Source organism: Phodopus roborovskii, unplaced genomic scaffold, assembly GCF_943737965.1.
Source record: "Phodopus roborovskii unplaced genomic scaffold, PHOROB, whole genome shotgun sequence".
Taxonomy (NCBI): Eukaryota; Metazoa; Chordata; class Mammalia; order Rodentia; family Cricetidae; genus Phodopus; species Phodopus roborovskii.
In genome coordinates this window covers 7,321,218-7,393,306 of record NW_026126447.1, presented here as the reverse complement: position 1 = coordinate 7,393,306, position 72,089 = coordinate 7,321,218, and positions in this window count along the sequence as shown.

The following is a 72,089-nucleotide window of genomic DNA, read 5'->3' as shown; positions in this document are numbered from 1 at the left end:
TCCTGTGTTGATGGATCAAAATACTGCAAGTGCATTGTGATGGTGCTGCCAGGGGTCTTATAGAGGCTAAAATTAAACTCATGCCAAATTTGAGTTAATTCTGGTCAAAGATGAACCATTATTACATATATTGGTTTCAAAGGGTTATACTAATCTCATTTTTTTCCTAAATGGCACATGGAACTCTCTGATATCTACTTTTTTCTCTGTGCATGTTTGGAATATTCTTGACCACTGAGGCATACCTTCAGCTCCTAATCCTCTTATTAGATTTCGTGAGTGGAAGCATAGTCATAACAAGCTACAATAAAATCAGGCAAATAGCATGACAGTAATAGAGTTCTACAAGCAAGCAAAAGAGTCAGAGACAGCTCCCACTGTTAGGATTTCCATAAGAACACCAACCTAGGAAGCCATAACATATATGCAGAGGATCTAGAATAAACCCCTACACCATCCTGATTTCTGCAAGCTCCCAAGAGTCCCATTCAGTTGATTCTGTGGACCATGTTCTTGCCATGTACCTGATTCCTCTGGTGCTGCAATCCTTTCTTCCCTCTTTATCACCTCATCTGAAAGCTACCTGACTGGTCCCTGGCATCTCCCTCTTTTTTCTTTATTCTCTCTCTTCTCTCCTCTCCTCTCCTCTCTCTTTCCTTCTACTAATACTCTCTGCCCACCAACCCTGCCTATCCCTCTACTGTATAGCCATTGGATGTTTAGCTTTTTTATTAGGACAGATGCCATAGGCAGGCAAAACAACATATCTTTACAAAATTAGAACATGTTCAGCATGAAATTATTTTTTATCCTTTATGGACTGAATTTTTTTATTCATTTTATATAATCAAGTCCATTTAAATGAACACAAACATTTATAGACAATATTTGGGAATTTGGGCGTAGTTCTTTCCAAACTACTTCCTGCTGGTAAGGGGCGTTGTCATGGGGGATTCTAAGAAGATGCAGAAATCCTAGCTGTAGTCTGCAAGGCTAGCATAAATAAATTTAACACATTTTTGCTCAGTTAAACAAATACTCTACAACATTAATTCATTGGAAAAAAACTTTCAAATTAAAGAAATAAATTAACCAAATAAAAGAGAAAATATCCAAATTAATAAAATTAGAGATGAAAAGTGGGGCATTACAATAGACACATGAGATAACAGAATTACAACATATACATGAAATTCAGAAAACAATGAGGACATAATTTAAAATTTTATGTTTAACTAAATTGGAAAATCTAAAAAAAGAGAGAGATGGAGAGATGAATTTTTAGATGCCTGTGAACTATCAAACTTAAACCAAGATGAATTAAATAAATTACAGAAATCTGTAACAACAAATAGGATAAAGCAACAATTAAACATTTTCAACTAAGGCAGGCTGTGATAGTATATGTCTTTATTCCCAGCACTCAGAATGCAAAAGCAGGAGGATTTCTGAGTTTAAAACCAGCTTGGCCTGCAGAATGAGTTCCAGGATAGTCAGGATTCACAAAGAAATCTGTCTCAAAATACTCAATTTTCAACTAATAAATGCTTGAGAGCCATGGATTTGGTGCAGAATTCTACCAGATAGTCAAAGAACTAGCATAAATTATACTCAAATTATTCTAAAAAATATAAAACTAAGAAGCTCTTCCAAATCATTCATACAAAGCCAATATTATTTGGATAACCAATCCATATAAAAATACAATAGGAAGAGATTATAGATCATTCTTCCTAACAACATAACTTTCAATATATTACTTGAAATTGTATTCAATCAAGATCACATTCAAAAGATCATTCACCATGATCAAGTTAGTTTCATCCCAAAGATTCATGGATAGATAGTTCAACATACCTAAATAAATTGATGTAATAATTCATCATACAAATGGAGTAAAAGAGAAAATTTCTGTTGATTCAGAAAAAGCTTTTGACAAAATCCAATTACATCCATGGTAAAAAATCCTGTAGAATCTAGAAAGGAAGAGAATATTTCTCAACATAATAAAAAATATTTATGCTAAACTGATAGCCACCATCATAATAAATGGAGAAATACTTGAAATATTCTTTGATCTACTGAATACTAGATTTTATCAGTGTAATAAACTCAGATATGAGACAATGATATCTAATTTTACTGCTCCTATTCAATATAGTGTATGAAGTATTAGCAAGAGCAATACTAAAATAGATGGAAATAAAGGGGAAACAATTAAGGAAAAAAGAATTTCAAGTACCCCTATTTGCAAATGACATTATTTTATGTATGAGAGACCCAGAGGATTCCTCCAAGAAATCACCAGAGCTAGTGAATACTTAGAGCAAAGTGGTACTTATGAAATGAACATGTCCAAGTCAGTACTTTTACTACACTAATGACAGAACAAAAAAGAAATCCAGGAAACAATTTATTCACAATAACATTCAAAATAAACATAGAAGTGGTAGACTTATACTGTGGGGAGAGTAAAAATCCTAAATGAGTGACTTTGTGAGTGAATGATTGCTGTCATGGCACAGTCATGTCAAAGATCTCAGCCTCAGACTCATTGGAAAATATAGTTTTCTTCTCTGACATGAGACTCAAATTGATGCAAAAGCCTTCCTTGGCATTCAGAGTATGGATGTTAACAGTGTGTGTTGAAAATGTCCACATAGATTTATACTCTTAGAAATATAGCCTGAAGACCGCTCTCATGCAAATACTACTCTGTCCAAGATAACTAAACCTAGCAGCTCCTTGAGTCAACTGTATACCATAAACCTGGCTTTCTTGTTTGTCTATTGTAATAACCCCATCTCCATGTTCAGCAGTATCCAATTAATCAACTCCCTATTTAACTATATATAATAAGCACCCTGAGATTCTGGAGTGTTACAGTTTTTCCATCAGGTATCCCAGTTCATTGGATCTGCTCTTCTTTACTGTGTCCAGTTATCTCTCTCTCTCTCTCTATATATATATATATCTCTTTCTCATTCATTTCCTCAATGCCCCAGTCAGCCAAGTCCCTGGATCCTTACAGGATGTTGTACTACACAATAAGAACTTAAAAACAATGAGGAAAATTAATTAATTAAAGAGAACACCAGGAAATACTCATTACATGTGCATTGATTGGTGTGATTACTATTGTAAAAATGGTCATCAAACCAAAAGCAATCTACAGACTAAGAGTGGCCTCCATCAAAACTCCAGTGTTATTCTTCATGGAAAAGTATAGCCAAAATTATCATGATTATCCTGACAGAAGTGTCTTATCTTATTTCATGTTATACTATAGAATCATAAAAGTGAAACTAGCATGGCACTGGCACAAAACAAAAAGACTGGTCAACACAATGTAAGCAAGAGCCCAGATATAAATGCACACTGCAGCTACATGATTTATGACAAGGATTCCAAGGCATACATTGGAGAAAAGACAAAATATCTAAAAAATCATGTTTGGAAAAATCAGATGTTTACATAAAGAAGAATGAAACTCAATAATCTCTCACTTTGCATATGAATCAATTACAAATGGATGACAGATTTCTATTTTATATAGGAAAATTTGAAAGTTCTAGAGGTAACATAGCAAATAAACTTCAGGATATAGGCTTGGGTAAGGACATTCTGATGGTGTGGGAAGCCACAGTCCTAAGATGGCACCTGGCTGGATGCCAGGTAGTCCGAGCTTAGCTGTAAACAAGCCTTATTTGGAAGTGCTTGATGGATATAGTGTGCTTCCTCCTTCTGTGGCCTATCCGGGATCGCCAGGTGGCATGTGCTGATTGGGCAGTGAGCGCACATTTAAGGGCTTGCTGGGGCTGGGGGAAGCAGAAGCTGATGTACAAGGTTCCTGAATAAACTGTTTGAAGGAGAGTGGTGGTCATGGTTCCTTGCTGGCTGAGGTAACGCGACATGATGGGACTCTGATTACCCTACTGACTACATGGAATTAAAAAGCTTGTGCATTGTAAAAACCAAAACCAAAACAAAACTGAATTGACTGAAGAGACAGTATACAGAATGGGAAAAGAACATGCCAGTTAACTATCTGACAGAGTAATGGTATCTAGATTACACATGAACTAAATATGTATAATAATAAAACAAGAAAACAATCCAAATAAAATGTGAGATGTAGAAGATAACAGTTTTCAAAAGAAACACAAGTCAGTAAGAAATATTTTAGAAAGTATAGAACAATATTAGTTGTCAGAAAAGGAAAATTAATACTATTTTCAGATTTATTTCATCTTGCTCCAGTGAGAATTTCTAATACCAAGAGAAAAGGAAAAAGACAACCAATAATGGTCAAGATATGATGAACAGGGAATGTCCATATATTTCCGGGAGCACAAATTTGTTTGACCATTGTAATCAATAAGGTAATTCCTCAAAAAACTAAAACATAGATCTAGAATATGACTCATCTATACCACTCCTAGATGTATTCCTAAAGAACTCTATTTTATACTCCAGAGACAGCTGCTCTTGCATGTTTTTTTTTATGCTGCTCCATTCAAGATAACTAGGAGATCATGAGAATAGCCTATATCTCCATAAACAGATGGATGAATAATGAAAATGTGGTATCTATATGTCTTGGGATTTTTTAATACTGTGATAAGATACCATGACCAAATGTTTCTTGAGGAGGAGAAAGTTCATTTCAAACTTACATGTATTTCACCACAGTTCATCACACATGGAAGTATGGGCAGGAACACAAAGAGAGCAGGAACATGCAGGGAGCTGATGGAGAAGCAATAGAAGAATGCTACATAAGGACTTGCTAGTTGTGGCTTGCTCAGCCTTTCTTAATCACAGGACTACCAGTCCAGAGATAGCACTGCCCACAATGAGCTAACCAATCATCAACCATAGACTTTCCTATAGGCCAATTTAATGAGTAACATTTTCTAAATAAGAATCCCTCTTCTGAAATGACTCTAGCTGTTGTCAAGATGGCATATAACTAGCCAGCACAATATAAAATGTAATTTTATTCAGGTATAAGAAAAGTTGAAATTATGGAATTGGTAGGTTAATGCATAGGAATGGAAAAATATACTTAGTGTGATAACCCAGACTCAGAAAAGCAAAGGTCATATCTTCACTCATTTGTGAGTCTTAAAATTTAGGTTTTTGAAAAGAACCACTTCATTTGTACACACAAACATAACTGAAATTTTCTTACACAGGAGGATATTCATCAAAGAAATCATAGGTTGCCAAATAAAAAGTCCAGTGACAGGTGTGGGATGATGCCTTTTCTCACATTGTTTGAAAGATATGCCTCAGAGATACTCCTATACCACAGGCTATTGGTATTGCTCTTGGCTGCCAACCAGAATTTTATGTTAAGGCCTTACTGTAGAAGATACAACACATATTGGCTGTAGTAAGTACATAGAGAAATCAAGTTGGTACTCATCAGTAAGCTTCTTCCCCAATGACAAGCTTTTTGATACTCAGAGTTATATACTGGATGCTGGAGAAAACATGTTAACAGATTTACCTAACTGTAAACCCTGTGGACAGCAATAGTAACTTGCATGACAAGATATGTCTATGGGTACAATAGGGGCATAAAATGCTATGGAGAAACTATCTCCTTTCTGTTTGATTTTAAGGCCTGCTCTACAGGGTAAGTATCAGTGGGTGCCATCCACAAATGGTCAGATATATTCCACCCTTCCTTGAGGCTCTGGAAGCACTGAGGAAGATTAGGAAGAAACATTTTAAGAGCCTGAGGTAGGAGAGGATGAGAGTGAAGTAGTGTATGGATATGACAGGACCACTGTCTGCCTTCACAAACTCATAGCAGCTACAGTTGCTTACACAGGGTCTACACAAAGGCAAGCCAGTCAATATTCTTGCATAGAGTGAAAAGGGGTTCATGAGTCCTCTCTTCTCCTTGAGAAGCTATAGTGTTCCTTTGGCAAGGAAAGTAAGCTTTTTTTTTAATGTGTGACTCCAGGTAGGTCAGCCATGCTCTTCTGGGTGGCACACAACTAGGTGCTTATCTTCAGTGCAAATTGGAGTCAGTGGATTATTTTAAAAAGAAAAAAAAAGAAAAAACAAAGTATATGAAGTTTGCCAAGATGTAGAGTAGGGATGTTGAATAAGTTCAGGGAGGAGTTTGGGTGGAAAGATATTTAAAAATTGTATGAAAATTGAAACAATATGTTTTATTAATAAAATCATGTTTTAAAACATCACATGGGTATGTTGACATAGAGAGATAATCATAAACAAAATAAGTATGTATTTCACAATATGAAATACAATTTAAAATATAATTTAATATTCTGTGGCAGTTATTTCAATGGCAATATTTTAACAATAGTTTACTTTGAGATTCTATCTTTCTTCTTTATATTGTTCTAATTTTTTCTACATACAGATTTCCATGACCTGTTATCAATTATTCTTTAGTTTAAGTACTGGGGCATTGTTACTTTCTATTTTTTATGAAATGATTTTCCCTTTAGGTGTTTATATGATAGTAACTGGTTTTTAGTGTTACTGAACTGCAGGATGAGACACAATTCTGCAGTATCATAAACTCTTAGATGTGAAGTTTCCACAGAGAATATCAGGTCTCATCTTTTTCTCAGAATGAGAATCATTCCAAAAGCTCTAGTCATAGTGTCACAGCTCATGTTTTATAGGGCAAATGGGTATTATAAATTAAAATCCCACGATCAAGCTGGAAATAGGTTTTGAGTTTTGATTAACCCTTAAGATTTTTTTTTCTTCTGTTTTTGTTTCTTTAGCTCTGTTACAGGGGAGGAATTGTTATGGGTTTAAATTTTGTTAAATAAGATGGGAATTCTCTCTCAGGAATTTTAAGGTCATAACTTGGAAACTCTTCTTATTATTTCTTCCTCCAAATCAATTCTTCCTGCATTGAAGATACAATCTGCTTACTTCTTGAAAGAGTTATTTAATAAAATCAATTATTTGGGTTTTATGTCCTTTTACATAGAATTACCAAAATATATTAATCAATTTTGCCATTACATCATCCCTTTCCTCCTTTGATCATCTCTAGTCCCATTATCACTATCCTAGTTCACATCGTTAATGTATCCTAAGAGGACAATTGCAGTTTCTTCTGTAGTGATATCTCTATACTGAGATTTCCCTTCAGACTACCTTCAGATACTGAGATATCAACTTGATCATAAGAACATCTTGATTTGGAAAACTGTGACATCATCATTATAAAAATCCTACTATTGATGCTACTAAAGATTCTCTTTCTTGAGCTAAATCAGGTTGTTGACATGGGTTTCTTTTGTCTAAAGACTCACCTTACTGGAAACCCTTCATCTAGAAAAAGAGTAAACAAGCTCTCATTTGACTAATGCAATGGTTTTCAACCTTCTTAATGCTGCCACCCTTTAATATAGTTCCTCATTTCTGGTTCCTGCAACCATAAATTATTTTTATTGCTACGTCATAAGTGCAATTTTACTACTGATATGTAGGATATCTGTGTGCTCCCTTGTGAAATATCTGTATAAAACCCTTGTGAAAAAGTTTGTTGACATGCAAAGGGGTTTTAATCCACAAGTTGAGAACAACTGGACTGGAGATTGTGTGTTCGCATTCTTCTCTATCAACAGAGACTGCTAGCGACTGAATTAGTTGGGTGCCCTTTGTCTAGAGATAAGGGTATAGGCCCTCTTCTATCCATAGAAAATGAGTTGAGAGTCCCAGTCTAAATTTGAGTGGATGAACTCCCCTTTTTCTAGAGACTCAATGATTAGTCTCCCTTTATCTATAGACTATGACAATGAACTTTTCTTGTGTACACAAGGTAGATCAACTTCCCACTCTCTAGAGATTAAGTGGATGAGTACTTTCTAAAGACTGAGTGTGTAATGCGTACAGTTTTTCCACCCACTGCCTGGTCTTGTCCTGCCACCGCAGCAGCCCCAAATAACACACTGAGACTCTGTATTAGATATAATTCTGTTGGCCAGGTTACTTGTTTCTTATCGGCTAGCTCTGCCTTAATTATTAACCCATTTCTGCTGATCTATGTATTTCTCTTACCGGGGAGCCGGCCGGCATACTGCTTTCTCCCGACTCTCCATCTTGGCTCCTCCTTACTACTTCCTCTTTCCTCTTTGTCTCCTAGTCTCTCCTATCTTGCTTTCCTATTGGCCAACAGTGCTTTATTCATTAACCAGTATGAGAAGCATATATACATACTGGCATCTCCCATCATCTCCTCTTTTCTGTCTAAATAAAAAGAAGGGGTTTAACCTTAACATAGCAAAATATATTACACAACAGTTATCAAATAAGAATCACAGTTAACAATATTTAGTCCATTAACATTTAGCAAGATTTGAAGAAAATATTCCATCATCTATTTTATCTTTGTGTGTCTAAAGTCTAAGTAACTTATCTTTAATCCTAACTAATGAAAACTATAACCATAACTATCTGTCTTCAACTCCTTCAAAGACCACAGAAGGATAATATATAAGCTCTAGAAATGCAGAGACAACTCACTGCCTGGTCACCCAAAGTTATTTTGTAATCTTCCATCTTCAGCCCATAGGCCATAGTGTGTCGGGCAGACAAAGACTTTGTCCTCTTCCTGTATCTAAAAACCCACAGAACCTTCCTAAATCCCTCCTTAGTACTTTCTGTGTCCTCTAAAACCTCTATGGCTAATTCTGATCAGCTAGTAGCTGGCTCTACACTCTGATTCAAGGCAAACTTTATTGTCAGTCTTGGGAACGTTAGAGTGTAATTAAAATATACCACAATATTTTCCCCTCTTTGAATAAATAAAAAGGGAAGGTTTTAACTGTAACACAGTAAAACTATATACAATAAGAAAAATTATCACATAAGACTTACATTCATAATGTCCATTTGCATTTGTCAAATTCAGAGAAAGTACTTCATTATGTTCCTATCTTTGTGAGTTCAAAGTTTTGTGCCTAATTCACTTTCTATCCTAACTAGTATTACCAATCTAAAACTGTCATTTTAGGCCTCAAAACATTTTCTTAAGTTTTATGTCTCTCAACCTTATATACTGAACCCCCATCTCTCCCTCCCTCCATTCACTTCCCAGGGAGGGTGAGACCTTCTGAGAGGGATCACCAAAGTCTGTCACATCATTTGGGGCAGGACCTAGATCCTCCCCTGTGTATCTAGGCTGACAGAGTTTCCCTCCATAGGGAATGGGCTCACAAAGTCCATTTGTCCACTAGGGAAAATACTGGTTCCACTGTCAGATGACCCATAGACTGCCCAAGCCTCCTAACTGACACCCACATTCAGGGGATTTGGTTCAGTCCTATGCAGTTCCCCAACTCTCTGACTGGGATCCATGAACTCCTATTTGTTCAAGTCAACTTTTTCTGTGCATTTCCCCAGCACGGCCTTGACCCCTCTTAAGTGACAGATTCTGAAGGTCTCTGAAATATTTAAAGATCATCTGTCTATCTTAAATATATCTCTGTTTGACCTTGAAGAAAACCTGAACACTGTTTTGCTTAATATCACTTGGTTCTTTACATTTGACTATATATACAACTAAAATCCATGCAAATCTAATGTTCAAATTTTGATATCCATGTTTATGAGTACAATTTTGGTATTAACTCAAACAACCTATTAAGAACACAATACATATTGTAAGAAAGTCACCCTATCCTGTTAGCAGAATTTCTTTGATAACACTAGATATTTTAAAAAGAAATTAATTGGCCATTTTTTATTTATTTTATATAACCAAGTCCATTTAAATGAAAACAAATATTTATAGAAAATATTTGGGAATTTGGGCGTTGTTCTTTCCAAACTACTTCCTGCTGGTAAGGGGAGCTGTCATGGGGGATTCAAAGAAGATTCAGAAATCCTGGCTGTAGTCTGTAAGGCTGCTTTGCCCAGCTGTTTTGAATGTAGGATCACCTGGTACTCTGTTTCAGGTGGTCTGGCTTGATCAAACCACATTAGACTGGAAGAAATCTAAATATTTTCATTTACGGTGGAAACAAAAGTAGAAATCCTTTTCCCCAGTAACTTGTCCTTCAACTTAAATTTTGGAGTCAAAGCATTTTTTTTAATTTATTATTTTACATGTCTATCCCAGTTGCCTCTCCCTCCCTCCCTCCCTATATCCTTCCCTCCCTTTTACCCTCTCTGCCCTCTCAAATGCACTCTCACCACCCTCCCCTCCCATCTCCCCACCCAAATTCTATATGTAGGGTATTGCCATCCAGTTGGGGGTCATATAGGTCTGACAGTTCATGTGAAGTAGGGACTAGGGCTTCTCTTCTGTCTCTAGATTAAGGCAGTTATCCCTCCATAGGAGATGAGTTTGCAACGTCCTTTTGTGCACCAGGGATACATCCTGGCTCCACTGTCTGAGGTCCCTTAGACTGCTCAGTCCTTCTGGCTGAGACCCATATTCAGGGTGGTCTGAGTCAGTCCCATGCTGGCTTCCCAGCTATGAGACTGGTGGCCCATTAGCTCCTCCTTGTTCAGGTAAGCTGTCTCTATGTGTTTCTGCTGCCTGGTCTTGTCCTATCCATCTGCATCTGAGTTCTACTTCGACTCAGTGTTTATGTATGGGTGTTTGCTTGTGTTTCTAACAGGTATTATATGACAGCTCCATGGATAAATTAGTTGTTGATCTCACTCCCCGGGAAGGGCATTTATGGAAGCTTTTCCAGGGATGCTCAGATTGTTAGTTGGCGGCAGACTTGTAGATCTTTAGACCTTTTTTGTGTTCAATTTTATCTTCAAACCAATATTGGCTCCCTCTTTTATGTTCTCTCTCTCTCTCTCTCTCTCTCTCTCTCTCTCTCTCTCTCTCTCTCTCATCTTCTATTCCTAACCAGGCCTAATCTTCCTAGTTGCACATGTTTTCTGTATGCTAGGTGTTTTGATTATTATATATCGACGGGTCTTTTTTCTTTGGTCCAGCCTATTTGGGGTTCGGTATGCTTCTTGTACTTTCATGGGCATGTCCTTCTTCAGATTTGGAAAGTTTTCCTCGATGATTTTGTTGGATATGTTTTTGGCACCTTTGAGCTGGGCTTCCTCACCTTCGTCTATGCTTATTATGCTTAGGTTTGGCCTTTTCATGGTGTCCCACATTTCCTTTATGTTTTGTGTTAAGAATTTGTTGGATTTATGGTTTTCTTTGGTCGATGAATCTGTTTCTTCTAGTTTATCTTCTGCGCCTGAGATTTTCCCCTCCATTTCTTGAATTCAGTTTGTTATGCTTGTGTCTGTAGTTCCTGATTTTTTGCCCAGTTTTTCTATTTCCAGCATTCCTTTGGTTTGTGTTGCCTTTATTTTCTCTACCTCAGTTTTCATGTCTTGAACCATTTCCTTCACCTGCTTAATTGTTTTTTCTTGGCTTTCTGTACTTTCCTTAAGGAATTTGTTCATTTCTTCCACTTTTTTGTTTGTTTTTTCCTCCATTTCTTTAAGGGATTTTCTCACATCTTCTTTGAGGGCCTCTATCATTTTTTTTGATGGTAATTTTTAAGTTGTTCCCTTCTGCTTCCTCTGCTTTGTTGTTGTGTTCCGTTCTAGTTGGTGTAGATTCCCTAGATTCTTGTGGTGTCATGCTTGTCTTTCTGTTGTTAGGTGTTTTCTTGTATTGCCTTCTTCACATAGCTTCTTCCAGTAGGTGTTGGTGGGGTCTCCCCTTCTCTCTATGGTACTTCCCCGGTGGGCTTATGTGGGTCAGAGATTCAATATCTGTAGCTCTGTGTGGTCCAAGCTCTCTAGGAGGTCACTCAGCAGACAGGGACCCAGGTATGGGGTCAAGGATGAGGCTCCAGTAGAAGATCTAATTGGCCATTTTTCTTGTGGATTGTGAAAATATGTCCTTCCAAAGTGTTCACTGTGTGGTAGCTTCAGCTTTCTGAAGCTGAGTTAGGTCCTGGTACTTCCATTCTTTGATTGAAGTTGAGCTTATAAAGCTATTATTTTCCCAAGTATCTTTCATTCTCTTTCTTGTTTAACAGTAGTTGTATAGTGTCCTTAGGAATGATCAAGGGCAAGATGGAAAACATAATGGAGCAGAAAAATCATACACACACCTAAATTGTATATTCATGTCATCTTAGATTATAAAGGACAATATAAATTATAATGTACAAAATCATATTAATATTAATTAATTCATTTATTGGCGAACAATGAATATAGCAATGTTCTACTCTTACACTACCCACAAGGCCTTTTCTGATCTTTAAAGCATTCTTGTTCTAGGAATGATAGCCAGGTCTAAGCCAATATGTGTTCTTCCTTTGCTATCAGTTAATATAATATTTGCACATATAGATGTAGATCATATATATGTATACACACATATTTTTATATATATGATTACATCAAAATAGTTATTTCTGCATTTTTAACAGTTGCATTATTTCAAGTAGTTTGAAGGTTTCTAGATTAGGCTGACCTCATATGAGACAAAATTCTTTTTACTTTTAGTAAATGTAAAGATGCAGAGGTGCCCCAGAGTTGACAGCTTATTTTGTTTCTTCAATGAGTATGAGTGTTCACATGGTAATCCTTCTTCTCAACAATTCTTCAGCATTATATCTGTTTATCCTCAAAAACTTGATAAATGTATCAACTATGTGTGTTTGTAAGAGTTCCATTTCAGTTTGTGTGTCTAACTTACACTAATAGCATAAGATGTTCTCCTCAGAAGACACACATCTAAGGTACAGTGTTCCCCTGCTTTCATCTTTAACAATAGCAAAAAAAAAACAAAAAACAAAAAACAAAACAAACAAACAAAAAAAACAAAAACAACAACAACAACAACAAAAAAAAAAAAAAAAAAAAAAAAAAAAAACATACAGAATCTGGAACTTTAAGAATAAGAATGTATTAGTGGATATTTTATAATCTTTCTCTTTTTCTTCCCTTTCCATTTTTTAAAAAATTTTTAATCATTTTTTCTCATTATCAACAAATGTCAGGAATACATTAGCTCTGGTACTACTTAACCCAACAACCCAATATACTGTGAGAAAGGTAAAGATGCAGGTGCAGTGGTAGCACAATCCTTGTCTGAAAGCCATGCCTGGCTGCTCCTGAAATCGTTCTGAAGCTTGAATTATTTGTATTAAGATAGGCCAGCACTCAGGCCCCTTGAGTCAATTCTTTGTAACAGTTGCCAATATTTTTATACCTAAGAGTGTGGCGCCATTCTTTGTTATCGCTCAGGAATCAATATTCCCATTGCCTCACAAAATGCTACACAAGCATTATTGGCATTTCACTTGGCAGCAAAGAGGATCAACATCAATCTCCAATGCACAGGCTGCTAACCTGCTCTCCCCCACCTCCTGCTGCCTCTCTTAGCAGTCATCTGTGCTGTCCAGGCTGCTTGACCTGAGTAGGAACCCAGTGCTGCTTTGTCATGCTCTGTGATAAGGAAATGGAAGGGCGCTATTTATCCTCTCACAGCAGCTGCCCCTCTGGGCTCTCCCCTGTCCATTCTGTGCCTGGAGATTTTGCAGCATTCCCACCACCCTGTGGTTTTCTAAAATTGCCCTTTCAGAGCTCTTCATTAATCATCAAATGGCGACTTCTAACCTCAGTAATGGAAATTATTTTGAATTTTCAAGCAATTCTGGGTTTGAGAATGGCTCTTGAAGAAACAAAGTTTAAAAACATGAAAGCTCACACACACTTGGATGCGGAATCTGCACAAAAGGCAAAGCAGGGGTTGCAGTTGTTGTCCTTCTGATAACACCTAGCACAAATACTACCCCAGTAATTTCAGAAAGCCAGTGTAAAAGCTTTTGATCACATGGGCTTTTCTGTTTCAGCATACACGGTTTGATAGCTGCATTAGTGGAATCATGATAGGAGAACCTGCCTAATGCCAGTCTCATGTCTGGCACTGTCAGCATGCAACAGATATTTGATCCAATGGAATATATAAGGGAATTCACAATTGAATACTAAAAGTTGAAAAAGCCCAAGTAGAGGTTGGCAATGTTATGGATGCGATGGTGGACCTGTGGCCTAACACTCAGGAGGCTAGACAGAAGATTTGTGACTGGAGAACCGCCTGGAATATTTAGGGACTTTGAGGTTGGCCTAAATTATGTACTGGTATCTCATCTCAAATGCAACAGAAACAAAACCAAAACCAAAACCAAATCATCAAAGGCCATAGTGGCTCACTTCTTACTACCCATTATGAAAACCATATTAGTTACTTTTCCTATTGCTGTGATACTCTAACAAAGGCAACCTAAGAAGGAAGGGTTGATTCTGGCTTGCAGATGTAGGTTAAGTCCATCATGGCAGGGAAGGCATGTCAGCAGGAGCCTGAGACAGCTGGTGTTGCATCTGCAGGAAACAGAAATAGATGAATGTTCAGGCTTACCTAGATTTTTCTTTTATATTCTGTTTACCCAGGACCCTTCAAACTGCCCTTTATTTGGGTAGGTCTTCCTTCCTCGATTACAATAATGAAGATAAACTCTCACAGGCATGGCCAGGGACAATATTTATCTAAATCTTCCTTCACAACTGTACCTTGCAATGAGATGATTCCAGATTCTGTGAACATGACAATCAACACAAATCATCACAATAACCCCACCACACACACCAAGACATGGGGAGCTACAAACATCATGCACCGCTGGTGGGAAATGTGAAACATCATAGCCACTGTGTTAAGGAATTAGTAGTTTCATGAGAGTTTAGTATTCATTGATCTTCTATCCATTTAACAAAAAGAACTAAAGACAAGGTTTTAAACAAATATTTGTTCATATCAGCATGATTCATAGTAGCCAGAAAATAGAAAACATTCATTAAAAGATGAACAGATAAACAAAATATGAAATATGCATGCACAGTTGGTGGTGATGGTAATGACAATATTTTATACCATGTTAGTCAAAATTAAGGTACAATACGAGCAATTTATTTAGTTATATTTACAACTTAGTATTGATTGCTTGAAATTGTAGAATGCTATACTATTTTACATGAAATTTTTATTTCAAATTCAATATTGACAGTGCTTGAGTATTAAGGAGACATTGGAAAGACATTGCTATTTCATATAGCTATTTGAAAATATCTGTTTGTATTTGCACTTAAATCAGTATGTGAGCCTAGATTGTTAAGGATATCTGGAACCTCAAGATTAGGGGATTTCAGTAGAGGCAAATGGCTCTGATTAGTTCTTTCCGAGGAGAGAAGTAACTACATGTATTTATGTTATTTGCTACATCTTTCTGTGGAAGTTTTCTTCTTTGTGATGATCCTTTTGCCAAGTAATAATGAAAGTGGCTTTGAGAAAAAACATTGTTTATTTGATTCATGTATTAGGTAACAAAAGACAATCTTTTCTGAAATATTATATATTATAAAACTTTCATTCTCTTGGACTGTAAGTTCTAAAGCTATTAGTGAGGAACTTTATTCTACACCACACATGTATTCTGAAGTAGGAAAGGCCCTGTGGTAGGAGTCAGAGTCCTTAATTTTAGCTCCACTTCTGTCATATTTTATATATATGATTTCAGGCAAGTTAACAAGTATTTACTTTTGCCTTGTTTGTGTGTTTGTATAATTGAGTTGCCCTTATTTTATGTTGTATTTTGGGTGTCAACTGAATTAGCCTTTATGACATGATCAACCATAGACTGGTGATATTCCATTAAGAGAAACAAACAAACATTCCTGTTGAGAGATGGTGCAGCCTATGCAAGTGCTTCATGATAATTCATAGGGTTGATGCCTGTAGCAGTGCTGTCTGATGTCTGAGTGGGAGCACCAGCCTCCTTCTCTTTTGACTCTTCTCTCATTATTCCTAAACTATTTCCTTCAGTCATATCACAGGTAATAGAACATATTTGTTATATTGCCATAGCACAGCTCATAAAGCACAGGACAGCACACATAGTTCACAAAGCACAGCTCACATAGCATACTAAGTGCACACAGTGCAACACACAGAGCACCCACACCTCATGCAGCTTACAGAGCACAATTTATACATCACATTAAGCACAGTACCCACAGCTCACACAGAACATCACACAGCACATGCGACACACACAGCATTGCACAGCTCACAGAGTACATCACACACAGCACACACAGTACAACATTCATAGCTCACACAGCATACACAGCTCACAGGGCACAGCACACTCAACATAACACACAGTAACCTGTAATTTCTTAGGTGTAATAAAGAACTTGATTATCATTTTTAAAGAAAATACAGAGTTAGATTTCCCAGACTCTTATCACATTCAATTTTTGGTATTGTTTTAAATCAAAGTAAATTACAATTGAAGACCTTAAAATAGCAGTTAAATATGTGACCACCAACCAAAGCAAGGTGAATTATGAACTACTGTATCAAGCATGCCCAATCAATGAATGCTCTATTACAGCTGGTCCTTGGCAGCCAGTGAAGGTAAGATTTGGTTCTAGGTGAAAAGGAGAGGTCCGAGAGTTCCCTAAAGATGGTGGTCATACTAGTAGCTGTGCTGCCCTTCTATTCTACACAGACTATAGCTGTGTCCCATAGTGGATGTTCCTAGGGAACAGAAATGTGTGAACCCAGCACACAGTCTCCAAGGTCCAGGAAAGAGCTGTGATTTTGATATCCAGACAGTGCAGTGCCTGCTTCCAGTCAACTTAACAGGCAGCTCTGCCCTGGCCTCTGTCACTTACTTCAGACTCTTAATCTGGCCTTGCTCCAACCACCAAACTCTAAACTCTAAACATTGTTCAGGGCTTTTAATGCATCTCCTGTGAAGCAAAGCTTTCTATTCTTGTTGCATTTATTAAAGCGATGGAAAACTCTACAACTTATTAAGACAAGTAATGGTTTTCTTGAGTTTCTAAGTAACTAAAACCAAAAGCATAAATTCTGCCAGCATGTTGGTTAGATGTTACATTAAACTAGTTACAAATTATTGTTTTAGATTGAGAACATCTTTACTCTCAGAGATTGTTGTTACTGTTCCTTGGCAGCTGGCCTGGGGTATGTTCAAATCCTTTCTCACTGTGGAATAGATGGAGAAAGTAGTAGCATTCTTGGGATGGGCTGTAGGGTTAAGATAGATTTCCTTGGCATCTCTGTCTCCCATTCTGGGAAGGATGAAGTGATATGTTAGGGTCTCGTTCCCTCTGAGATATGGAGGGACGAATCCCTCTTAATTCATGAATGACTCAGTGGTTGTGAGCCTCTAGGCTTTTCTTGGTCTGGAGCCATAACTGTTATTCTCTGCCTTTATTGTCCATGAAGTTCTCTTGTGTGTCTGTCCATGCACCATAGCTTTCTCTTTTTATGAGACCAACTGCCATATTGTATTATGTTCCATGATAGTGACCACGCATTAATGCAGTAAGACTTTAATGACATATTGTTACAACTGCTGCCAGATAGGAATAGCATACCATTTCAGGGGAAGCAATTTGACTTTAATACTTATTGATATTATTTTTGTGGATAATAATCCTGCTGCCTGATAACCTGATACTACACTGCATTTTAAAATAAATTGCTCCATTCTAAGCAGAGAACTACCTGATTGCCCATTGATTCACTACAGTCCTATGACCTTCATGTGTACAAGCCAAATCATATAATCCTTTCAAAAGAAAACCTGAATGGAATGTTACCTGTCACTCTGAAGGCTTTTCTCCTTCCAAGGCAGCCAGAATTCATCCCTTCAGAAATCCATCCTCACATACAGAAGTTTTGTGAAAAACCTATGCTTTTCTCCTTGAAAGTGGGACTATCTGACTTCTTTCCAGGTTTCATGATCCTTTTTTCCTTTTCTATGATTTCTTGCAAAATAAGGATGGGTACAGCTTTGGCAGTGCTTTACTCTGAACAAAATAACCAGACATCATGTCTTTGCATTTTGTATTCCTTTGTGAATAATGTGTGAATAGAAGTCATGAAAAAAAAAAAAAAAGACAGAACTTTAAATGAGGAGTTTTGCTAGTGAAACTTTAGTATAAAAGCCTGTGTTTCCTGACTTGAACACCTTTTCTTTTTTGCTTATAAATGAGGTATTTTACCTTTTTAAATTTTATTTATTTACTTATTTATTTATTCATTTACTTATTTTTATTGAACACACAGTCTATATCTCAATTCATTTTAGACACAGGCTCCCTAATATTACAGCACCAAATATATTGCTGAATATTCATTTTTCTTTCCATTATTAGAATATATCCAACCTCCTTTCCTGAGGTGATTTTCAATTTCATAATTTCAATAACATTAGTAAGAACTTCCCAACCCTCTGAAATATCATCATTCAGGAACCATGTTTCAAACAATATAGTTAGTAGTGTGGAGTCACAAATCATAGTGAACTGGAAAAAATGCCCACTTCAGATCTTAGCAGGTTATTTCAAGCATGCTTTTACCCAACTTTTTCTCTGTAGCTGTTATGATCTGACATGAAAGGACTGCTTTTTTGAAAAAAATCTGTCCAGTCCCTATTCACCAAATAACTTTTGTATTTGTTTAAGACTACAAAACTAAGAATGTCAGAGAACGTAGACAAGAACCTCTCAGAGTCTGGGTTTAGGTCACCCAGACTAAACTAATGCTGTATATTGAACAAAGTTGTCCTTGTGGACACTTGCTTTAATTCTATAACAAATGGAAACAATATTCTCTTTCCACGGGAGGGTATTTTCATCATTTTATTTCAGTCTCTTAGAGTCTCAACTCATGTTTTCAATATGCTTCCACTCTTGTTTGAGACTTTTCTAAATAAGAACTTATGAAACAATGTTTAAATGGAATATTTTCTCCTATGTTTGATTATATTATAATTTTTTAAATAAAATACTTTAATATTTATATATGCATATAATATGTTTGGATTTAATCTATCTCCATTCCCTCTGTAGCTTCATATGCTCCACACTTCCCCTTCTTCACATGATCTGTTTCTTTTTAATAATACTTAGAACACATTTAGCATATTTTTAAAAAATATTAATTCTTTGTTTTTCCAATCATCTTTGTACATCTCTGTATGGATGTATACATGTGTGTGCAGGTACCTGAAGAGCTCAGAAAAAAGGCATCAGATACACATGAGGTGTACTTATAGGTGGTTGTGAGCCATCTGAGGTGCTTAGGGAAAGCAAGTTTATATATGAAGAATTATAAAAATGAGAGTCAGTCATGAAAGTAAAGAACAATCAAAGAAGGTGATGCAGATAGTAAAACTGTTTCATAAGCAGACAAAAAATGTAGTTGTGAATGAAAGACAATAGAACTAATTAATTATAAGTTATATATATATATATACACATATATATATGTATATATATAAAGATAAAAATAGCTGAAATAGAAAGAACTATGGAGTGAAGAAGGCAGATAAAAAATTTGTAACCTTAAAGACAGCTTAATAAAATTACCCTGTTTATGAACACAGAGTTAAAAACTAAAGCAAATGGGGTCTTGGTGCCCTTGGTACCTAATTCCATCTTACCAGAAAGAAAAGCAAAATATTTGTTAAAATAATTGCCACCAATTTCTAAAGTTGGTAAAAGGCATAGTCAGAGTTGAGAAACATACATAAACACACATGCACATCCATACACACACACACACACACACACACACACACACACACACACACACACACACTCACTCACTCACTCAAGAAGCAATTAAATTAAATAAGTCCAAGTTCAAAGATAATGAAATAGTACTCAGGTCTCATAGGACCCTGAGCTGAAACTCACCTGCAAGCCAACTCCCTGAGGACTAATTTTAATGGTAATAGAAGACAGTATGCAAGCTTCCAAAGGAAGGAAATAACTAACATTTTACCAAACTATGATGCTTAGGAACCATACTAATGGTATATATGGTGTGATAAAACTAGGAGTACACTAGTGTAATGCATATCTTGGTGGTAACCAACAGTTCTCTACCTGAACTTCAGTCCCACTCAAGAATGGAGAAATCATATCTGATACTGGAAAACTAGCCAACTACCTAGGATTTGTAAAGTTATGGACCATGGAGGAGAGTCAGTGACTATCATTTTGTTAAACCACCACAATCCCTAACTGCATTCTAAATTATTTTCCTCATGTTCACATATAAGCGTATTCCTCATGCCATATCAAGAAAACTTCTATTGCAACAAACAGAGTACATTACTAAAAGTTGCAACCAAAACAAATGCATTGGAATAGAGTCCAATCCTAATAGATATATCTACACTTCCATACCTTAAGCTCAGGGAAAATTAATGAATAGGGGGAAGAAAGATTATAGGAGCCAAAGAATCAAGCACAGAATCATTGCTGTGTGATTGTGTCTCCTAGTTATATCAAAATCTGTAAATTCTCACCAATACGACGGCCTAAATATGAGTTGAACAAGAATGATACCAGTAGACATGCTAATGTGGCTGGAGCTTGGCAGGGATGTTTAGCTTAATAAAAGAAATCTAATTCATTTTTTATATCATTATATGTCAATCGTTTTTCCTTTTAATTGTATTGTGTCTGTTCTCTAGAATTTTAGGGGAAGTGTTAAATGTTCTTAATTTAATATTATGCATTAGCCACATTGAAATAATAAATAAACAGTAATGAAAGGTTGTGCCTTTTAGTCTAGAGGCTTCTAATTAATTTTTTGCCCTCAAGTACAATGTATGTACCTGCTAAATTATCTTTAACCATTGCCTATAATGGCCAGTGAACTTTTATATATTGATCCAAATTTAAGATTATTTTGATAAACCAAACTCTGTAACGAGTATGGGTTTTTCCTCCTGCCGCTGGTCTTGTCCCGCTGCTGCGCTAGCACCAAATAATACACAGAGACTCTGTATTTGATATCATACTGTTGGCCACTTACTACTTTCTTATCGGCTAGCTCTGTGTTAATTATTAACCCATTTCTGCTGATCTATGTATTTCTCTTACCGGGGAGCTGGCCAGCATACTGCTTTCTCCAGACTCTCCATCTTGACCCCTCCTTACTATTTCCTCCTTGTCTCCTAGTCCCTCCTATCTTACTTTCTTATTGGCCAACAGTGCTTTATTCATTAACCATTATGAGAAACATATACAGAATGACCTCTCCCATCATCTCCTCCTTTCTGTCTAAATAAAAAGAAGGGTTTTAACCTTAACATAGTAAAATATATCACACAAGTGTTATTAAAAAAGAATCACAGTTAACACTATTTAGTCCATTAACATTTATCAAGATTTAAGAAAATATTCCATCATCTATTCTATCTTTGTGTGTCTAAAGTCTAAGTAACTTATCTTTAATCCTAACTAAGGAAAATTATAACCATAACTATTTGTCTTCAATGCCTTCAAAGACCATAGAAGGATAATATATAAACTCTAGAAATGACAGAGACATCTTGCCTTGTCAATCACCTGAAGTTCTTCTGTAATCTTCCATCTTCAGCCCATAGGCCATAGTGTGTCTAGCAGACTCTTCAGCAAAGCAGGAAACTTTAAAATGTCTTCTTGTATTGGCAGTTTATCAGTCACTTTTCTCTGTGTCCTGCACACTGTCTGGCAGACTCTTCCATGAAGCAGGAACTCTGTAGTAATGTCCATCTTAAATCAGCAGTCACTTTTCTGTGGCTCCTGCATGTCCAGCTTATATAGCATAAAGTCCAACAGTCCAGACAAGAGCTGTACCTTGTCCAAATGGCTAGTTTTGCCATATTGGAAGTAACTTCATAACGCGTTTCTTAGATGTCCATCTTCCATCTTCCTTTTAGGTGCAGGTGGTGTTGCCAGGAGCATTTATGTCTCACTGTCAAGAAAAACCCTAAACCATTTTAAATGCCATATTCTGTAGGTCTTTGAAAGGTTTGAAGAATGCCTATCTATCTCAAATACATCTCTGTGTATCTTGAAAACCTAATGAACTTAACTCTAAGCTTTGACTATCATAGGTAATTATCTATAATCTGTACTAAGTTATACATTATATTTAAATGAGCTATATAAACACAATGCCTAAACAAGAGAAGAAATATATATATATCACAAAATTGACCTTAAGTTGTATTAATAAATGAAAATCCATTCCAAAACAAAGTATTCATATCTATACCATAATCCCTTTTTTACCTTTAAAAAATATTGGTTGTGATCATTAACCATTTATAACCAAGTCCATTTAAATGAAAACAAACATTTATAAACAATATTTGGGTATTTGGGCGTCATTCTTTCCAAACTACTTACTGCTGATAGGGGGCGCTGTCATAGGAATCCTAAGAACATGTAGAAATCCTGGCTGTAGTCTGGAAGGCTGCCTTGTTCAAGCTGTTTTGAATGTTGGATCACCAGGAACTCTGTTTCAGGGGGCCTGGCTTGCTCAAACCACATTAGTCTGGAAGGAATCCACAGCTTTTTATTTTCTGTGGAAACAAAAATAGAAATCCTTTTCCCCAGTAACTTGTCCTTGAACTTAAATTTTGGAGTCAAAGCATTTTAAAAATATATAAATTGAATTAATCCAGCAGTATTTCCTTTAACAGTTGTTTTCTCAGCAGTCAAATGATATAAAGACAATATAATGCCATACAGTATACAGATTCTCTCTGAGCTTTTCATCTTTACGTGGCTTTATTATTACTCTGTTTCTTTTACTTTTTAATTTTTATTTTTTGAAACATGGTTTCACTGTGTAACTCTTATCTGTTCTGGAATTCACTCTGCATACCAAGTTTACTTTGGAATCACAAGAGTTCTGCTTGCCTCTGTCTCCTGAGTGCTGGGATTAAAGGCTTGTGCCACCCAGCTCCTCACTCTCTTTTTAAAACCATCTTTTTCCTCTCCCAAGCCTACACATATTTTTTTAAAACACACTGTAAACCTTTAGAGGTTTTTCTTAATATGAATCTGTCTTTACTGTAAATCTTTATCTTTTTCTGGCCACAAGTCTTTTATCTGGTAAACAACAACATTGCTAAAATGAAAGTCTTTTTTGTTTTTGTGGCAGTTTATAAAAGATGGTGGGGGCTCTTTTACTGCCAGCACTGAAAGCTGTGCTCACTGCCTTGGTCTGCATGCTGCCGGCTTGGAGATGTGGTCACTGCCATTGCCAACTCTGATACACACCAATAAATTGTTAGCAGTGCTTCTTAAAAGCCTTGTGATTTTTTGCCGCTTATGCTGAGTCAGGAAACCTGTCTTAAAGGAGCCGTGCAATCTGCTTGTCTCTAGCAAGTCAGAGTCCAACCGAGAAAAATGCTGTTACCAACCTTGCTTGTCTCTGTTCTTTTGTTTCTAAAACCCTTTTTTAAGCTTTTGTTAAATTTTAAGTGGAAGTTCTTATTAGCCACGTGGGTGCCATTTGTAACGAGTATGGGTTTTTCCTCCCGCTGCTGGTCTTGTCCCGCCGCTGCGCTAGCCCCAAATAACACACAGAGACTCTGTATTTGATATCATACTGTTGGCCACTTACTAGTTTCTTATCAGCTAGCTCTGTGTTAATTATTAACCCATTTCTGCTGATCTATGTATTTCTCTTACCGGGGAGCTGGCCGGCATACTGCTTTCTCCAGACTCTCCATCTTGGCTCCTCCTTACTACTTCCTCTTTCCTCCTCATTTCCTAGTCCCGCCTATCTTGTTTCCTATTGGCCAACAGTGCTTTATTCATTAACCAGTATGAGAAACATATACAAATGGCATCTCCCATCAATACTCTATACTCCTAATTTTGTTTAAGATATTTCTATGTATTGATACGAACCTAAGGTTACTGTATAATATGAATTTACTCCTGTATTATATCTATGCAACTTATTTAAAAATACAATGTATAATTAAGAAATATAGGTTAAAAGTTAGACATTTATAATAATCAAACTTGCAGTTATGTTGAGTATGTTTTCAAGGTAAAACAGAGATATATTTTAGATAAGTAAGTGATATTGAAACACTTCACAGAACTACAGAATATGGCATTTAAGATTTTCAAGACAGTAAGACACATCTGCTCCTGCCAGCACTGATCTACTTTAAAAAAGAGTATGTGTATAGATGAATTTCCATATGGAATTTGCTTTCACTTGTGGTAAATTTAGCCACTGGACAAGAAACTGCCCTTGTCTTGACTGTTGATAGCATGTTGTTCAAATTGGATGAGCAGGGCACAAAGGAAGGCAACTGCCAAACTTTGCCAGGACATGGCAGGATAGTCCTTCAGGATTTCTATTCACAGAAAAGTCTGTCAAATACTCTAGGCCTGTAGGCCAAAGATGGATGCCACAGTGGTGCATAGGAAACTTGGGTGACTGTCAAAGCAGCTAGCTGTTTCTGTTGTTTCTATAGTTTTGAAAGTTGTCTGCTCTGTACTTCCTGATTACTCAGGTAGTATTACATCCTTCTAGGGTCTCTGATGGAGTTGAAGATGAGGAAGTTATATTTACACTTTTACTTGTTACCAAATTCAGAAAAGAAGCTCACAAAAGAGGTATAACATATATAATATTGAAAAACATAAAAGTTTAAGCTGATTTTCTAAGAAAATGTTTTGAGGTCTAAGAAGATAGTTTTGGGTTGTTAACACAAGTTACATTAGAAAGAGAATTAGATACCAAACTTTGTACTCACCATATATGACAGTAAAAAGAGTAATTTCTCTGAATTTTCTAAATACAAATTATATTGTGAATATAATCCTTACTTGGTAACTTTTCTTACTTGAAAGTTTGCTAGGAAAAAATGTATAGGAGAGTGCTTCTAAACTTCATTAAAGACTTACTTGTCCACTTATGGAGAGGAAAACAGCAGATACCTTCTCAGAAGGATCTGATGATGCACTTCAGACTATGTCTAGCTTCAGTGAATTTCAAATTCTCAACAAAGAAAACAGTCCCTAGAAACCTTACACTGTTATTGTGTTGCTTAAGTTTTGGCATACACTACAACTTCACTTTATTATTCTCTCAGGCAAAACATAACTTAAAAATATAATTTTAGATGCTGTCTTAGTCATTATTTTGTTGCTATGATGAGACACTATGACCATTACAATATGTAGAATGCATTAAATTGGGGTTTGCTTCCAGTTTCAGAGTTTTATAGTTTAATTCATTGTCATCATGGCAGGAATCATGGGCAGCATGTAGGCAGACATGGCGATGGTGAAGTAACTAGGAATCCTGCTTCCAGATGTATAGGCAGCAGGAAAAGCAAGCAATGCTGAGTCTGCTTTAGGCTTTTGAAACTTCAAAGTCCGTCCTTAAAGTCATACTTCCTCCAAAATCCACATCTATACCAACAAGGAGATATCTCTTAATACCTCTCAAGTATTGCCACCCCCTGATTACCAAGTATTCAAGTATATGATCCTAAGAGGGCCATTCTTATTCAAACCACCACAGATGCTTTTACCATGCTAGCAACACTTTTAAGTCCTTTCATGACATTTCCTTAAATGGTAGGCCTAGATATTTTCTGTGTCTTCTGTTTTAAGCAAAATGTATATACTTAGTTTGTCCTTAGGATCAGAATTAGGTATCAAGAATAATTCTTCACTGGCAAATGATTGCCCACTACACAGAGCATATACATTTTATTAAGATTGCAAATTTTTATTATGTACTGTCTGTTTTGATTATTTTTTGGTTTTACCTTTATTAATTTAATATCTAACGAGGCAATACTTTTGTCCTTTGTTTATTTATTTATTTTTTATAACCAAGTCCATTTAAATGAAAACAAACATTTATACACAATATTTGGGAATTTGGGCATCGTTCTTTCCAAACTACTTCCTGTTGGTAAGGGGCGCTGTCATGGGGGATTCTAAGAAGATGCAGAAATCCTGGCTATAGTCTGCAAGGCTGCTTTGTCCAGCTGTTTTGAATGTAGGATCACCTGGTACTCTGTTTCAGGAAGTCTGGCTTGATCAAACCACATTAGTCTGGAAGGAATCCACAGCTTTTCATTTTCTGTGGAAACAAAATTAGAAATCCTTTTCCCCAGTAACTTGTTCTTGAACTTAAATTTTGGAGTCAAAGCATTTTTTATTTAATTTATTATTTTACATGTTGATCTCAGTTCCCTCTCCCTCCCTCCCTTCCTCCTTTCCACCCTCCCTCTCTTTTAACTTCTCTGCCATCTCACATGCACCCTAACCACCCTCCCCTCCCATTCCCCCTCCCCAATTCCATATGTAGGGGAATGCCATCCAGGTGGTGTCAAGTAGATCTGACAGGTCATGTGAAGTAGAGACTAGGACTTCTCTCCTGTCTCTAGGTTAGGGCAGTTATCCCTCCAAGAGGAATGTGTTTGCAAGGTCCTTTTGTGCACCAGGGATACATCCTGGCTCCACTGTCTGAGGTCCCTTAGACTGCTCAGTCCTTCTGGCTGAGAGCCATATTCAGAGGGGGCTGAGTCATTCCCATGCTGGATTCCCAGCTATCAGTCTGGTGGCCTGTTAGCTCCTTCTTGTTCAGGTAAGCTGTCTGTATGTGTTTCTGCTACCTGGTCTTGTCCTCTTCATGTGCATCTGGGTTCTAGTTCGACTCAGTGTTTATGTATGGGTGTTGTAGTACATGTCTTTAATCTCAGCACTTGGGAGGCAGAGGCAGGCAGATCTCTGTGAGTTTAAAGCAAGCCTGGTCTACTGAGGGAGTTCCAGGACAGGCTCCAATGCTACAGAGAGAAACACTGTCTTAAAAAAATTTAAGCGATATTGATATTTGTTATCAAGAAAAATGATTTAGAAATGTAGAAAGATTCTTTAACCTCTGCCACCATCTGCTTTTCCTATACATAAAAGCAATTATGTGCTAAGACCTTTCAGGTCTTAGCTCAATGATTTGACCCTTCCTCCTGGACAAAGTATTATTTTGTCCACCTCCACCTTCCCACTGAGCATGAATGCTCCCTTAAATCTTTGTTTTTCACTCCACTGCACTGGATTGTTCTCAGGTCCATCATGTTTCTTTCCCTGTATTTTAGGCTTCATAGCCCCGCCAAACTAGGTCATTTCAGATACATGCATTACCATGAAGCAGAAGCAGACCTGCCAAATCACAGGAATAACTGTTACTGTGGAAGCAGTGTCTGCCAGCACATTTATAGTACAACAGATTTAGCCATTGAATTTTGGAGAAAGAGATCCCAAATCCTCAATTTGGTCACCTGATTCATTATTTGACATAGGGATTGCCAAAAACACAGAGAACCATTATTTTAGGGTGTTTTTTTTTTGTTTGTTTGTTTTTGTTTTGTTTTCTAATATTGGCTTTATTTGAGGCAAAAGTCCAATTTGACACCTTCTTCTCTTCATCAGAAACTTTGTCTTCTCTTCATTTTTGATTCAATTTGATCCTGTCATTTAAATATTGCTTTCTGTTCATTTGAACTGCACTTCTAAAATCATAAACTACTGTATTAATATAACATAAAGATCGATTATCCATCTTTGTGGACTTGCCTTGAAGGCTGCCCTCCTTGCATACATAAGGGTGCAAAATTTACAAATCCACTCACCATAGCTACAGTGGATGTATATTAGGGCTTACTAGGTGGGAAGCCTTAATATCTCAGGAATGCCAGTGTATAACTGCTCTTGTATTAGGAGCCATTAGTTGGGATAGCAAAGAATCTTAGTTCTCATACTTATGCTGTATTTCTAAAGCCCACAAAAGCACCTGTAATGCTTGCTGTTCAAGATAAATAGGAATTTAAAAATATTAGAACTCTTCTACTTATGTGTATATCTTGAGTACACATGTACTGCTGGAGACTGTATGATAGATGAAATACAAAGTTGAAACAAGATTCATGTCTCTTTTAAAAGAATTATTGTTTAGTTTATACTGTTATAGTTTCCACATACATTGAGCATTAAATTGCACAACTCTTTAACTATATCTGAATACCCCTGTTGATCTAGATACCCTTCGAAGGTACACCAACTCTCCTCAATGCAAATTCTAAGGGCTACACTTCTGCTCTTGTGCATCATATCAGCTACTTTTGTATTGGTTTAGTCATGGAGAATACCCTGTATTATATTCTCATATACCTCCATGAACATCTAAGGAAATGATAAGAATTGTAAATGTTTTTAACTTTTGGATATTTCTCAAGTGGGCTTTGTAGTCTTTAAGTTTAAATGTACAGCACTGATGCAGTTAAGAAAGGGTCATTAAACCATGATCCAATCAGCTGATGTTCAGTACATATGACAGCACTTTGCTGAATGGCTGTGATCACCTAGGCAGCATCAGGAGACTTTGAATTTAACTCCTGGCATTGTCATTGGCTATGTAAATATTTCCTATATTTTTAGTTGTGAGCCTAGACTTTAATGGCTGAGCCATCTCTCCAGCCCTATAATAAAACATTTCTGCACATCACTTTTCCCATTGATTTCTTAAAACTATAACTACTTTATTCCAAATTATGATGATATCTGTACATATTTTGTTCTATTAAGTAAAACTCATCATCTGTTTCAGAGTGTATTACTGGAAATTACATTCTCTTTTTCTCTTCATACCCCCTTCTTTCCCTCCTTCTCCTGTTCTGTCCTTCTCTTCCCCTTTTGCTCCTCTCTGCCCTCGTATGTAAGTACAGCTATGCAGAAGCAACAGGACATATAATGTGATCAATTCATAATTTGAGAAGTTACTCCTACCTTCTTTCTTATTTGAGGTAGGATTTTAATCCTTCTTTCTGCTGCTGCACTGTGGATAAGATAGCAGGTTTAAAAGTTTATAGATGACCTCCTATGTCACTATAGGAATGCTGGGATTACTGGTACTGCATCCAGCTGTTACTGTCTTCTGGGGACATGTGATGATACTTTGTGCTCTAGCAAATAAGGCTTGCCTGAAGATCACAGTTCAGACTAGCAACTACTTAGCCCCAGAGGCTGGGCAGTGGTGGCAAACACTTTTAATCTTAGCACTCTGGAGGCAGAGGCAAGCAGATCTCTGTGAATTCAAGGCCATCCTGGCCTATACTAGATTGATCCAGTCTAAAAGAGAAACAGAACCAGGCAGTGGTGGCTCACACCTTTAGTCCTGGTACTTGGGAGTCACACCTTTAATCCCAGCAATAGCGAGGTGGAAATAGGAGTGATATGGCTGGGCAGAGAGAGAAATATAAGTTAGAAGGAGACAAGAGCATTGCATTCAGTCTGTGGTTTCATAGAGACAGCAATCAGTGTGGGGATTCCTAGAGACAGGATCTCCAATTTAGTTTGAGGATTCAGTAGAAGTAAAAACTGGTGGGTGGCTGCTTTGCTTCTCTGATCTTTCTGACTCAGGTTTTTATTACTAAGACTAATTAGAGTTCAAGCTATAGGGACCCAAATTCAAGTTTGTGCAACAAGAGTTTTTGCCATCTCCCTGGCTCTGATTTCTCTATTTAAAAAATGTCCTTTCATTTTTACATGTATAAGTGTTTTGTCTTGTGCCTGCATTAGCCAGATTAATGTAGCCCTGGAACTAATATTACCGATGGTTGTGAGCCAGGTGTTGGGAAATAAATGCCAGCCCCTTACAAAAGAAAAGAATTCTCTTAACAGTGGTGCCATCTTCCCAGCCTGATAGGCTTCTTTGTTTTTAATGTAGGTACTTCAGACATACCTTCCTAGTATATATTCTCAGAGAGATGGATGCAGTGTTCATCACCACAGTTTTCTGTTTGCTATAACATGACATGTAGAAACTCAAAAGTAGAAAAAAAAGTGGCAAAAAGGCTATGAATAAGTAAAAATGCTGGGTATGTTCATCAAGAAAGATTCAGAACTTGACAGAACTAGACAGCATTTCTGCTTCTTGCCAGAACAGAATATATGATGTCAAAGTCATCTTGCCATGCTCTGTAACACAGATGAAGAATAGTACTATTACCTACTTGGGTTTAAAAGTATGCCCACACCAATAATATTTCCTTAAAGAGAAAAGATATAAATCATCTTATAAAGATATATATTCATGGATTAAAAACTACTCTTTATAATACTTGATAATAGTATATATGAAAATACACTGAAGAAGAAATCAGAATCGCAATACTATTCACAATTGCCAAACAAAGAAAAGAAACTTGTAAGAAACCTAAGCAAGGACATGAATGACCTATACAATGAAAACTTTAAGAATCCCATGAAAGAAAGTGAACAAGTTGCTAGAACATGGGCAGATTTTCCATACTAATGCATTGGAAGAACTAACATTGTGGGGGAAAGCTGTGTTATCAAAAGAAATCGTAATTAAATTTCTAGTGTCATTGTTCACACACAGAAAAATATCTCCTGATAAAAATGTATATACTGGAGGTATTAACATAGCTGATTTCAAGTTATAGTGTAGAACCATAGGAACAAAAACATTGTGCTAACACAAAAAGCAGACACTCAGATAGATGGGGGAAACAGAATAGAGAACCAAATATAAGCTCATGGAGATATAGCCACCTGATTTCTGACAAGGATGCCAAAATGTACAATGGAGAAAAGACAGTCTCTCTTCAAATGGTGTTAGGAAAACTTGACATTCACATGTAGAAGTCTGAAACTAGATTTCTGTCTCTCTTACCATACATGTAAAACTTCAAACAATCATGGTTATTGTGAAGACAGAAATTCTGAGATGGCTAGAGCTAGAAAAAAAAAAACAAGGAAAATAATATCTAGATGATACAGAAAACTAAATAAACCATGAAACAAGTAGGCGGGTTCTGGGTATCAAAAGATGAAGAACCAATGGACAATAAATAGGAAAATCATTCAATCAACCTCACTGGCCATCAGAGAAATGCAAACTAAAACTACTCTGGGATCCCATATCATCTTCTTAGGAAGACAGTTGTTAAGAAAACAAATAATAACAAATGCTGGTAAAGGTGTGGAAAAAAGAGAATATTTACTGGTGTTGGAACTGTAAGTTCGTGTAACTCCTGTGGAAAATCTTTTTGGATGGTGCTCAAAACATTAAAACCAGAGCTCCCATATGAGTCAGCTCTGCCACTCCTGAGTACAAACCTGAAGGACTCCAAGTCAACACATGATATACACTTGCACATTCTGTTTACTGCAGCACTATTCTCATTAGTGAAGTAGGTGGGCCAACTTGACTCCAAACAACAGAGGAACATATAAAGAAAATATGCTTTATATGTACCATGGATTATTTTTAAGCCATAAAGATTAAAAAAGTTAATGGAAATGGGCACAACTGTAGATGATAGTATTAAACAAATTAAGCCAATCTCAGAAAGATATGTGTCACATTTTCTTTCATTTGTGGCTCCCATATTTACACATCAACAAAACAATCTCATTTCTACAGATGACATGAAAGTAGATGAAGTCTAAGGACATAGTGGACTAACGGTAAGTGGGAAGGCAGCATTATCCTTAAAGTACATTGTATGCTTGCATGAAAATGACCTTATGTATCTCAGCATAATAAAATTAAAAAATAACAAAATAAATGTGTGCTCACATTAGTTATTGAACTCCCATATTTAAATATAGACATATAAATGTTTAAAGTAACTCCTTTTTTAATCTTTCTCTCCCATGATTGAATATTTTAAATCAGAGTTAAGAACAGACTATTTTTGGGTGTTACACAAATTGGAAATGAGTATCAGTGGAGCAGTCCCAGCTCAAATCAGACATTCCCATCTATTTGGTTCATCTGAGTAAATTTCTCCAAGAAACACTGGAATTTTATCCACCACAATGAATATTTCCCCAGCACTGATCTTAGGTATTTAGTTTTCTAGAACAGACTTTTGTCATTCTGGTTACTAGCCTTTCAATTACAAATTCAAGGGGAGAAACATGTTTTTAAATTTAATGTATTTAGAGACACCTATATTAAATATCTATTTTATTTTAAATATAAATCACTATTTTAACACTAATCACTTAACAATAATCCATTTTTTGCACATTTACACTCTTTTAATTTTTATTTTTATAGTAAATTCATTAAAATAGTCAGAAAATTAATGATTATGGACTTGGCTAAGGGAGTAAGTGACTATTTTAAGATTTCCTATGTTGGGTGTAGATTTGAAAATAAATTTAGCATTTTCTGGACTTGAATTTGCATAAAAATCATTACTAAAACTTGTATCTTTGTCATCCAAATGCCATAGTTATCATCTGATTTCATGAGTTCAGGTGAAAAAGGTTTTATAAATATAAAATCAAATCTGAAAGTCCTGTACACACCAGTAAATATTTTGACAGAAGTGTCTTAGTGAAGGCAGCATAGCCAGCTCATGATAGAGCAATAACCATGAGGGCTGTTCCCACCATCCTAACAAGAGCTTTCTTATTAGACATTAATGCATGTACATGTGGGCAACACTAAATATATGTATGTGTGTATATAATTAACAATAATTAAAGAATAAGAGACCTTGAATTTGAGGAGTAAGAGAGTAGGCACAGGAGGAGTTGGAGGGGAAAAACAGAAGAAGAAATGACACAAATACTATACTCACATATGAAATTATCAAAATAAAGAACGAAGTAAAAATGGAATGGTTTTCCTTCCTTTTCTAGCATCAGATATTGTGAGTTGGAATCTGTGAGCTTGTTTGCAGAATCAAATCCAACTCCATTTTTACTTTCAATTATCAATGAGCTGTGAGCTGTTTAATAAGAGTACATACAATTGGGACTGCACAAAAATTCCTTTAGAGTTAAACTCAGAACCCTTGAGAGTTGTTGCCAGGCACCTTTTAAAAATCTTAATTGGCTACGAGAGACGTGTAGGCTAGTTTTATTTTACTTTATTTTTTGGTTTGTTTGTTTTATTTTCTATGTCCTCAAACTTTCCAGAATTTGCGTACTATCATTATTAAGGATTTTTTTAACATTACAGTGAACTGGTAAAATAACAATTTGGGAATTTGCAAATGTAGTCCATTATCATGTTGCTGTTTGAACCAAAGTCACTGAAACTTTCATACCTTAGTGTCCTAGTAGAGAGAGTGGGAAACCTTTAGCATCTCCCTCCCCAAGCAAAGATCAGTATGTCAATAATTCTGGGAATCAAACTTTTGCAACTCTTAAGGGTTTGAGTGGAGAAGCCCTGAACACTTCCAGGTATGATGGCAGGCTGAAACCTGCTTTTGTGTGAGCTGCTTTGGAAAAGAGTCAGAATAAAGGGGAAGAATAAAGCAAAATAAATAAGCAAAACAAAATGATGATTCCAGAAAAACAAAGATGAAAACACTTATAAATTCAAAGGTAAAGTGAAAAAATATTTGAAATGTGCAGAAAGAGGGTGCTGCAGTACAGAAATTAAACCAAACAGCTGCGTGGGGGCACCTCACAGATGGGAAAAATGGTGGAAGCAGAAGCACCTTTGAAAACCCACATAAAACCAGTCCACCCCACTCACTCACCTAAAACAATTATGAGTTTCAGTGAGAAAATGATCTCTCCAGGGTAGGCAGGAGCTAAAAACTGCACTGTTTACAACTAAGTTTCTATGGAGAACAAGAAGCAAACAAAAACAAGCCCAAGACGCACATGTCTGCTTAATGAAGATGAGGCCCAGAAGAGCACAAGGCTGGATTCAGAGCTCACCAACTGAGAAGAACTCTAGTGTTTGACAGTCCTCAGCCCAGGGGCAGTAGGTAGTGGGTCAACCTCTGAAACCACCTCTCTGTAGGAGTCTGTAGTTACTCAGGCACTCAGGAGGACATGAAAGTATAGAGATAGGCCCCTAACCTGCATTAACGTCAGGGCTATGGCAGCTCCCAAACTTCTGATTCATTTATGTAAGACATCTACTACTAGAATATTAGTCACTCTGAGAGAGATGATATGGAGGATCTTGAGACCTTGATGAACTTGCATAGACCAATGATAACAAAGCCTAAGGCTGTTCCAAAGCTTGTCATTTCTGACCATATGACTCTCTTATTCTTTTTACTATAGCATTCACTGCGTTTTTACTGTATCTTCTTAAATACTTGATGTCTTTATTGTTTATTCTCCTTCATTAATGTACCTCACTTTATTTGTATATTGAATTACACACTTACACACACAGGTATACACACACACACACACACACACACACACACATTGTGATATTTTGAGGTTTTCTTTTCTGATCTTTTAAAGGCTATTCATTTTTATGTTTCATTGTTTATTTTCCATTTACCTAAATTTGCTTTTGAACTTTTTATTTGGGAAACCTTCCCTCTTTGATTAAAAAGCTATTTAAACTATTTATACAATATATTCTGATCATAGTTTCCCCTCCCTAATCCTCCCTTTTAACCCATTCATTTTTCTTTCCTATTTTTCTTTTTTCACTTTTCTAATCCATTGTTCTTTTCTAATTTTAATATATTTTCATAAAATTTCTTTCTACCACTCAGTTTTGCTTCTATTCTATTTCTCCCTCCCAAGACCCTTCTCTAATCTCACTCACTGACTGTTTACACATATTCTAAGCAATTTCCAACTTCAAGGCACATTCTTCAATAGTCTCTTTAATTTTGGATTAATGGTCATTGTCAATATATTAGCGGTAATTAGTTGATTTTTAGTGTAATTTCATACCTTCTGTAGTTGATGTCGTCATTTATTCTTCTAGGACTTTGCTTTCTCTGTACTCAGTAGTATTGGAGACTGAGCTTTTGAGAGTAGGCTGCTGTGGTGCTCAATCCTGGGGTTCAAAGAGAAGGACTCTAGGATCACCTGGGAAACATACACTGGCCATATCTTTAAATATAGAATTCCCAGAGTGGCTTAACCTGGGGGAAGACTAGTTGCTTTCCAATTGGCACCAGAGTGCCAGGAGTTCTGCACTGCCTACCTTCACTTCTTCCTTGAGCAAGTATGCTTAATTCATTGGGCTCTAGCTTTGTTGGTGTTACACCATCATCTGTGTGCCAGTAACTCTAGTAAAGTTATAGATCAACCGTACAATATTCGAACCAATGAGATATGCAACATTGTGGATGGAGCAGGTACCATCTTTGAACCCTAACATGCAGATATGAAATGTTGAACTATCCAGTTCCTAGAACATAAGTGAATTGACGGAATTACCCTTTAAAATACTAGTGCATTCTATAGACTCTCTTGTTCAACACTGTCTAGTATAACTTCTCAATAAGAAGATACACCACAATATAAGGAGACATATCCAAACCAATAAATGCATGTTACAATACCAAAAGAGAAAAAAATATGGAAAAGGCAGTGACATAGGTCTTCCAAATTATACTAACATTTCACCTACTAAACTTAAAGACTCTGAAGTAGGTGAAATGTTGGAAGAAATTCAGTTTGCTACTAAAAGTTATTGATGACATGAAAACCAGAAGTAGATCAATTAATAACGTAAGGAAAAAGTCAGTAAAAGAGACAAGATAATCAGCATTATTAACAAAAGAGTCAGTAACCTGGAAGAGAAATCTAAGGAAATTGAAATGGTGGAAACAAAATGTTATAAATGAAACGGGTAAATAAATAAATTAAAAACAATAGAAATCACCACAAATATTTACCACCATATCTGTACAGTAAGACCCTACGAATAAAGACATAGCATACTTTCATTGAAAAATATGGAAAATACAAGCTGGAGTGAACTTGGGAACTTCCTTTCCTCTAGCAAGCTTCAAAGAGCCAGAGATTTCTGGCTGCTTCAGTAGGAAAGTCATTAGACTTCTCGAGGAGTGGAAAAGGAATGCTAAAATACTGATCTGCTAGGCAGTATTTGCCCACATGTACAATAGTGGAATTGCTATTATAGTAATAACAAGTTGTTTTCTGATTGTTTTGAAGCCTACTACATAGAAGAGAATTCATGCCTGTTACTATAAACCTGTTAAAACGTTCAGGAGGTCACATGCCCAATGTGGGGTGTGGGGGCACTTACTGAATTTGTTTGTATAAGTGCAAGTGATTTAAAACTGCCTTCAAAACATTTATATTTGTACCTATAGATTAATGATGTTGCCAGCCTTGATCAGAGAAACTTGGTTTTTCAGTGAGCAACAGTTAATTTCATAGCTGACCAAAATGTTGAAAATAAATAACTCTTGAGTTCTCAGCCTTTAGCTGGATATCTTTGTCACTGGCTCTGCCCAAGGCTTCAGAAAAATAGTAAAAGAGTGGTGCAAATAATGTGAGAGGCAGATCAGAAGAAATGCTGTTTTTTTGGACAAGACAGAATTGTTCACATGTTCTCTATGGTGACCTGCATGACACATTCCCATAAGGATTGGGGAGGGCCTTGTGATGCTTTACCTTTAGTGCAAGAGCTATTGATAGTTAATACCTGCTGGTGGATGGGGAGTTTCTTTTCTTCAGTGATGAACCTGCTTATTAAGTTATCCATGATTCACTCCCCTCAAACCAGTGTTCATGCAAGTAACACTGATTAAACCTTGGGGGTTATTTAAAGGTGGTGGAGGAAGATAAAGAGGAAGAAAGGAGGAGGAGAGGGGAAGGGGGAGAGGGAGGAAGAGGGATCATGCAAGTGGAGTGGGTAAATATAGAGCATACCAAATAGGAAGAGGGAAGTGAAAGATCAATATGACCAAATTATAGTCTATACATGAATATAATTTTCAAAGCATACATTTTGAAATTCTGAGGGAGGGAGGGAGAGAGAGAGAGAGAGAGGGAGAGAGAGAGAGAGAGAGAGAGAGAGAGAGAGAGAGAGAGAGAGAGCATGAGAATGAGGGGGTGACAAAGGAAGAGAAAGAGCAAAATAGAATCAACAACAGACGACTAACACAAAAATGAATACTAGGTGCTAGAGAGGTGGCTCAGCAGGTAATAGAGCTTACTACCAAGCTTGATGACCTTTCCATTGGGGCTCACATAGTAGAAGGTAAGAATCAAATAAGGATTAAATTTTGCAAGTTACCTGTGTTATCCCCTCATATATATATTTGTATGCATATATTGTATGCATGAAAACAAACAAACAAACAAACAAAATATCAGCAAGGGAAGAGAGGGTTAATAAAACAATGCATTCAAATATCAATTTAAAAATTATATGAGCATGACCATGACATATGTACCCTGGGACATGATTCAAACTTAAGAACTCATGGGCTAGAAACTGGGGGGGGGGAACAACTGAGGAAACTAGAAAGTGAAGTAGAATCTACAAACAAGAGGAAGTTAGAACTGCATATATTCATGACCATATTAAAAAACATCCCCCATAACACATTATAGAGAAATATGTTTATATAGGCACCAAAAATACAGAACAAGCAATACTAAATGCTATCATGGAAAATGCCTACTTTCTTATACAGGTTGGCATATACATAAACATAAAATCTCTCCTTATAAACCCCAAAACCAGGAGAGAATAAATCCATATATTTCCAGCTCTAAAAGTAAACAACTGTCAAGCAAAAGCAAGGTTATCTTTTAAAACTGCCAGAAGAGTAAGGATATCTGAAGAAAAGAATAAGCAACAGCACTTCATGTGCACTAAGCCACAATTTCAGAGTACTTTTAAAGAAAGGAAGACAGCCTCAATCTTGAGATATTAGGAAAGAATTGGTTTGTGAGAGGAGTAGATGAACATAGGGATCCAGAATTTCTAATACACTAAGCTGGCAAATATGAAAAGAGGAGAAAGAAAAGAAATGTTTGATATCCAACAAAACAACTAACAAAATCATGGTAATTAGTGTGAATCTCTCATCTGTGACCTAGAATGTAAATGCCCTCAAATAAACATTAAAGAAATGGGATGGCTGACTGCACAAAAATGTTGCATCCAAATTTTTGTTTTCTCTAAGAAGCATACCCTAGTGCCAACTAAAAACAAATAAAACACCAACAAACTTGGAGTCTAAAAATGGAAATTAATTCATCAAATAAGTAACACACAAAACAAACTGTTGTATCTATTCTGATATCTGATAAAATAGACTTCAAACCAAAATTAGACAGAAGAGACAGAGAAGGTCACATAACCCAATGTTAGCACTCCTATTTCATGAACAAATAAAAATCCAATAGATCCAGATTCACCAGCAAAAGTGAATTGCAGAACTTTTTCTAAAATACTCTTCTTTTTATATTCTAGTCAATTCTCACCAAACACAAAATAAAATAATTTCTCTTATCACACCATAGTATAAAAATAGGGATCAAGAGCAAGAAAAATAACATAAAATATGGACAGTTAACAATGTAATTTTAATAGATTAGTGCATTGCTGAGGGAATTTTAACTGACAAAGTTGTCCTCTAAATTTTCACAATCCTCATCCCTTTGCCTTCTGGATGCAAATACTTAAGTGTGGATTAGAGGTGTTATTTACAGATATTCACATTTTCCTCTGGGTAGAAATGGAACACTGATCTATGTTTCACTCATTCTTTGAAACCAGAAGAGTTGTAGGCGCTGAAAAATATGAATAGATTATGCAAGTTCCCTGGGGGAAGGCATTTAAGGAACAGTAAGTTTCTGTTGGTTGTCCTTTATGAATTTATTTTCCAAATCCACAAGATGGCTCAAGATAGTACTCTAATGAATGGAACACTGCTTTCCAGTGGATTCAGAATTCAGTTTCAATAACCTGTCAGAGCTGGCACATCTCACAGAAAAATGAAAGTGGAGATGTAGAGAGGGCTTTTTTCAGAAACCCACATCTGTCTTTCTACCATTGCTTCTGTGAAATTCATGAGTTAATATAGCTGGGTCTGTCTAAAAGTGGATGACATTGATAAACAGATCAAATTCAAACATGCCATAAAGTTTACACAAGACCTCACATATGACAGGCCAAGGGCAAACCTGGTGAACCAATATATTATCCTAAGTATGTTCTAAACAAAGAATGCTCAAAGAAACAGCTGTTACTGCAGCTCCAAGAAAACTTCTGTGTTTTCTATTAACAGTGAGGCTCAAAGGCAATAGTCTTCATTCCAGATTGTATTTATTCATGTGTGGGGGCCTTCATGATTCATAAGCACAGTTAGAAGTGTTCACTGGATAATATATCAGGTTAAGATCCTAACATAATTTTAAAAGTAAACTTCAATACAAGTAGTTTTATTATTCTAAAATGTTTTAGATAGAGTTTAAGTGTTTATTACTTTAAGTGAAACATTCATGTCAATGATAGGTCTCTGAATGGGGAGATGATAATATCGTCAATAATGCTAGTGGGATGGTCCACTGAAGTGTGGAAATTAAACACTAGTACATTTATTCTAAATTCTGTCTAAAACAAAAATAACAAGATTAATTAATATTTACCATGCGTATTGGGGCTCTTTTGCTCACTCTCTAAAATTCCCATACCTAGCTCACGAAGAAGCCTAAGAGGATATACAAGTCCCACACTGATAACTATCATGCCCCTTGTTCATTAATTAAAATTAGAAAAAAAAAGTGGTAGAACCATAGTTCTTTTTTTTAATTTATTAGTTTACATGTCAATCCCAGTTCCCACTCCCTCCCTCCTTCCCTCCCTTTTACCCTCTCTGCCCCCTCACATGCACCCTGACCACCCTCCCCTCTAATCCCCCACCCCAATTTCACATGTAGGGCAATGCCATCGAGGTGGGGTCATGTAGATATGTCAGGTCATTTGAAGTAGGGACTAGGACTTCTCTCCTGTCTCTAGGTAAAGGCAGTATCCCTCCATGGGGGATGTGTTAGCAAGGTCCTTTTGTGCATCAGGGATATGTCCTCCTTCTACTCTCTGAGGGCCCTTAGACTGCTCAGTCCTTCTGGCTGAGACCCATATTCAGGAGAGCCTGAGTCAGTCCCATGCTGGATTCCCAGCTATCAGTCTGGGGGACCGTTAGCTCCTCCTTGTTCAGGTTAGCTGTCTCTATGTGTTTCTGCAACCTGGTCTTGTCCTCTCCATCTGAATCACGGTTCTAGTTCAACTCAGTGTTTATGTATGGGTGTTTGCTTCTGTTTTCCCCAGGTATTAGATGAGGGCTCCATGGATAAGTTAGTTGTTGATCTTACTATCCAGGAAGGGCATTTATGGTAGCCTTTCCATGGTTGCACAGACTGTTAGTTGGCAGTAGTCTTGTAGGTCTCTAGACCTTTCTTTAGGTTCAGTTCTCTCTTCAAACTAACATTGGCTCCCTCTTTTATGTTCTCTCTCTTGGGGGGCAGTAATGGAGAGAGAAGTAGGAGAAAGAGAGGGGGAAGAGAGGAAAACACGTGCAACTAGGAAGATTGAGTCAGGGTAGTAAGAGAAGACAGAAGAGAGAGAAAGAGGGAGAGACAGAGAGAGACAGAAAGAGAAAGAGAGAAGAGAGAGAGAGAGAGAGAGAGAGAGAGAGAGAGAGAGAGAGAGAGAACCACAGTTCTAGTGTAGCATAAGGTTAAAACAATGGTTATTTGGTTATGTCTGTAAAGAAAATGGCAAACTGTAAATGTAATTCAATGTCAGGGTGCTTGCTTATTTTAGATATGAGTTCCAACCAGAATTTTAAAAATGACTGTGTCATTTTAGCAGCATAAATAAAATCCATTAAATAAAATTTTATGTCCACCTTTACTAAAAGAAAGCAGTGTGTTGAAGCTTGATCAGCATATATATTGTAATGTGGATATACAAGTTGTATACATGTATAATGATATGTGTAGAAAAATGTAAAGGAATTCATATTGGGAGTTGCATTTTCTAAATGAATATATGCTTCAACAATTGGAGACTCCTTAGAACTAGGTATATATTTGAAATTAGTATCACCTAAATTTGATTGTGAGTGTCCCTGATTAAGAATTTATATATCAGTATGGATTAAAATGTAAAATTTTGGGTGTTAGCAAGAAAAGTATCCAGTATAAAACATCAGAAGTTGATGGATTTTCTGGCTTAAATGCACAGTTGATACTCTGTATGTGCAAGCAACTGAGAAAACAAGTTTTGAACATCTTTGTCAAAATTTGAACCATGGCCCACATGTCACTCATGGCCAGGAGGACTGGAGCATGGTGTTCAGCTGCTCCACACAGGTCAGAGTTGGATATCAGCAACAGAACATAGATTTCAAATTAAATGCCATAACAGGAGCCAAGAAACATTAAGGAAAAGGACACATAATAATTCTGATGTTTCTACTAAGAATGATCTATTATTTTCTATATTGATACGCCCATTAATAATTAATAATACACAGAACTTACTTAGCATTATTAGTACCATATATTTCACATTTACTACCACCTTGATTCTTGAAAATAACTTTAGAAACATATTATTACTATCTCCATTTAAGAGGATATAATTCAGAAAAGAAAATATGAAACACCATAGCTAAGTCTATATAGACAGTAAATGACAGAGCTGACATTCAAGGCAAGTAACTGTACTCAGCAGTGTGTTTTTAAGACATATGTTTGTATAATTATTGATATTAACTCCTATGTGATATTCTTTCAGAAATACTGTCGTAATTTATTATATTCCATTGGATAACATCTAGAATATTTATGTATTTTCATAATTACAAGCTGTGCTACAAAAATCACAGTTGTGTATATTTCACTGTTAAAAGTTATCTTTTCAATTAAAATATTTACATCTTCAACAATGTTTATAATCTCACAATAAACTGATTGCTCAATAGACTTTTAATTCTTTGTGTTTTATTTAATTATTTGTGTTTTAAAGGATTTCTTACTAGCTGAATTTTTACTAATACTTGTTTATGTAATTACCTATAGAGACAGGCATACCTAATTCTGGATTCTTGTTAAACATCCATTAAAACTGATTTTTTCTCTCAAGTCTAGTTCAGTACCCATATCCTATTGTGAGTCAGATGCTTCCTAGTACCTTGTTAGTGATCCATTTCTGATCCTATATGTAGTAAATATATAGGTGTGGTGTTTATTGGATTACAATAATAGCCCAGTAACCTTAAAGCATATGTGATGATATGAAAGAAAATCATCCCCATATGCTCATAGGGCGTAGCAAGGTTAGGAGGTGTGTTCTTGTTGAAATAGATGTGACCTAGTTGGAGTGTGTTATTGCAGTGGTTTTTGAGGTTTCAGATGATCAATCCAGGGCCCCTATGACCCTCTCTTCTGCTGCCTGCCAATCCAGATGTAGGACTCTCAGCTACCTGTCCAGCACCATGTCTGTGTGCTAGCATATTTCCCACCATTATGCCAATGAATTAAACTTCTGAACTGTATTCTTGCCTCAATAGAATGAATGAAATGGAATGAGTTTTGCAAGGAAAAATATAAATGTACAGTTGGAGGATAAAAGAATCTCCAGAAAGTCTAAGCATATTAAAAAACAGTCTGATTCTAATTGTAATAAAGCAAGTGGTTATCTCAGAGCAAGACCCCACACTGCCAAGCAACCAGCTTGTGAAATGGAATCAACGAAAAGCTTAGGGCCAGGTGTGGTGATGCACACCTTTAATTGTAGCACTCAGATGGCATAAGCTGGGGGATTTCTGAGTTCAAGGCCAGCATGGTCTATAGAAAGAGTTTCAGGACAGTCAAGCTTAATCAATTAAGGAAACCAATGGGCACAGAAAGCTAGTAACAATATATTTAAACAAGGGGCCCATGTTTTAGCCCTACAACACAATAGAACTTGGCAACTTTGGCTACCTGGTACTAGTTTTTAGAGTCAAGCATACAAGAAAATATTTATGGAATCTTCCTTCATGGCTAAGGAAAGCTACTGAGGCTTGATATTGGCCAGGGGCATCCTTGCATGAAGGTCTAGAGAAACTATTGTGTGAATATGTGAAGGTGAAATCTGAATGGCTTTTGAGACTCCAAAATATTAGAGAGGCCAGAACCATGGAACATCTGCCAAGGAGAGTTGATAACAGGGCGTGGAACCAGCCCAAGAGTGTGTCTAAGTCCATAAAACTAAAAGGAGTTGGAGATATGAAGAACGGAGCTCTTTTACATCAGATGCTGAGGTGCAGAATTTAGAGTTTGCACACTTGGCTTTCACCTTTGCTTTGGTTCAATATTTCTTTACTATGCTCTCCTTTTTCTATTTTGAGTTGATAATGTATATCATATGCTATTATATGTTGAAAGCATGTGGTCTACTCTTTCATTTTGACTTTTCAGGGATTACAGTTAAGAAATTGCCATGAGTCTGAGAGGAGACATTTAACTTTGAACTTTTAAGCAGAATGTTAGTTTTAAACTTCACAGACTATGGATGAGGACTTTTGAAGTTGAACTGGGTGAATTTCTGCATTATGATATGGGTACAAGCCTATGGGGGCCAGGGAGTGGAGTGTGGTAGTTTGAGTGAAAATGGTAGCCAAAGGCTCATGCTTATAGGAAGTAGCACTATTAGGGTAAGTGCCATTGTTAAAGTAGGTATTGCCTAGTTAGAGTGTGTCACTGGGGTCTGGCTTTGAATTTTCAGGTGCTCGAGCCAAGCCCAGTGTTACCCTCTCTTTCTGCTGCCTGCTAAATCCAGATGTAGAATACTTAGCTAAGACAGCATAGGGCATTTTTTATACATTTTAATAATGATGTGGTGAATATGTTGCAAACCATACAAGATTTCCTCTGTCATCTGGTTAACCTTGCCTTTCAGTGTTGCAACATACTTGCCCTTTGAGTAGAGATTGTCCAGATGGAAGACTCTGGACACTAGACACAAGAGATGAGTACATCTATCTCTGTGAACTTCCTCCAAAGTATATGATATATGTATGTGTGTATGTATGTTTGTGAATATGGTTCTAGAGAAAGGGTGTAAATACAGATTGTGTAATGAATCAGAAATTTCACATTGAAGAAGAGGTTACATTGTCTGTTCTTCCTTTTCATAATCTCGAAAGTGCCCAAAATTAAGTCAAGAGATAAGCATGACAAGTTAACTGATATGTAATGATTCTTAAGTGTGAACATAGAGAATAGAGAGAAGGAAGTGATAAAGGGTACAGTCTTCATGTCTTCTGGTATGACAAAAACACAGGAGTGGAATCTGACAGAAGTGAGTGAGTGGCTGGGGAATCAGATTTTTCAATTACTGCCCCTTCTATGGTCTTTCAGTAGAAAAATACAATAGTTGTGGCCATAATATGGGAAATGAATGACATGAAAGCAATGACTCCATCCCTTCACCTCCACCTCCTAGACTAACTATGAGTGATAACTTTAGGCTGTCTGTATTGCAGAAGATCAATATGGATAAAATATGAGACTGAAATTTTAAAGGGAAAAGCACCAAAGTAAGTGTGAACATTTGTAAGACTATTTTTCAGAAACTCAACAGAAATGTAGGCTTCGAATATAAATATTTTATTTTAAAAACCCACAGAATTTTATGGCAATATGGTTTTCATACATAAATGAGTTATTTTAGGAGATTCTCTCCTTCTAGCATCAAATGCCCTTAGCATTTATTTCTCTAGCTTGATCTAAGAGCCTTTTGCTCATTCTTGCACAGAGGAAACTTGGCTTTTCTTCTATGCAGCTAATCTTAAATTGTTCATGCATTTGTTCAGTCTGCATTTACTGTGCATTTAGTGTACCAGAATGTACAAATAATCCAGATTCCTGTTTTAAGTGAGTTATTCAAATACTCTGTTCAGATGATTTCATATGGAATTAAAAAAAGAAACAAACAAACAAAAAGAAAACACTTGTTCCTATATCTTGTGAGCTCTGGAAGACGGTATACAAAATAAATTGTTGGCCTTATGATTAAATAGCATCATGATTTCCTTGGCGGAAATATTAGTGACCATGTGACCTGAGTTTTCCAGGACACTCTTGGTTTCTTATAATTTTATTTCATTATACAATAAAGCAAATTTACTCAATGTGTAGCTGAATGTAATTTTTTTCTCAGTCTGTAATGCTTCTCACTACAATTTATAAACGATGAACCATGCTTTGTCAGACCACATGCTTTAATTTTAAAAAATATGGACACTATATTCTAGGCTTTTTAAAATATCAAATTTAGAACATGACGAAAACAAAACATTGCTTCTTATAAATATAACTTTACTGGCAAATGTAAATGGGAAATTTTTATGGTGTAAGAACTACAAACTGCCTTTCTTTGTTGCATGGATGTGGATCATTTGGGTATATGCCTAAGAGGGGGAGAAGGTCTAGAGACCTACAAGACTGCCGCCAACTATCAATGTGAACAACCATGGAAAGGGTACCATAAATGCCCTTCCCAGATAGTGAGATCAACAACTGACTTATCCATGGAGCCCTCATCTAATACCTGGTGGAAACAGAAGCAAACACCCATACATAAACAGTGAGTCGAACTAAAACCTAGATTCAGACAGAGAGGACAAGACCAAGTTGCAGAAACACTTAGAGACAGCTTACCAGAACAAGGAGGAGCTAACGCCCCCCCCCCCCAGACTGATAGCTGGGAATCCAGCATGGGACTGACTCAGGCCCCTCTGAATATGGGTCTCAGCCAGAAGGACTGAGAAGTCTTAGGGTCCTCAGACAGTGGAGCCAGGATGTATCCCTGGTGCACAAAAGGACCTTGCGAACACATTCCCCATGGAGGGATAACTGCCTTTACCTAGAGACAGGAGAGAAGTCCTAGTCCCTACTTCAAATGACCTGACAGATCTACATGACCCCACCTGGATGGCATTGCCCTACATGTGGAATTGGGGTGGGGAGATGGGAGGGGAGGGTGGACAGGGTACATGTGAGGGGGCAGGGAGGGTAAAATGGAGGGAGGGAGGAGGAAGGGAGGAGGAAGGGAGAGGGAACTGGGATCGACATGTAAAATAATAAATTAAATAAAAAAATAAAAAGAACAACAAACTTCATATATAGACAGTTTTGTATTAATTCTCAGTTTAAATCATAATTACATAATGTTCATGCCTTGGAGGAAATTAACTGATGAACCTGAATATGTACTTGGATTATACTTCCTAGAATCTTATGAAGGAAGGAAGGAAGAAGAAGATTGAGATAGAAAAAGAGAGAAGAAAATGTAAAAGTTAGGAGCCAGGCAAAGGGCTTATTAGCTAAGCTTCCATCTCAGTGATTTTCTGCAATACCATTACAAAAATGTATGATGGTAATAATAAGCCTTTTCTTGTAGATGTCAATAATTTTTATTGTATAACAGTTTGAAGCATTTTAAGCTTTATAAGTGTGTGTGTGTATAATTTTTTTCTTATTTTACATATCGATCCTAGTTCCCTCTCCTTCCCTCCCATGACCCCTGACAACCTCTTCCATCTCAATTCACCCCCACTCCATGGGAAGGGTGATGCCTTGTAGGAGGGATCATCAAAAACCTGTCAGGTCATTTGGAGTAGGGTCTAGGCCCTACCACCTCCCTCTAGGCTAAGGGACATTCTCCCAACATCCTTTAATGCAGCAGGGATACATCCTGCCCTGATTCCACTGTCAGATGTCCCTTAGACTGCCCAAGCCTTCTAATTGAGACCCACAATCAGGGGGTCTGAGTGGGTGTAGTGCTAGTTTTCTAGCTATCAGTCTGGGGGTCCATGAGCTCTCCTTGTTCAGGTTAGCTGTCTTTGTGGGTTTCTGTAGCCTTGCCTTGACCCCTTTTCTTATAAATCCTCCCACTCTACAACTGGATGCCAGGACTCTGGCTCAGTGTTTAGCTGTGGGTGTCTGCTTCTATTTCCATCAACTACTAGATAAGGGCTCTATGATGGCATATAAGTTAGTAATCGATCTCATTAAGATGGAAGGGCATTTAAGGTAGCCTTTACACTGTTTCCCAGATTGTTATTTGGGGTCATTCTCGTAGGTCTCTGGATATTTCTCTAGAGTCTGTTTTCTCTTCAAACCTATAACTGCTCCATCTATTATGATATCTGTCTATCTCTCTCTTTTTTCTTTCTTTCTCTCTCTCTATCTATCTCTCTCTCTCTTTTTTTTTTTTTTTTGCTCTGGTCTATTCGTCCTCTGGCTCAATCTTCCTTGTCCCCTTTGTTCTCCTCTCCTCCCATTCTCTTTCTCCTAACTCCCTCTCTACTCATTGCGCCCCCTACTCCCAAATTGCTCAGGAGATCTTGTTCCTTTTCCCTTCTGTGAAGGACCTTGGGACCTTGTATGAATCTCTTAGTTTCCTCCTTGTATCCTAGTTTCTCTGTTGGTGTGAATTATAGACTGGTGATCCTTTGCTTTATGTCTAAAATCCATATATGAGTGAGTACATAAAGTGTTCTTCTTTATGTGACTGGTTTACCTCACTCAGACTGGTTTCCTCAAGTTCCATCCAGTTGCCTGTTATTTTCAAGATTCCATTGTGGTTTTTTTTTCTGCTGAGTAGTATTCCATTGTGTAAACGTACCACATCTTCTTTATACATTCTTCAGTTGAGGGGCATCTAGGTTGCTTCCAGGTTCTTGATATTACTAATAATGCTGCTATGAACATAGTTGAACAGATGTCTTTGTTGCAGGGATATGGATCATTTGGGTATATGCCTAAGAGTGGAATTGCTTGGTCCTTTGGTAGACTGATTCCCATTTTCCTGAGGAACCACCATACTGATCTCCAAAATGGTTGTACAAGTTTGCACTCCCACCAGCAGTGGAGGAGTGTTCCCTTTCTCCACATCCTCTCCAGCCCATGCTGTCACTGGTGTTTCTAATTTTAGCCATTCTGGCAGGAGTAAGATGGTATCTCAAAGTTGTTTTGATTTGCATTTCCCTGATGTCTAAAGATGTTGAGCACTTTCTTAAGTGTCTTTCATCCATTTTGGATTCCTCTATTGAGAATTCTCTATTCAGTTCTGTACCCCACTTTTTATTAGGGTTAATTGGTGTTTGGGTGACTAGTTTATTGAGTACTTTGTATATTTTGGAGATCAGTCCTCTCTCAGATGTGGAATTGGTGAAGATCTTTTTCCAGTCTGTGGGATGCCATTTGGTCTTGTCTACTGTGCCCTTTGCTATACAGAAGCTTCTCAGTTTGAGGTGGCCCCATTTATTGTCAGTCTCAGTGTCTGTGTTACTGGTGTGTTCATGAAGCGAACTCCTGTACCAATTTTTTCAAGGGTACCTCCCACTTTCTCTTCTAAGAGGTTCAATGTGGTTGGATTTATGTTGAGGTCTTTGATCCATTTTTGCTTAAGTTTTGTGCATGGCAATAGACATGGGTCTATCTTCAGTCTTCTACACACCCTCATCCAATTGTGCCAGCACCATTTGTTGAAGATGCTTTCCTCTGCATGTTAAACTTTTATTGCCCATTTTTAGTGCGCATTTTTTATTTTCTATTCTTAAATCAGATCCACGACAAATTATGGCCAATCTCAGCAGTTCTTTAATCATTCATTTGTATCTTTGGAGATTGTTTCATTTCACTAAAGCCCTGTTTGTAGCTGGCATTATTGCTACTAGGGATGAATCTTTAAAGTTTTAAAATGATGTTGTCTTTGAGTATGGTTGTTTTAGAGAATAGAAGCTGTCCAGGGGCATGTTTTAAAAACATGTCCCTCTGTTTTTCCAGTGTTAATGGGTAGAGCAGCATGCCTTCCTCCAGCCATGACACCCATTTATTAATTTAAAATATATGAATGTGTTATCTTACATAGCAAAAGGGACTTTGTGTGTGTGATACATTATTAAATTAAGGGACTAAGCAATGGGATATTTTCTTGAATGACATGGCTGAACTCAATATATTCATAGGGGAGAAGAAAGAAGTAATGTCAGAGAAAGGGTATTAAAATCAAGACACACACACATATGATGCTTCTGGCACTGAATGTGGACGAACAACCCTTAAGCCAAGGGATGTCATTTTGAAACTGCTAAAAGCAAGGGAACATTTTGTGCCCTCAGTACCCTCAGAACAAATGCATTCCTATAAAACATATAAAACACCTTGATTTTGTTTCATTAGAACTATGTCAGAGTGAAAAGCTATAGAACCAAAACAATTTTGTGCTGTTCACAAAGTCATCTAATCATAGTAGTAATAGAAAATGAATATAGAAATTATTATTTCTGAGTACTACACATTGTGTTCTCAACTCCATAGATTTTTAACTATGTCATTTAATAAGAGTCGTGATAAACTCTGTGGCTTTTTGTTGCAATATTTTGCATATATGAACATTCAGTGTGGACAGGAAGTTCCTCAATTTTATACTCTCTTTTCAGTTTTTTACTTTGCTAGATGGCAGTCTTTTGGTGGCAACATTCCTATACTTGAGTAGTCCTATTCTCTCTATTTGTAAATCTAATTTTAGTTAAATTTGCCAATAGACTACTCAAGCTAGAGTTTTTGTGAGTTTTATTGTAGTTGGAAAAGAGGTAGCTAAAGCTAATCATTTTCTACTAATGTTTCTTTTCATATGGATTTTAAAAGTAGAATGTGATAGATTTTACTTATGGGATATTGTCATGGCAACTACTCAATGACCCTTAATTGCTATCTTTAAAAATAGCCTGATTTGTAGGGCAAATATTAGTATATGAAGATTAGTGGACTTTGGTATAATTTATTTAGCAACCTAACTAATTGTATTTACTTACGTGGGTGTTAGTCTCTAAAGCACTGACTCCAAAAAATTTCCTGCCATGCATTTTCACTGGAGGCTCTTTCAACTTCCACACTGGATATAAGGAGAAGAGATATTGGTGGCTAGTTTTGTCTTTGTTGTTTTATTGGGATTGTTGTATAACTGTACAGTTTCCCTGAAGACATTGTCTCTGAACAAGTTCAACTGTGATAAACAAGGACAGTAAAATTCCTTGGAGGAGGTCTGTGTACAGAGCTAACAAATGGCTGTAGTGCTGAGTTTGGTTTTATTGTTGTTGATTCCTTCTAATGGAAGCTCAGTTCCATTAAATCTTTAAACTGTAAAGTTATTCCCAAATGACTCAGAGAAAATCTCCTTTCTTAATCTCATAGACAAATCATATTTGTCAGAAACAGTGCCTTTTTATACATTGGAAACACCTTTTTTTACTTTTAATACGTTACCTATATTTCAGAGTACTTCTGAATATAAATGTTTACCATCACATCTAGTTGTTCTTTTTTTATAAAGTAATAAATTCATTAATTATTTGAGAATTTCATATGGACATATATTGTTATACTAAACAGGCATATATTTGATCATATATTAATCCCCAGTTTTTCTCTTCAACTTTTCCAAAATCCAAATATATACTCTTCTTTTCTTCTTTCTTGCAACTTCATACTATCTTTATTTTTTCTTTTTAATAACCAACCATAACTAACTTGTGCTTTTCATAACATCCTGGGTATAGGATTAACTGCTGGAGTATGACCAGGTTACAAAGAACCAAACCCTTAAAAAACTGACTCTCTGCCTTCCTCAACAACCATCAATTATACTTAGTTCCTTAGTTAAGTGTAAGGGCTCACCTCTCTGTTATTCATATTGGAATATCAATGAGCCTGATCTTGTGCAGATAACTACAGTTGAAATTAGGTAGGAGGATATGTCCATTATGTCCAGAAGACCCTGTTTCCTGGTCCTTTCCAACCTCTGGATATTACATATTTTGATCCCTATTCCAAGACATTCCTTGGTCCTTGGGGAGAGGGAGTGTGATATCAATATCTTTTTTTATGAATGAGAATTCTAATGCACTGTGACTAGTTATGAATTTTTGTTTTAGCTGCCATCCACTACTCAAAGAAACTAATTTATGGGTATAGAGGTATAAATTTAGAGATCAATTTGACACTATGTCTAATAAGTATAACAATTATAGGAAGATACTAGAAAATTCACTCTTGGAGCCTTTGATAACTCCATCCATGAACTTTTGACCATATTTGCAATATTAAACTTCTGTGGCTTCCTGGGTGCAGGTCCTAAATGCAAGCACAAGAAGTTTGGTTACTCCTGTAATATTTTGCCACTATTGCACCCAAAATTACATCTTGCCAGGCCATTCTTTATTTGTAGGTCACAGTCTTCACAACTGGGTAAACTTTTGGTGACTATCCCTCCAAGTAGACTATGTAACACCTCCCTTTCCTATAAAAGCTAGACAGCAAAAGGGAAGAGTCTTGATTAGTTATCAACTTTGATCTTCATGTTTTGTGACCAAAATGTATGATGTCTTCAGGAATAGTGTTTTCATCATTAGAGATATAGGGAAGCAGTAAGAAAAACAATAAGAGAGGAGGGGCAGTAGTGAAAGATTAAATAAAGGTGAAGGAGACTACTGGGGAGGGTGGTTTACAGGCAGAGAAGGATGGGAAAGTTAGACTTTGGAAGCCTGGGGGAGTAACCAGCACTAACAGTGTTTGGAAAAGCCACATGGCAGCCCGCCATTTGTAAGCTTCACATATTTATATATACATGTGTGTATGTGGAGGGGGTGTAAAAGCATTTAATTAAAGTCATCCTACATATCAAAAGATAATGCTCTTCCTAGAAGCAATATGTTATCAAAATAACACCCAGTGACAGGTATGGGAAAATTGTACCTAGATGGTTGGTTAAGAGTGTTATGAAGACTTCTTAAACAATATATATATATATATATATATATATATATATATATATATATATAATAACCATACCTTTAGCTTCCTGCAGCATTACAAATACAGTTATTACAGATTTAGTGCCAAGCCATTGAATCCTATCCTTTGAGATTAGGTAAAGTATCAAGATATTTGGGAAAAAAATATTTGTTATGTAAAGATGGAAAATATTTGCAAGTGATTCTTATTTGCTTTAGCAGAGAGTAGACTGACAAAGAGATGAACCATTGAAACTGACATTCAATGTTCACAACTATTATATTCAAATATTGCACAAAAAGAGAAGGTACTTTTCCATGGGTTTTATATATGTACTATGGCTTGTTCACCAAAGAAAGAATTACATGATAGAGAATGCTCCTCAGTTCAATAGTAGAAGTAATAATTGTGCATAACTGAGGGTGATAAATATAACTTCACCCCACATCAGGCTTTTGGTTAGTCTGTTATCTATGTCCTCTTGTCTACCTTCACCATTATGCCATTTAGGTTCTCACTGTACACAAAATTGAGGAGACATATATGATCTTAGATTTTCAGCTTCCAGATACAAAGATAAAGATATCCATTTCCTTCCCTCTTACAACAATGTCTCACTTTTAACTTGCATATATTCATTATAAAACTCAATGGATTATATCATATTTATATATATGCTTTTTAATATAGCTTATTTCTACAATTAACTGAACTAGAAACATGCACAAAATGGAAGTTAACTCTACAGGAAATGGGCACAACTCATGCTAGCTAAATTGTACTGGGGAAAATTACAAATTGGATAATAGTGAATGATTTTTTTTTCTTTATAGGACTTTGTTGGTCATTTATTCTTTGATAAATTATAGTACATTCCATTTTGTAATTTTATTTTAAGGAACTATTAGTCATGGCAAGTAAGTATTAAGAAAAGAACAAGAGAAGTGTAAGAATAGAAAGCTTAAAGTAATTTTCCCCCTTTCCTACTGACAGAGGCAGCATCCCTGAAAGCTGCTGCATTTCCTCCCCAAGCTTGTTTGGGAAACCTTTCACTCAGTGGCTCCAGTCCTCAACAGCAGATTGTCTGGTGACTTTGTTTATATTACATGTCCTTGGTTATGATGCATTAATGAAACCACTCTGTTCTCTAGTCCTATAAAGTGACACAGCTTTTCTACTATTACTAACCTGTGTATTATCTTATGAATATTTGTATAATAACTGATATGTAAATTTTCTTCATATGAGATGAGTGAATTAATTTATGTTGTACTATTTAGATGTTAATCAGTATCATATTTTTGTTTTATTGAGATTAATCCTAAAAAAAATAAACAGATCCTCAAGAAGGATCTTAAATTTCTGGGCTTAAATTTCTTAATGCCTTTAGCTTGAATGCAATAGTTTCTCTCATGTCAAAAATGAGCCTCTATAATTACTCTTTTCCATCAAATGATATCACATTGACTCAAATTATTACCTGGCTTATTTGGGGTTATGTGCCAAGCACATCATTGGGAAAGCAAGGGATTGTATTTGACGAAAAAGGGCTTGTTGTTCCTACCTGTGCTTTGTTGCTTACAGGAGAGAGAGAGAGAGAGAGAGAGAGAGAGAGAGAGAGAATAGTCTGAACACTAAACAAAGACTTTTAAACTCTTATTTCACAAAAAAAGCCAGAGAATTGGACAATCCTGGACTCAGACTGTTTTCATCAGGAGGGAAATTATAGCTGAGGATTGCAACTCTGTGTAATTACTATAAAGTATGAAAACAGAGTGTCATCAATTATTAAATCAGTGTAAAGGCATTAAATCTAAGGAAAAAAATACTGTGAAGTGGGGTTGTGGATATTTGACAGATGCATTTGAATTTAAGAAATTGGAGCAAAATATAGTCTCAAAGTCTTGTTATCACCAAATGAAGTAATCTTAAAGAAGGTTCATCTACTTTTACTTTGAAACCATATAATTTGTGCTTCTGTAGAAGTAGCCTCAAAAGTAGATGCTTACTTGATTCACAACTCATTAAAAATTATGGCTTCCAAATCCACAATTAAAACTGACAAAGACATGTTCTTTGCTGTGTAACTACTTCTCAAAGTATATATCCTACTCCATACACCTGTGGGAGAAGGGAAGCTCATAAGACTCAGGAAGTTCACTATACTTATAGGACTAATGAGGCCCCCTTTCTAGAGTTATGTAAGCAATAAAAACTTGCTAAGAAGAGCAGATATTCTTTGTTGGAGAGCTCTAGGGGGCTCCAGAGATACAGCTTTCCTGAGTCATGTCCATGTTGATACGATTGTTTTGAAAATGTAGCTGCTATTAAGTCACTCTAGTTGAGGAAGTACTCCCTCATACATATTCCAACAAATTAATTGGTTCATCAAGTTAGACATGGTTGAATAATTTCCTTCATTTGTCATTCGTCGGTATCCAAAATGAGGTAAATAGGTACTTGTCCCATCTCCCCGGGGGGGGGGGGTGTTGATATCACTCAAACAAGGTGGCACAGGAATAGGAATTGTAAACAAAAAAATAAATCTTGGAGGTGTGGTTACATGTTCTTTCATAGGAGTGACAAGATATACTACTGAGGCCAATGTGTTTGAAGCAGTATAGGGTTTTCTTCAGCACATGGCAGTCAGGAAGCAAGGCATATAAACAAGTCACACCATCAAACAAATCTTAAACAAGAGATTTATTAGGGAAAGGCACAGGATGGTGAACAGGAAGAGACACAGCAGAGGGCTGGGCTTTTATAGGGACTTTGGAGCATGTGCAGTGAGCTATCAGAAAAGTACAATGTAGCTGGAAGAATTGTTTGGCTGCCAACTTGGAACTCTCAGGCACACGGTTTGGAATTTCCAAGTCTGGGGACTCAGGGAGTACTGGCTAGGGGCATTGTAATTTTCCCTTGGCCTATTACCCTATATTACACATTTTCATTTTTGCTATAGGTATATAGTCAGGGGTCAGGAAAAAGGAAATGTTATCATTAAACTACTTCCTGTTGTATGAGGGCATTGCCCTGATAGTTGGAGGAGGGAGAAGTCCTATAACAGGGCATAGAGAGATCCCACCCTCAGAAATAGACAGATGGAGGAACTTGGACTGTATTTGATATTCATTTTCCCTGTAAGAGGTATATCCAAGTCTTATGATTCTGTTGACTCACTAAAACTTACATGAATAAGAGGAGATAATATTAGCATTACCACTATTTGTAATGTGTAGTGAAACCCACATTTTAGCAGAAGCAGGTAACAGATGTCATACTTGGAGTCATAGCAAAAGCTTCTGGTTAAAAAAGCATGAATATTTTTCCTCTGTCCAGAGGGCTTGACATATAGATTGGACAGTATCTTTATGCCAGGTGGTGGTGACAAATGCCTTTAATCCAGCAATGGGGAGGCAGAAGAAAGCAGGTATCTATGAGTTTGAGTACAGCCTGGTCTACAGCCTGGAACTACAGAGTGAGTTCCAGGACAGCTGGAACTGTTACACAGAGAAATTCTGTCTCAAAACACTAAGAAAATAAAAAAAGAATCTTTACATCTATATTTAGAAGAAAGCCAAAGGACGTTTAAAATCTTGATCTTCTTACTAATAATAGTAGTCAGTGTTTTATCATCTTATCAGAACACCATTGGTCTATATTACAAACTCTGAACCTTCAAAATAGAATGGGAAAGAAATCTAAAACATTTCCATTACCTTATATTGCTTTCTTATAACTTTATAACTTGCATTTTGTACCCTAAAATGCTAGTTTTCATTGGTTTCGACACTTTCATAGACTGTTAGAACTTGCTTAAGCTTTTACATTGTCAGACCTTTAAACACCTTCTTAGATCATTAGATCTTACTTAAGCTTTCACATTTTCCATTTAACCAATTATTAGAGTCATGAGTAGTTATTACTGAGCGTAGTCATTACAAAGGAAGTTCCTTTATATCATTTTGTCTCGTTTTGCTCTTTTCTTTATTTGTCATAATCAGGTGGCTCACCTGACAAGAGACAGAGATTTTGGAGTAAAATGAACATTCCTGGGTTTAGAGGAGGGGGAGCCATAACCCAACTCCAGAGTCAACTTTCCAATAAAGTGGAATTACATAAAAACAACTTTAATATTATCAATACTCAAAATACATTTGAATCCCTACTAAACTGAATTAGTGACCAGATCTCAGAGATAAATTTTGATCACCAGCCATCAAAGCATTCATGGCTAGTGGTGCAGGCTGGTACCTGGCAGCAACCAAGAAAGCAGAATAAAACATAAATAAAGAACACAGAAAGCTCCTTTCAAAAGGAGACCAGTCAGAAACAAACATGCAGTAGCCACCATCATTCATATATTTTACTGAGCCTGGCCATTTCTATCTCAGCTCCCATGTTTGCAACAAGACTCAGGATACACTAGGAAAAACAGACCCATCCACACACACAAAACAGGTAAAAAAGATTTTCTAAACAACCAGAACCAGCTGGGCAGGTGATATTTCACTATTTGCCCTGGAAATGAGTGAAAGGATTTTGCAGTTGAATGAAAAGATGGACATGATTCACTTTAGATTTTGAGTGTCCCATACTAGGAAATGTACCTGGAAGGCAAACAAGGCAAAAGATATGAATGATCATGAGATTTTGAGAAAGGGGAAGGGAATGACAGGAAAGCCTACCATCAAGCAGATCAGGGGAGAAAAGGAAATAGAGGTCCTCACTTTGACACGGAGGACCCTCTGTATTCAGAGGATGGGACAAATTGGTACCACTAGGAAGGAGTGGGTAAGGGGATACACCTAAAGATACAACTAAGTGCTCGTGTTTGGTGAGATTCATAAGGCTATTCCCACACCGCAACAACAGAGGAACAAGAAAAGAAGTCAGAACTCCAAAATTTATTCATGACTGAGTAAGTGGCCTTGGTGTTCAAAAGGAAGGAGAGAGGTCACCCTGATACCATGATGGTGTCCCAGGACTCCCTGTCAGAGACAGCAATGGTAAGACCAAGGAAGCTCATGCCCTCTCATTCACCTTTGTCCAGGCCTAAGAGGTCTGCTAAAAGTCAATCTCAGTTTGATATTTCCATGCCATGAGGGACACAATATAGTAAAAAAAGCCAATGATGACACTTTGCACATGTTTGAGGTGGTTTGTGAGGACTTAGACAGGCCTGGGTCCAATGACCTTCCTGACTACATTTGAGTCAGGGATCTAGAGGTTCTCCAGCATTCAGAGGAGGCAAGGGAGTCTGTACAGTTGCTATGGTTAGATGAAAGTCCTTAGCCATCATGACATATTTTTGTTTTTAATATCTTCCATGCTATACCTTGAAGGCCACCACTAAGACTTCTGTCTGTGGAGTCAGGGGTTCCTTCTCTAGACATTTCAGTTTGGTCCTTAGGGAAACTTGGAAAAGAAGTAGGTCATGAGGAGTTGTTTTCCATCAGGGATCCCAGGACCTGTATAGGGTAGCCTAGGAATTGTGATGGATTTTCATATTTGTCCTGGATGACCAATTAAATTCTTTTTAAATAATTTAGTGCTGTAAAAACAGCCTATGGAGACCTACAAGGGGGCAAGTTATACATTTATCCCTAGAAAGAATGCTCCCCAGGGTGTTGTAGTTCCATTATGGAACACTTTTGGGAACTTCCTCAGCCCCAAATTTCTGGGCAATATTAGCTTGGTGACTTTCTTTGGGGCATGTCTAGCTTGGCCCCAGACTTGTCTGTACTCCTCATAGAGTTGGTGAGAATCATCGAATTACCATGAAAGATGATTGGGTTGTAAGATTGGGTGGCATATTAAAGCTGGATTGGAAGTGGCTTGAGCTTCATGGCTAAGGTGTGGGGACAGGCAGACCAGCAAGAGGGCTTGGAGAAAAGATAAAAGAAAGGTAAAAAAGGGGGGGGGATGAGGACTTTTTCCTTTTCCCTGATTGCTCCTAGTGATTGTAGAGGTCTCAAATAATACTAGGATCTAGAGTGCCATTAGGCAACCATTTGGACTGGTTATTTAAGGGATATTGAAGGCAAATTTGACTGCAAAACTAAGTTTGTGTCCCTTCAGATTGGATATTAGGTGAAGAGGAGGAGGGGTTTCTAAGAGACATCCCTAGAGGGCATGAGAGGGTGTTGATGTCATTGTTCCCATGAATGGGGGCTAAAGGAATGAAAAGTGTTGCAACATCCTATACATTGAGGGTGTTGCCAGGACTCGGCGGAGCAAATGAGGACCAAGCTGTTTAGGAAGTCATCACCGTACTCAGTGAGAGTAAGAGTTAACCATCCAAGGCGATTCAATACCTACTACCAGGGCTTTTGATGAGGACCAAAGGACTGCTAGAAGGTGATGAACTACTGAAGTCAGGAATGTAATCTGATCCACAGGAAAGATCCAAGAATGGGTTGCAAAGGATCATAAAAGGCACAAGAACATGGAGAAGCTATGAGATTACAGGCAACACTGAGGGGAAGACAAAAATTGGAAGGGGGAATTGGAAGGGTTGCAATAGCCCAGTTGGGCCTAAAAGAAGGTAAAAGATTGTGGTTCTGAGGGTGGGGAGAATGGGATCAGTGAAGAGGGCCGGATGTAGTCAAGGCTCTAGATGGCCATACCTCAGCCTCCAAAAGTACCAGAGAGGTGACAGATCCTCAAGGGTTATTTCTAGGACTCATGGAATTGTTTCCACTGACCAAAGAGGAAATGTATACTGACTTCAAGGGGAACTTACCAAATTCCTACTGAAGAATGGGATGCTAAGCTATCAGTAATGTGAGTCTGCTGTTGATGGGTAGGAGATGAGGGAAAGGATCCCAGTGTGATTCAGACCATGAGAAGAATTGGAGGTACAATGAAAGTCTATCCAAGTCATGACACTAATGTAAGGCTATTTCTGGCATAAGAGCATATTGGCTTGAGTCAGGAGTTAAGCAATACCACAAAGTCACATCACACAACAAAATTCACATAAGAATTTTATTGGAAAGAAACACACAATGGTGGTTGCCTCTGAATGGGAAGAGAGATCGCAGAGGGCTAGACACAGAAGCAGGTTTTGCTAGGGACTTAGGAGCATGTGAAATGAGTTAGTACAGGAAATACTGCTGTAGTGGCAACTATGTTCTCCCTACTATTAGTAGTCAGACTGGCAACTGAGACTAAGCTGTCTTAGAATGGAATAACATTGTAAGGATTCCAGCAACCTGTCTCTGTGTGTATAATGTAGAATGCTTCCTTGGTAAATGAGATCCACAATGGGAGTATGGGGATGCCTTCCAAACAAGGTATAGACTAAAGGATATTGTTGCAGCCACTGAAAGCAGCACTTATGAGACATGGTATAAGCTGGCTGTGGTAGCACTGATTTGAGGCTCTTCTCTAGACAGCACAGTATATAACTGAAGTTGAGTTATTTATCCCCAAAGAAATTGCCTGCATAAGGGAGGAATTTCTGTTTGTGAAATGCATATGGTGTGGATACTGTCTTCTACATGAGACTCTGATTTGGCAGGAGAAGTGGGAAAATGGGAGGACACAATGGAGGTGCTGACTTTGTGTTTTTGCAGCTGGTAATGTGAAAGGGAAAGAGAGTATAAGCTATGCTTGTACTGAAGTACACTCCTGGGATTCCCAAACCTTGCAGCCTATGGGAGTAACCAACAGTACTGATGAATGAATCATGGTAGAAACCAATAAATATAACAAATAGATCCTGCCAGTTAGGCCCTTCCTCAAAGTGTCATAAGAAATAAGTATCTCAAACAGACTGACTTGTCAATTGACTACTGCATGTCAATCATTCAAGGTGCTCCAGGGATGGTGATTTAATAAACAAGCCCTGTGCTGTGCTTGACATTCTGGCGATGCTGCTACTTTTGAGTCATCTATAGTCATGTGTATAATTCCTCCCTCCCACATATTCCTGGAAGTAACCCCTGAAAAATCACTGGTTCGTTTAGATAGAGTGGGTGAAACTTTTTTTTGTTTATTTGTTTGTTTTTTTATAATTTGTGTGTGTGTGTGTCCTAAGAATCAACAATCTGTTACGTTTCTCAAGGAAGGTGCACAATATACTCATTTCTTCAACAAAAGCAAAGAAGACTTGGAAAGGAGTGGCTGCATAGCACCTGCAATGGCTGCTGAGGCATGTAGCTAAAACTGAGTCATATGGCAGTGGAATGTCTATACCCACAATCTCAAGAGGGTTTTGTTTCCTATTGTAGTATGGGATAGAGTGTTACTTCTTGCTGTAAAAAGTGTATGTATTCTGTGATAAGTGATAGGACAGGCAAGCAAGTTGTGTGACAGTATAGCATCCTTGGACAGTGCAGCATCCTTGCAGAGAATCTCATGCATGGTATTACTTGTTAATAAATGAGTTCTAACACATGAATATGGGAATGACTGTCCTCGCCAAAAACCACTGATGCACTACAAAATATATAGTGTCTCTGCGAGTAACACATATGAGCCAGGATCATCAATAGCCTTTGGTTTTATTTTTCTGCCTCTTGTTATGAATGGTGAGACATATAAATGAAAAAAATCCAAGTTAGTAAGGTATTACAAAGGGAAAAAGACTCAGATACTGCCTTCTCCATTAGCCTTCAATTTATCTAGAAAAAGTAGATGAAAGGAAGGCTGAGATAGAATCATTGACTTTGTACTTCTTACAGCTGTCAGGATGTAATTGTTGGAGTACAAGTTAAATCTGTGCTAAAGAGTTCTTGCTGGAATACAAAAACTTGGAACCCATGGGAAGAAAAGGATAGTGGGGAGGAAAAGAATTAAACAGCAGAGTCAGATGTATGCTCTCAGATCTGACATTTAAATATGATTTGTCATATGGACAGGGACCTTAACAATAGGCAGTGAGGAAGAAAACATGATAGAAGGTATTATTCAGACCTGACTCAAAAAGAGAGGGAGGGAAAATCCCAAATATGAGAAACTCTGGTCTTTAGGAACTACTCAGAATCATTACTATTTTAACTGGGGAAGTCTTTTAAATGAGGATTAGAAAGAGCTTTTCACAGTGTGGCTCATGAGGCTGTGAAAAATGATTCTGATAGTATCTGTTCAAGTGTCATAGAAACAGACAAAAGGGGTTAACATAATTAACTACAAATCTGTCTTTGAAACAAAGGTTGCATGATCTGAAGCAATACAGTTGAAATATGTGCATAATGGACTTGCTCATATGAGTCATTATAGACCCTTAGCTGAAAACCCTATGGATCTCAGGAAATGAAACACAACAGAGGAAAGATTACATCACTGAGGAGCTAGACATAGCAGGGTGAGATTTCATACCCAGTTCACACGGCCATAGACCTTGTTGAACCTCATAGTAGGATATGATATTTCTAAAATAGGTGAGCTAAAAAAAATCTGTATTATTTTGGCCAGTGTTTAACTCAAGTTTATAAAGTGCAAAGGCAATCAAGTTGGGGATAAAAAATGATCAATCAGAAAAAAGGGTTTATTTAAATCACTCAAAGGCAAATATGACAAGTTATGTGTTGGACTGGAGTACCAGAATAAAAATTAACTGAGAAGCAAATGGTATGGTAAAGGCATTTGGAAGATTTCACAGCCCAGAGAGCAGTGCAGGCCCAGAGCTTGTCAGACCTAGGAAGCATGACCATGGTTTCCTTGGAACTGAGCTAGGCTCAATAGTTCAAGTGGTGTACAATTTAGATATGGGAACAGGCACCCTATGATAGCAGCATTATCCCAAGAGGCTTGATGCCTCACTGAAAATACCTATGAACTATGTAACAGTAACTGTAGTCTGTGTTATGAGCAGTTTTCCCTCCAGCCAGATCCCACAGCCATGTTAGCCCCAAATAACACACAGAGACACTGTATTAGATATAAAGCTGTTGGCCTGTTACTAGCATTTCCTATTGATTAGCTCTTCTTAAATATTAACCCATTTCTATTTTATAAGTGTTTTCAAATGGTATTATCTTACTAGAGAGAGGGTCTGGACCTTTTCTCTCAAGTACTTACATCTTGACTCTCCTCTACTACATTTCCCTTAATACTTCTTGTCTCCTAGTCCCACCTATCTTGCCTTCCTTTTTGCCAACAGTGCTTTATTCATTAACCAATAAGAGAAAAATATATTTACAACAGAATGGCATCTCCCATCAATTCTGTGTTCCACCCATGCTACTCTGTGCAACACTGCCCTTTCAATGAAATGGTTGACAGAAGTGAGGTGATAATTCAATACTGTATTGAATCTTGCTGATGTTTTGTTTTTTAGGATCATCAAAACAAGTTGGTACCTACCTGGTATGAAAATTGAATGACAAGTCTTCAGAAATTCTGTCCATCCTCTTGAAAAATATTTCATTATAAAATATTAACCCTTGAGTACCTTACATATATGTAAAAGAATCTGAATGAAGAGTAAAGATAGAAGTTGAAGAGTTTAAATGAGTGAGGAAAGTTATATAATAGAATTATGATGTTGTATGAAAATTTCAGTCCTAGTTTGGATTACTTCTTTATAAAGTTGTTGGTCAATGAGGGTCCTGAGGACTCACAAACTATAAAAGCTATAATCAATGATTTTGTTTGCACACCAGAAATAAATAGTAAATACTTTTTGAAGATGTCATATGTTTTGGCTGCAGGACAGGGATAATTCATTTTGCTGTCAGCATAACTGGAAGCTCCTACCCAACTAATGATAAAACATGATGAGAGGGATGCTATAGGAGAATTACCACTAAAGGTCCTCCTCAACTATAGGCCCATGTGCTATACTATCAACATGTCAAACAAGATGTGCCTTGTTGTGTAATGGTAACACCATTACAGCTACAACTAACTGCTTCCTATTATTATTAAGGCCTACTGAACAGGAGAAAACTCATATCTGTCACTTGAAGGTAGTACAAAAGCCGATAGCTTTGAGGGTATAGGTCCTATTCATTCCAGGAGGCACTATTATTATTTTTCTTTAAATGAATATTTTGTGTATGTATATTTCTTTCTAAACATTTTTGTTCAGATCCATAGATTATACTTGCTGTCAATTTTATCCTGTCATAAAAGTAAACTAATTTTTACATTGGGTACTGCAGAGACTCATAGCTAGTCAAGCTTCTGAGACTGTCTCTTATTTGGCATAGAGGCCCAATCGATACTCAACAATAATGGAGGAGATAAACATAGGTATCATCATTCCAAAGCTTAGGACAGATCACAGAAGCCAATCAGAAAGAATGGAATGCCTAGAAGAAGCAGTGGAGTGTTGCCTATCTATTTCTTCTAAATTGAAACGTAAAAGCAAGCCTAATAAAGTAAACAGAACTTATTGTCTCAGGAATCTCTTGAAACTGACAAGATTCATAAAACCTTTTCCTAAGGTTATTGAAACAATAACAATTACTGAATGGAGGTAAAGCTCCAATTGGATGATTAGTCTGAAAGTTGTTTCGGGATCTCCATGAATGAATAATTCGTAAGTCGTTACACAAGCCAAAGTGAAATTTTTGATGATGAAGTTGCTTTTGGATTATCCATACTCCTATAAGTAATCATTAAAGCCAAAAGTGCAGTAGTCAAGACTGAATGAAATAATTTCTTTGTTCTGCTATTGGTGCAATATTTCGAGTTGTTAGGTATTAATTTATATCATCCCAAGAAAAGTTACGCGCACAATAGAGAAAAAAGTTACAAAACTGAGTCAATATGAGGAAAATTAGGTATATTGGTGATTTCCTTATGAGGTACCATGAATATCAGGGATTTGGGAGCAACAGAAGGCTTCTCTGAGGGAACAGGGAATGAGAGAAGTTGCTTTTGATGGCCTGCTTAGCCACTGGTCCTGATGGGACTGTTTGTAGGCTTGTTAGGAAAAAAGTTAATTAAGAAGAAATCTCAGTACTTGGATGGCTCTTTAGTGACATTGCTGAGCTCCACGGGTGTAGGGCATTATCTTAACAGGGCACAAAAGACTCTGGTGAGTAATCAAGATGTAATGAGAAAACAAACCAGGATTACAAAAATCAAATATGACAAGATTTGTGTAAAGCTTTAAGCAAAAATTGCCTGAGAGTCAAAAAAAATGTGGTTTTAGCCTTTTGGTGGGCTTAAAGCTTGAGCAACAGTGAAGGATAAATAATATGACCCCATCTTATATACAGAGCAATTCTATTATAGATAATGAATGATTTGAGCCTGTAGTCCCTAGCTTAGTTTCGCCAATCAGCTGAACAGTTTAAAACCTGGTCTTATGTGATTGGAGGTCCTAACATTACAGGATATGGCTTTTACTGACCATATATGGAAAAAGTCCACAATGGATAGGGATGTTACTGGCTTTGTCCAATGAAAATTAATCCCATGTAACTGTTTCATAATTTCCCAATTAAAGTAGAGATTAGCTCATGACACTAGAGTTCCCCAAGTTACCTTTTTAAAGGGGCCTATGTACCTTTGTCCTGGGACACTTGTTGCATGACCTAATGGTCTAATGCTCAATCACAGATGAAATAAAATAACCATACACTTCTGTTACTTTTCCAAGGCTCAGAGAACATTACATAAGAGGGGTCAGACAGAATCTAAGAGCTAGAAGTAAAGGATAAGTGGAGTGTACATATTCTTTCCAAATAGAAACATACCCTTCTGGGTGCAGGAGGGAACCTCATAAGTTTTAATAAACTCAGAAAACATATGTAACTCAAGTGGTTCACTTGAGTTATAAGACACATGAATCAGAATTCAAAATCCCAAAGTTACATACCCAGTAAGTGATTACAGAAGTAGAGAAGACTCTTCAATGAAGCTGTCCCCCAAATTGTGGAAGGACTCAGGTGATGCAGCTTTCATAAGCCATCACCATTTAAGGGTGAGCTTTGTGGTGATGTAACTGCCTTAGAGTCACTAAACACATGCTTGCACCACTCTGTATTCCGGTAAGTAATTCAAATCAACTTACCTGTTTACCAAGCTAGGTGTGAGTAAAAATGTTTCCTTTTGTCTGTTCTCAGTGCCCTTTTTTGATACATGTATATTCTCTTAGTCTGGATTAAGTGTTCCAGTTCTAGCACTCTAAAATTATATCAAAATCCTCACTTACATTTTAGTAAATATTGCATTCATACATTTTCAGAGATTTTTAATAAAAACTATTATCAAATATCTGTAATATTTTTATGTGAATCTTATTTAATCCTGGGACAGTGCTTTGCTACAGCAAGCCTGATCAAGACAATTCAAAGAAAGTTTAATTTGAGCTCAAGTTTGGAAAGTACAATCCAAACTTTAGTGAGGGCAATACTAAGAGTAACTTCTTTGTCTATGGCAGCAGGAATGTGAGATAGTTAGTTACATCAAATCCACAGTCAGAAAGCAAAAGAGGCAGATAAACACGTCAGCTTATCTCACTTTCTACCTTTTGTTATTTTATCCAATATGGACTCCTGACCCAGAAGGTGGTACCATTCACATTCAGGATAGATTTTACATCCCTTGAAACTCTCTTTAAATCACCTCAGAGACATCCCTAGAGGTATGTCTCCTGCAAGATTTTAAATACTAATATTTAAAATATTATTAAATAGCAAATATTTCTGTAAGGCATTTCCTGGGAAGTTCAGGTCAAATATATTTTTAAACCCAGAAAGGGCACTAAAGAGAGATCAAAGAATTGTTTCTACCCACATCTAGCTTGTCGAACAGGTAAGTTCATTGGGTTAATTGAGTTCATTGGGAATGTGGAGTTAAATAAGCATGTGTGTGTGTGTGTGTGTGTGTGTGTGTGTGTGTGTGTGTGTGTTTGTGTGATGACTCTAAGGTACTTACAACATCACAAAACTCATTCCCAAATGGTGATTGAGAGTAGTGTCACTTGAGTCCCACATCTTTTAGGTGGCTTCACTGAAGAGTCTTCTCTACTGCCTGTAATTATTGGTTATGTAACATCAGAGATCTTGAATGTTGACTCCTAAATCTTGTAACTGTAGTGATCCACCTGAGTTATGTATGTTTACAGATTTTAAGACTGTGAGTCTCCCTCTTTCCCCCAGGAGGCAATGTTTGTGTCTCAGGAAATATTTATACTCCATTAAAAGATTATCTCTGGCTTTTACATTCTATTTGCCCTATTTCTGAGCCTTGGAAAGAGTGACAGAAAGGTCTGGTTCTTTTATTAATACATGTACATTTTCTTAGTCTGGCTTAAGTGCTCTAGTTTCAGGAAATTAGGCCCAAACTCCATGTGATTGGATACCTGAAGTAGTAGATTGAATAGTGACCTACATGAAATGGCAGTCAAATGGTAGAACTTTCCTAGAATATCTCAATTTCATAAAACAAAAAGAATCAGGGTTGCATTTATTATTTATTATACTCAATCTACTAATTTTATTACTGTTTATGTGAGAATCCAGACAGTTTTTCTTTTGTAAACCACTGGTAAGTACATTAAACAGAGAAGGTCCAATATCTTTAATTATGCATGATGACTTGCTGTCTAGAATCTGTGATGTAGAAAAGAATATAATTTTATGTAAATTATTTCAGTAGGAATATATGCTATTAAACTATGAGGGATCAGGGAGCACTGGTACTTTGTTGCCAGAGGCAAAATAATCATGGATAGCAAAATGAAAAGGTACAGTGGAGTGGCAATCAAGAGTACTGTATCATCAGGAATTTTTGGTGGTAGCTGATTGATCACATTTTCCTTAGAAATGAAAGAAAGATTTTTACTCCATTTCTTAAACAAAATATTGCTTTTTTATGAAGCAGAAAACTATTGCATTATTGATCATAAAGCTGTCCTAAACATGTGATAGGAACTTAGACATTCTTCTACTTTAAAGACTTGACCAACTTTATAGATCCAGAATCTAAGAAGAAAAATTGTTTTCCCTGATGGAGTTTGGCATGGGACCAACTGCTTGCTGGAAACCAGCTTCAAACTCTTTCTCTGAATGGACTTGAAAAAGTATTGACCAGAATGATTGTTCAATGAGGAAAGTAGTACTTGTAAAATTCATTAGTCTAATGATTTTTCTCTTTCTAGAACAGATGTTCTGATAGAATGAAAGCCCATCAAAAGAAGCCAGAATCAGCATGAATTTAGAAGCAGTTTTAATAGTAAAATTATGTAGCATCATTTGTTTTGAACTAGTGACAAAGGCTACTTTTAAATTTTTAATTGAAATATGATTACAACATTTTTCTTTCCCTTTCTACCCTATAAATCCTCTCATGTCACCCCTCACTACTTTTCAAATTGATAACATTTCCCTCCCCCATGGATGAGAATCTTTTATCACCACTCTAATTGAGCAACACATACCCTGACTACATTCTAAAAGTTAGCCTTTCCCCAGAAGACAAGTTATCACCATGTATCAAAGAAATGTCTCTTTGAAAAAAAATGGAGACCATTATTGAAAGCCACAACTGGTCATTATCCAGAGATCAACTGATCATTTGGATCATTTGTAGTCCATCATGTCCAATGGATACATATACAACACAGGCCACTTTTTATCCCATTAGCTAGAATTCGAAAATCTTGGTACCAAAATGCAGATATATGTGGATCTATGTTTATACTACTTAATGACAGCTGGACATGGTTGTGAAAGCCATTTTCAGAGAACTCAGTGAAGAAAAGCAGGAGGTTACAAGAAAAACACTGCTTCTGAAATACAAGCAGAACAAAAATTATCAAATAGTATATTTTTAAAATATGCATTTTCTAACCTCAGCTCTGTACCCAAGTAGAATTAGTTGTTTCTGAAGGGAAATTACTTCTGATAGGGAACACATTTAGTCCTTGTTATTGGGAGCTATATTGGTCTACATGTGCCACTGTACTAATAGGAAGAGTCAGCGACTGGCTCTGGGTTGGTGACTAATTTTCATCAATGAGAGAATTAGGATGTTCCTAAGCACCAGTCATTCTCAACCTGTGGGTAGTGAACCTTTGGGGTTGTACATCAGATATTTACATTATGATTTATAACAGTAGCAAAATTAAAGTTATGGTATGAAACAATTTTATGGTTGTGGGTCACTACAACATTAAATAACAATATGAATAGATTAAAACATTAGGAAGGTTGAGAACCACTGCTATATATCATAAGGTAGGTAAGAGCTCTAAGCTTTGGTCTCAGATTTATTACTGGATTCACTAGCTCCCCTTCATAAGTTATATGTAACTGTGTCAATGAAAACAATATGGATTCAGTTGAGCTAATTATCTGGATATTACATAATAAATGTTTGGTATACCCTACCAGTAAATAATTGGTTTAGTGTTATGAGCATTGTTACAAGCACTTTCCCTCCAGCATGGTCCCAGAGACTCTATTAGTTATAAAGCTGTTGGCCAATGGCTAGAGCTTCTTATTGGCTTTAAATATTAAATTATTTCTATCATGGTCTTATATTACTGGAGAGAGGGTCTGGACCTCTTCTGTCATGTCCTACATCTTGACTCTTCTTTACTACTCTCCCAAATCCTTCTTGTCTCCTAGTTCTACCTATCTTGCCTTCTTATTTACGAACAGTGTTTTATTCATTAACCAATAAGAGAAACATATATACAGAATGACATCTCGCATTAGTTTAGGGCCAAGGACACATTGTGTTTGGTAAAGAAACAAGAAGTATCAATTATGTAGAACAAGTAAACATTGCTTTATGAGATAATGCATTGGACATTCTAGTACTCACAATTTATGCCAAAAAGGAACTATGTCTTCACATGGAGCCATCCACATGCATAGGCATTAATATTATTTTCAGTAGCCACAAATTTTCAACAATGCAAATAGACATCACCAGGCTGGAATAACATATTTTATAAACTATGTAATAGACTACTACAGAATACTAAACCAGACTGGGCCAATGGCGTATACAGCAACACTGATGTTTATTATAATAAGTCAGCTTAATATAGCCAGAAAAATAGCCTATGATTCCCTGGATATAGAATTCTAGAAAATGTAAGGTAGTTTACATTGATACATCAGTGCTTACTTGGGCCTGATATAGAAGGCAAGAGACAGAAGATAATTGCCATGAGGCTTTAAGGGGGTGATGGTGTCTCTGTTATATTCACATGTGAAAATAACATCAGATTGTGTAATTTATTTGTAGTTCTTCATGTGTCAGTAAAGCTGTTAAAATTACACCAACTTTACCTGCTCACTAGTTGTTGATTACAGGAGCTGTACATTTTATTAAATGTGCATTATCCTAGTTCTCTCATTTTCTTTAAAGTGATGCAGTGTTCCAATGTATCAAGAGAAACAACTTTTAAAAGTAGTTGCTATTTCTCTGTGATGACCTAAAGGAAATAACTATATATTATGTTGACAGGAACTACTTTAAATATAGATATGGTTATGGTCACTGATAGACTTTGGGAAGTTGATAAAAACTTGCTTATTTAAAGCTGGTAATAATCCATGGAATGGGAGAATGAATTAAATGGGATCAGAAAAGCACAATGACTCCAGAGCGTCACAAAAAGTGGGCTATGTGAGTCACTTGACACTTTCTCTCATATTAACTATCTCTATTTCTCATAATCTGTGTCATTAAAAATACATTTCTGTACTTTTTATATATAATAGCAAGCTGTTTATTCAGGAAAGGTGCTGTTGGAGAGCCTGACAATCTGAGGGCATGGTTTTAATCCTCAGAGCCCACATAGAGAGACAGAGGGATAGAGGTAAAGAAAGATATATGGAACCAATTTTGGCAACCTGTCTTCTGACTCCATACTCAAGCCCTGGCATGCACTTAAGTGTTTATCTACTTTACTAATCTACTTTACTAATAAAACTCAGGAGTCAGGTATTAGAGTTAAGAACCTAAATGTTCAGAGAATTGGTGGAGAAGAAACCAGTGACCTCCTATCTCTCTTGTTCCTCCAACCAAAAGGACTGAGACACTCTCTACTCCCTGCCCTATTACTTCCTGTGTGTATATGTGCTCAGTTCCTTAAAACCTCTATGGTTAAGGTTGGTTAACTAGTAGCTACTCTGCCCTCCTATTCAGAAAAACTTTATAGTCAGTTTTGGGAGCATTAGAATGCAATCAAAGTATCACACAATATTTATCCATTTTTTAAGTAAAAAAAGGCAATATCTTAACTCTGACATCAAGAAAATATATACAATAAGAACAATTATCAGGTAAGAATTACATTCATAATGTCTGGTCCATTTTCATTTGGCAAATTCAGAGAACATACTTTGTTATCTATCCTATACTGGTGGTGAGTCCAAAGTTTTATACCTAATTCAACTTATATACTAACTTGTATTTCCAAGCTAAAACTATCCTTTTATGTCTCTCAACCTCATACACTTATTACCACTTTTGTGAGATTCTTTTTTTTTTTAAATTTGTTAACAGAGAAAACTATATCTAGTCTTAAATTTCATCAGAGACCCAAAAAGGATATAATATTGCCTGAGTAAACAGGAAGTACAGAGCAAACAACTTCCACAACTACAGAAATGACAAAAATAGTTGGGTGCCTGGACAATCAACCAAGTTTCCTCTGTAACACTGGAACATCTATCTTCAACCCATAGGCCTAGAATGTCTGGCAGATTACTTTTCTGGGAAGCAGGAATTTTGAATGACTGTCCCACTTTATTGGTCATTGTCAAAAAAAAAAAGTAACAAAGGATATTAGATTTACTTTTCCTGAAAAGAAAAACAGGGGATATAGAAATGTAACCACATGATTCCTGTCCTGACCAGCTGCTCTGGATGCTGGCAGCTGCTTCCAAATTACCACACAGAGGTTTAATATTAGTTAGAAATGTTTGGCCAATAGCTCAGGTGTATTACTAACTAGCCCTTACATTTTGAGTTAACCCATATTCCTTATTTGTGCTCTGCCATGTGGCAGTACCTTTAATAGCATGACATGTTCATCTCCTGTTCCCTCTGCATCTGGCTGGCAACTCCTCTAACTCTGCCCTTTTTCCTTCTAGAATTCTTTCTGTGTCAAGCTATCTTTCCCAATCTCTTCCTGCCCAGTTAGTGGCTAATCAGCTTTTTAAATAACTCATGAGAGTAATACATATTCACTATACAGAAGGATTTTTGTATATTGATATAAATTTAAGGTTATTTTTGTTACATCATCCTGTACATACATTTCTACCCTTGTTTAAGGTATTTTACATATGCAACTCATTTAACAATATAATGTGAAAAATTTTTCCTTGAATGTCATTATTACAAACTATTTGGGATAATAAACAAGCACAGATTAGTATTTAGTCACCTATCAATCAAACTTGTAGCCATGTTAGTTATGTATCACGGTCAGAGATGAATTTTAGATAGACAGATGGTTTTCAAACACTTTAGAGATCTACAGAATATAGCATTTAAGATGTTTTAATAACATAAGGCTTTCCATGACAATGAGATGCATCTGCCCCTGACAGCTCCTACTTTAGATGAGATGGTGGGCATCAAAGAGTTTCCTTTCTTTGTATTTTCTCTTATGGGCAAAAGAATTTGGTAAATGTGTTTTATTGCCTATCTGAACATGCTTTACTGACTTTTCTGTCTGTATGAGCAAAATCTTAAAGAGCCTCACAGTTTAGCTCATAGTGAGCAGGCAGCTAGCTATGCCCACCTTGGTTCCCTGAGAGCCTAGCCTCATAGCAGAGGTACCAGTGGGAGACACATCTTCCCCTCCAGCTCAGGGAAGTTTCTGGGTCCACACTGCTGAGGGTGTTCCTACGTAGTCTCATACCATTGAGTAATGCAGCCTGTTGTTCACAAACCCCATGCAAGTGCTAGGTAGCAGGGTCCCTTAAAAGAAGAACACCTCAGTATGCCACTAACACAGAGCTATCTGAGAGACCATGGTCACCAAGAAGCTATGATTGACTATGAGTTCCAAACATTTTTTTAAGGTTGACAGGCCTTATATTTTGGGTACTATATGAAATGTTTGTCTAATCATTTTTTACAATATAACCTCGGGAGTTATATATTGGAATAAGAACCAGAATGATCAGAGAAGTGGTGGAGAAGCAACCAGTGACTTCCCATCTCTGTGGTTCCTCCATCGGAAGGGACTGATGCCCTCTCTATTCCCCACCCTATTACTTCCTGTCCACAGTTCTCCAAAATTTCTATGTTTAATGTGGGTCAACTAGTAGCTAGCTCTGCCTTCTGATTCAAAACAAACTATTTTCAGTCTTGGGAGCATCAGAATGCAATCAAAATATCACACACAAATGCACTTCTCTCATCTCCCTCCCAAGAAATAAATCAGTGTAAAAAATAAATTTTAAAATTCATTTACCATATTCTCTTGCCTATAACTCTTAGATGTGTCTAAACAATGAAAGGTATAAGAGGAAATGGGGAAAAGTGTGGTGTTTACTTTTCCTGAAATCAGGCAACATCTTGGGAGTTGTATCTTCTCATTTTGTTTCCAGGGACATGCATTGCATTCTTTGCCTTAATGCTCTTCAGGGGACAATCCCCACAGTAGTGCTGGTCACAGCCAGGTATTCACATCTCTTCTATCA